At 43.1% G+C, this 62,766-nt stretch overlaps 2 protein-coding genes across 6 annotated transcripts; one reads left to right on the top strand and one right to left on the bottom strand.

The window, feature by feature from the left end:
• Positions 1-14,357: 14,357 nt before the first annotated feature.
• CCSAP (centriole, cilia and spindle associated protein) lies at positions 14,358-28,495 on the top strand. 3 transcript variants are annotated; one of them, XR_009969125.1, is made up of 5 exons: positions 14,358-14,751; positions 22,612-22,895; positions 23,172-23,281; positions 23,690-23,850; positions 24,475-24,612. XR_009969125.1 is itself a non-coding variant. In XM_062641973.1 (3 exons), the coding sequence occupies exons 1-3, from the start codon at positions 14,424-14,426 to the stop codon at positions 24,646-24,648; spliced, it is 786 nt and encodes a 261-aa protein (XP_062497957.1). In that variant the 5' UTR covers positions 14,380-14,423; the 3' UTR covers positions 24,649-28,495. The 3 variants fall into 3 exon arrangements, 1 of the variants encoding a protein (XP_062497957.1); XR_009969126.1 differs by lacking the exon at positions 23,690-23,850 and having other exon boundaries at positions 14,359-14,751; positions 24,475-24,611; XM_062641973.1 differs by lacking the exons at positions 23,172-23,281; positions 23,690-23,850 and having other exon boundaries at positions 14,380-14,751; positions 24,475-28,495.
• Positions 28,496-32,228: 3,733 nt separating this feature from the next.
• Positions 32,229-50,757, bottom strand: RAB4A (RAB4A, member RAS oncogene family). Of its 3 annotated transcripts, none has more exons than XM_062641784.1 (9): positions 50,557-50,757; positions 43,009-43,035; positions 41,913-41,993; positions 40,630-40,744; positions 38,860-38,922; positions 37,488-37,642; positions 36,412-36,507; positions 34,493-34,653; positions 32,229-32,665 (listed from the first exon to the last, which is right to left on the bottom strand). In XM_062641784.1, exons 1-8 carry the CDS (start codon positions 50,585-50,587, stop codon positions 34,538-34,540), a joined length of 684 nt encoding a protein of 227 aa, XP_062497768.1. In that variant the 5' UTR covers positions 50,588-50,757; the 3' UTR covers positions 32,229-32,665; positions 34,493-34,537. The 3 variants fall into 3 exon arrangements, with proteins under 3 accessions (XP_062497768.1, XP_062497767.1, XP_062497769.1); XM_062641783.1 differs by having other exon boundaries at positions 32,229-32,604; positions 50,557-50,755; XM_062641785.1 differs by lacking the exon at positions 43,009-43,035 and having other exon boundaries at positions 32,229-32,604; positions 50,557-50,753.
• Between the last annotated feature and the right edge of the window lie 12,009 nt (positions 50,758-62,766).

The following is a 62,766-nucleotide window of genomic DNA, read 5'->3' as shown; positions in this document are numbered from 1 at the left end:
TCCACACCTTATTTTCTTTAGCTCACCGAAGCCAGCCCATCCTGGCTGAGACTGCATGGTCAAGGGGTTATGAACCCTCTGTTAACATGTGGCGGGTTAAATGCCAGACAGGTCAATAAAGAAGATTGATCTGCTTAGACAGCAAAATATGGCGTTAAGTGGAAGTGCTAAAATCCAAAGTCCAAGTTAAAAAGGGTATCATTTAATCCGTGAGGTGCTTAACCTCTGCTTCATTTTTACCTAGTACAGGCTGCACATGTTCACGTGTGGAGAAGCAACTTGACACAGCCCCTGTCATATCTGGACCAGTATCCAGAAGCTGGGGGTAGCTCTGCCTAGACTGGAGGTGCTTGGTTTGTTTCCTCATTGGCTGCAGCTTCCAATGGGAAAGGCTGCATAGGGATCGCGGGCAGCCCAGGAGCGCACCTGCTGAGCCTGCATCACTGCTTAAAAATAAAAGGGGAGAGCAAAGAATAACATGGAAAATACTGCAAGGTCAGCAGACAGCACGGGGAGGGCCTGTGCCTGGGCAGGGGGTCTGGGCAAGGACAGGACAAATACCAGGAGCTGCGGATACAGAGACACAGCCGCTTAAGGAGGAGGCGGCTGGAATGATCTGCAGCACAGGAATGGTGGAGGAAGCTCCTGTATTGACATTACGCTCAGTATTAATGTTTACGATTTTTGCAGGTTAGATTTGACCTACTTCAGCCAAGTTCCAGCCCATTTATCCAGTCCCATCTGCCCTCGATTTAATGATTTGCAAACCTGATTCATGCAAGTGGTCCCCACTGAAGCCACTGAGAAGACAATGGATCTGGTTAATGCTTATGTGCTTGTATGATCAGGTCCCACATGAAGAAACAAGGCCTTAGCAATAAAAGCAATCACATGAGAAAGCAGAAGGGAGGAAGAAGGAATAATTCATTTACTGCTTAAGTCCAGAACCCAGCATGGCTTGAGCCCATGAAGGAAAAGATTAAAGAATTGTTATTTTCCTGAAACATGTGAGATGTATACATTAGACTGTTGCCTGTTCTGTAGTGATTTTATTACTGATTTCATGATTCACATCTATTTTTCTCCATTTTTGTGGAAGAATCGGTCTGAATTAAGGACCAGTTAAGCAAATGAAGGCATAGAAGAAAATGGAACGCAGTAAGACCCAAGTCTGGACCACAGGTATTCTGTGGCAGTAGTAGCTTTGGCAAATAAGATAGATCAGAGGGAAAAAAAAGATAGATCAGAGGGAAAAAAAAGCATTTAAGGAGAAAAAGCCTTATGATGTAACTGTTGTCTCATTGGTTTTGTGCTGGGAAGGAGCACTGAGCTGCAGAGCTGGAAGCAAGGGCAGGCTCAAGCCCTGAGGAGTTACTTTCCTTCCCAACCCTGGTTTATCTCTGACCAGCAAGATGGTAAGTGGCTTCTGAGTAGCGTTGGAGAAATTACCATAAACACACTTACCACATATGGGAATGGTGGTTTTATATGGTGAGTGTAACCATGAGCGGGGTTTGGTATTGCTAAATGAATATTTAAAGCAAACGTGTGATAAGTTCTTCACTGGCAGTTTCACTTATGAGTCACGTTGCACAGTCCCCAGCCATGCCCCTCTCTATTTATAAAGTCATGCCTTGCTATATCTGACTTGCTAAATAAGCCTTCCAAATTGCGGAGGGGATTCTGGTGGCATATTACGGGATGCAGGGAGTAATTTAGAAGAGTAAGGGAAGTTAGAAAGGGCACGGCGAATCTCCTCACGCCGGCTGCCTTCTGAGGAGTAGAGCTAATGTGCTGCTTGGCTTTTTTTCTGTGAAGAAGCCCAGGAGTCAGGGGCTGTTGACCAGTCTGCTGAGCACAAGGTAGGGGAAGAAGAGCAGAGCAAGGATTCATCTGAGCCAAGCTCCTGGCTGTGTTTTAGGAGGTGTGAGCAGCAGGATGAGGTCACCCCAGGGAAGCATGCCCAGAAACCCAACTGCAATCCAGCCAGTGGTTCGCTCCCTGTGCACGATGCCTGGATGGACAGTGTGGAGCTGCTGGAGCTGGTCCTTACTCTAGGAGCTAGGCCCTGGCCAGCCAGTGTGGAGGAGCAGAGTCTTGGTGGGGGTCCCCGCCGGCATCTGCCCAGGGCCCTGCCGCACGCGAGAGCTCTTTCCGGGTCGCTGCCTGCTGACTGGCTGCCAGCCATGGGGTGCCTTGGTGCTGACAGGCCTTAGACATGCACACATCTCTACAGCTGCCCCGGAGCTCGAGGTGGGGCTGGGGAAAACAGTGTGCTCCCAAGCACTTGGCTGCAGAAGCCCTCCCAGACACCACATCAGCATCCACCTCTGGCACAGGGTATCTGGCACCACCTGTTCACAGTGGCAGGGCTGCAGAGTTGCCTGTTTCTGAGGTTTTAGTGACTGGAGATACTGGTTTTATTCCTGCTTGCCTCCTGTGCTTCCTGGAGCTAACTGCTTTTTGGTGGACCCTGTTTGACTCTGAAGGACTTCATAGGAAGGTGATTTCTGCCCAGCACAGCTTAGCAAGGCTGGGCTGCCATAGTGTTCATTCAGCTGTGCTGAGCACCTTCCTCTGCAGCAGTCAGTCTGAGCACCATGGAGACAAGCACACTGAAGCAGTCATGTAGGGCTGCTCACCCAATGGTCCAACTCCAAATGAGTCAGTATTTCACAGCCAGAGGGAGATGCTGTTCTGCCCTTGCCTGGGTAAGGGATCAAGAGCATGAGGATAGCAGGGATGACCATACAGCTGTGGGAGTGCCAGCAGCACAACCCAGAGTCCCAGACTCCCGGTCTCCTCTCCCAGGAGTAAAGCTGCTGTTAGCAAAATGCACAGCTCAGGCTTGCTCATGGATAGCACCAGTGTTTCTTCTAAGTGAGCACATCGCTGGTACTGAGCATCTTCGGTGAGCTTGCCTCAGTGCAGCTTCTTTAGTTCTGTATCCCCCCAGTTCCCTCACCTTGTCCATCACCCCTGATCCAGGGGAGCGATGGGTGCTGGCAAAGGAGCTGGAAAGCTGCACAGCCAATTCCTTCACTGCTTCAAAACCAGCCCACCTGCAGCACCCCTGGTCCCATTGGAGGGGAGATCAGCACATAATTCTCCACATGCGCTTGCAGCTGACACTTACAGTGTGTTTCTGGACACTGATGGTTTGTTTTGCATGGGGGCACTGGGAACAAGGGGGCCCAGCTACCTTCTCCTCTCGGTGTCACCATGGTGGGCCATGCAGGGAGAGGTCTAATTCATGGGCGGCTTGGGCTGGATTCACACCAACAAGCAGGAGAGATGAAAGTCAGCCTAACTACTGCCGCTCTCCAGAGCCAACAGGTTTCCCGTGCCGAGTAGGTAATCCATTACACACAATATACGCAGATGTCAGCACTTTCCAGGGCCGCTGCTCACAAGTGGTGCACAGGTTTTTTCAAGGGCATCCATTTGTCAAAACCGTTCCCAAGATATTTCCGGTGCCTGTGGGGGAAGCGGTGCTTCAAACCAGGGCTTTTCCCTCTGGGCACAGGTTGTGCTTACTCCTTGTCCTCTATGAACCAAAATATGTGTGGCGGCAGATTTGAGGTATCCATTTTGTAAGGATGCTGCAGGGTCCATAGCTGCTGTTGGAGAGCAGCTGGCCTTATTGGTCGCTGTCCTTGCTTTGCTGGAGTATTTTAGGATAGAGAGCACTAGAGGGGTCAGACAGGTGCCTGGGGACAAACGTATTCAACATTTAATCTGGAGAGACCTGAGGAAATGGCTGTGGTGTTTGCTTTTCCGTGGTTTAAATCAGTGCAGTGTTCTGCTGAACAGCCCGGTATTCCTCCACGAAGCGATGAATCCCTTAAGATGCAATGGGAGGTTCTACAAATTCCTGGGCAGCACAAAGGGCTTCAGACAAACCCCGTGCTGAGGTAGGCTGGTGTTTTAATTAAGCAATGGAGGAGGCCAGGGTGCATGTCATCCCATGCAGAAGGGGTGGTGGGGAACAGAGCAGTGTCAGACCACAGGCCAGCATGGCTGGTGTCCAGCCCCGCCGGCTTCTCTGCTGTGCTGACAGATGGGCTGAGCCTCTGCCACAGCACTGTGCTGCTGACGGCCGTGACCCACCGGCTTGTGTCTCACCTCCTCCAGGCTTCCTTGTCATGCTTTGCTTTGCTTTGCCTTGTGGCAGCACAGCCATGAGCTCCCTCCCACCATCAGAGACAGGTGGGATGCCAAGGTGAGGAACCTGGACCCAGCGTGGTCCTTCCTGAAAACAGAGCTGGTGTCCAGTTAGTAGCACTTAGTATTTATGTGAGTGCTCAGGCTCTAGCTGGGGTTGCTACTGAGCCAAAAGCAGGGGCATGGTGAGACTTTAATCACCCTTCTCAGTGGAGGCTAAATGAACCCTGACTGCATTGGCGTTTCCCAGTGCAATAGCCAAACCTCTGATCGAATGCCTCTCGCTAGCTGCAAACACCCGCACACATGGGGTTTGCACATCTGCACACTCCAAGGGGTTAAAAATAGATCCCACCCCGCCAATGGCACATGTTATGTCCATTTAAAGGTGTGCCATGCTTTCCATGCATATCCATCCTGGCTCTCCCCTGTGAGACCTGAGAAAATGCCTTCATGGGGGTGACATTTTGTTCAAGGCTCTTTTTGTTTTTTTACAGCATGGCTTTCCCCTTGTAAGCACTGTTTAGGGGGGGCTGCATTTACTCCCCACTGCCCTGTTCTGAGTGGGAACTGCAGCATGACCACCAGCACGTTTGTGGTGCTCTCCACTCCTGCTGCCGTGGTGGTCAGCAGCTGGTGAGTTTGTTTTTCTGAGCAGGGCAGGGACTTGCTCTCTAAATGGGTAACATGTTTTTTCCTCTCCTTTCCCTTCCTCTCCTTTCCCTTCCTCCCCTTCCCTTCCCTTCCCTTCCCCTTCCCCTTCCTCTTTTTCTTTCCTTTTCCTTTCCTTTTCTTTTCTTTTCTTTTCTTTTCTTTTCTTTTCTTTTCTTTTCTTTTCTTTTCTTTTCTTTTCTTTTCTTTTCTTTTCTTTTCTTTTCTTTTCTTTTCTTTTCTTTTCTTTTCTTTTCTTTTCTTTTCTTTTCTTTTCTTTTCTTTTCTTTCCTTTCCTTTCCTTTCCTTTCCTTTCCTTTCCTTTCCTTTCCTTTCCTTTCCCTTTTCCTTCCCTTTTCCTTTCCCTTCCCCTTTCCTTTCCCCTTTCCTTTCCTTTCCTTTCCTTTCCTTCCCTTTTCCTTTCCCTTCCTTTCCCTTCCCCTTTCCTTTCCCCTTTCCTTTCCTTTCCTTTCCTTTCCTTTCCTTTCCTTTCCTTTCCTTTCCTTTCCTTTCCCTTTTCCTTCCCTTTTCCTTTCCCTTCCTTTCCCTTCCCCTTTCCTTTCCCCTTTCCTTTCCTTTCCTTTCCTTTCCTTTCCTTTCCTTTCCTTTCCTTTCCTTTCCTTTCCTTTCCTTTCCTTTCCTTTCCTTTCCTTTCCTTTCCTTTCCTTTCCTTTCCTTTCCTTTCCTTTCCTTTCCTTTCCTTTCCTTTCCTTTCCTTTCCTTTCCTTTCCTTCCCTTCCCTTCCCTTCCCTTCCCTTCCCTTCCCTTCCCTTCCCTTCCCTTCCCTTCCCTTCCCTTCCCTTCCCTTCCCTTCCCTTCCCTTCCCTTCCCTTCCACCACAGCACGGGTAGGGCCCATTCCCAGCCAGCACTGCAGGGCAGGGGGTTCCTACACACAGGTCTGGCAGCCAGGGAGGCTGCTTGGGATGCGGATGGGATGAGGTGATCAGTGTAGCACACGAACGGGCACCTGGGCAGATTGAGAAAGCAAAACAAAGCTGAGCTGCTGCAGGTCCTGCCATGGAGGGGAGCAACAAGGTGGGAACGGGCACAGTAGCACTGGTCTGCACCCTTAGAAGTGTGTGCTGCCGCTGCAGTGGCCAGGAGCAGGGAGCAAGGAAGGGTGCCCACAGCACAGCACAGGGGTGCCATCAGTTTTCCTTCATAGAGCGATGCTGGCAGGAGCCACGTGCTGCTTGAAAAAGGACTTTCTCTGCTGGCACCCACCAGGTCACGCACAGCCCAGGCCACTGCCTCGCGCCATGTGAAACCCAAGAAAGCCTGGATAACCTCCAAAAGGCAGGCGAAATTCCCATATCAAGCAAGCTTTGCTCCAGCTCTGCTAAAGCCCAGTGAGGTTTGCCTTCGTGGGAGGACCTGGGTGCTTTTATAGGAGGCTTTATTCCCCCCACAAGGATCCCCCAGCCAGTCAGCACAGCCAAGGCCATATTAGGGATGCTGTTCCCTGCGTCCAGACTGCACGCTCCATCCCATTCCCCATAGGAAGGCTCCTCATGAGGTCCTCTCTATCCTGCCTTAAAGAGGCAGTGAAAGCGGTGGCTTCCAGGAGAGAGGCAAGAGAGGATGAGGCCCAACTGCTTGTCCTCTAAGCCAGTGCTCTTCCCAAACAGGCAGCAGTGAGGACAAGCCAAGATGACAGCAGGGAGGGAAGGGGGAGCCATCAGCCTGCCCCCAGCCTACGCTTGTGGTTCCCAAGACTGCATTCACCTTCCCCACCATTTCCCAGTTTCCTTCTGCTCCTCCTGGGCAATTTTGGAAGCAATGTAGGAGCTCAAGCTCAGCAGCTGAGCCTTGACCCTGTTATCTGGGACTGAACCTTGGCAGGGCACAGCACTGCTCCATCAAGAGGCTGGGACTCCTGCACACTGCTGGGCACTGCAGGGGGCAGGGAACCCCTCCTCAGGGAGCTCCCTGCATAGCCCCCCTTCTGCCCCCTGCCCCGCTGTGATGCCCTCCTCACGCCCCATCCTCAGCTGGAGCCAAGAGGTCCTTTGGAGCTGCTTCTCCAGGTGGGCTGGGGAAGAGCTTTTAACACACAGACTGGTGCTGGAGATGCTTCACTAGGAAGGTAGATGGCTGTGGCATCCTCAGTGGGTGAACTCAGAGCGCGCAGTTATGTCAGGAGAGGTCCATAAGCAGAGTTTATGTTGGGATGAGGTTTATTTTGTGTTGAAGACCTATGGCTTCCAGGAGGAGGAACAATGAGATTAGGTTATGCTGATTTCCCAGGCTGACAGTGAAATCAGCCGAGTCAGCACTGAGCTGCTACTAACTTCTGGTGTCTAAAATCACATTCAGGACCATGCACTTGAGCGTGGCCTGTTCCTTAGCCCCCTCATTGCAAATTCTGTGGTGTTTTTTCAAGCAGTAAATTATTTTCCACAATTCATTTATTATTACCCCTCAGTTTACTCACTGGGAAACCAAAGCCCATTGCTGCACAGGCTGGTGCTAGATTCAGGACTGGCACTGGGCCCCGTGACAGGTAGGTGCCAGGTTTGCACATAGGGAACGGTGAGGCATGCGGGTTCCTATGCTGGAAACAACATCCTGGAGCCACAGGAAGAGCTTCTGTCCCTATGACCTAGAGGCCACGGGGACGGTCTGAAGCACTGGTCATTCCAGCAGCACCCCCTCACTGCTGAGAGATGGGGAGCAGGTTTCAGCACAGGTGCCCCCCGTTTTCCCACTAAGCATTTGTGTTCTCCCTGTGACAAGTTGATTCTCAGAGGCATCCAGTCCATGATGGAGATTTGTATTCCCTCGCTTGTGGCAAATTCTGTACCAGGCTCCTGGGTGCTGTGCTGTGATGCAGGAGTAAAAACAGGAGAGAAAAACATGCATGGGATTGAAAAAGGAATATGAATGGGAACACCAGTAAAAGTAATCCCTATTAGCAGCTGGACTGCTGTCCCAGAGCTCTAGAGGGGAGGGGGTATGAGCAGAGAATAGCTTTGTGCAGCATTATGAACTTGAGATAAGGTTGGGGGAAAGTGTGTGGGCTCAGACACTTCACCACCTCCCTCTTCCTGAATGGGTGCACACAGGCTGCCTCCTGCCTTGGCTCATCCTGGGGCTGCTCAAGCAGGACATAAAAAGAGCAGGTGAGGAATCTGTCGTGATTCACCTGCCTCTTCCTTGGCTGGCATGTAAACCTGGCTTTTCATCAGGCTGAATAGGCACCTGCAAATGTGTTACTGGGGGCAGTGCCTTGAGAAGCACCCCTGGAAAGGTGGATGGAAAGTGTGGACCTTCACCAAGGCTCAGAGGAGCAGCTGAGGTTGCTGCTGTGGGTGCTTGGGGGCACAGCCACTCAGAGCTATAGTGGTAAAAAGCTTCAAGGGCTCTGAGAAAAAGGTGAGATTTGCACAAGTAGCAGGATCAGTGCTCAGAGCTGCTGGAAGACGGGTTGCAGGGCTTCCCCTGCAGCCCATGCTGGCTAAAAGCAGATTTCCCAGAGCTCTGGATAACAGCATCAGGCAGTTCTGGGGGACCTTTCCACTACCACTGGCTAACCTGGTCCCCAGAGCATTTGAACTGGCTCTTCTGATCCTTCTTCTATGACGGTGTTACCCTGAGAGCAGCTGGTGCAGACCTAAAAGGGATAATAGCCTGTGAGACCAAAGAACCCGCATCTGAGGGATTAACCAGGCTTCTATTAACAGCGCAATGGCTTGTTTTGTGAAGCGACTGGGACAGCTACCGCTAGGATTTGGCGGTTTCCCTGATCTAGGTGAAGGTGGAGTTTCACAGGTCTAGGGAGCCTGTGTTTTTGCCCTGCCTGGCAAATACTCTCGCTGGTTTGGGTTTTACAATGTCAAATAGTTTAAAAACATGGTTGTCTATGAGAAACAGCTTATTTCTTTTCCCTGTTTTCTCTCTCCTCCAGACTTTACCCAGGGAATAGCCCAGCAGCCCAGTCTCAGATCATGACAGCTCTGCTTCGGCTGGAAGCCAGTCTGCCAATCTGAAAGATGTGTTGACATGTAATTTTACACTCCTGCTACACATAAGCTGTCCGCTATTTCCCCCTCACTGCCTGGAGCCAGCGACGGGGGCAATGGCAAAAGAAAGCAAGTCAGAACCTTGTGTAAACTGTGTTTCTGTGACCACAATATGCAGAACAACATCCGTGGTCATTTTTCATTACCTGCCACCTTTTGCGTACAAATCAGGCAATCTCTTTGCTATGACTTTGCTCTCATTTCTGTCAGAAATCAGAATGTTTCCCTGACCAGGCTGCTGTCCTCCCCAGAGAGAAGCTCTGGTGCTCCCATTTGAACAGAGGTAGTAGAGGAGATTGGGACTCCTGGGGTTTGGCATTGATCAGTCACCTGTCATGGATCTGGTTTGAAACTCTCAACATACCTGGCCACCTGGCTTGCTACCTGTAGGAGGGCAATAATAAGGATTAAGAGGCATAACTGACATCCTCACGGGAAAAGTGCTTAGAAAGGAAAAAGCTTGTTTAGAATTTCAGTGTTATGGTTTGAATGGTGTCTTTATTTCATTTTTTAATGAAGGAGAAACCCCAGCAATACATGCAAGGGAGGAAGTTCAAGTGTTAATATCAACCACGTAAATATTGTAGTTCCTCGTTCAGGAATCATTTAATAACTGCTACTCTCAGCCTTTGGAAGTCTCTGCCATGAGGTAGTGAAGCCAAAACTCATTAGGATTAAAAAAATAACAATGTTTATACAGCTACACTGAGAACATCCAGAGGCCAGGGAATGATTCTTGTCTGGCACATACGGAGCTACTTGGCTGTAGCTGGAGGGGTGAGGGAGGAGTTGTCCTTCCAGGACAGTCTCAGCATCCTCCCCTAGAGCTGTTGGATGTCTCTGGAGCTGGATTGGGATGGTGGCTGGGCTAGAGGGACATTGGGTCCTGTTTCTTTGTAGTTGTTGCACTGTAAGACTCATCGTGCCAGGCTGTGTGGATTGTGCCAAACAGGCACCACTGCTGCGTGCATCCGCCTTAGGTAGCATGTGATTTTCAGCCTCATTGCTGTTGGGTGTCTGCACGCTTCTGTTACAGGTCTTTTTATACAAATGGTCCCTGGCTATTTTCCAAACCTAGTGCTGCTGCCAATCCACTGGGAACTATGGGATGTATGGGCAAACTGTAGGATGGGGTTGCTCTGCAAAGGAGAAACTGGAGCTGGACTGTGAAGGTGCAGCTTACTTTGTAGCACATGGGTGGTTGGGCACTCATTTTCATGCCAGCAAGGGATAAGGGCCATAAATCCAGTGCAGTACAGTGGAGAGGAGGTGTGGAGACAGATACTAACAACACTACATTATTCACGTAGTGCTGATACCTTGCAGGCTGGTATGAAGAGCAGATGCCTGATCTGGAGAGTGGGGAGTTTAGGGAAAAATGCAGAAAAGGTGAACTGACAGACTGCGTACCAGGATCCGGTGTTTGTCATTCTGGCATTTCATATGTGATGGCTGAGAAGCAGGTTAGTGATGAGCAGTAGGTTTATGGGCACCACAGGAGAAGTTTGGCCCTGCAGAAGGTGAACCCTTTCTTCTCTATCAGGAAAGGAAGCAACCAGAGAGTACTCGTGTACTTCCAATACAGCTGTATCTTCCTAAACTGGGGACAGAAGTTCTGTGGGAAAGAAAAGCCATAAATGATTGTTGCTCTAAAATGATATCTGGGAAAAGAAGCAGCCTTTTCATAAATACAACTGCCAACCTAAAACCGTGCAGGTCGGCTCAAATTCACATTTTGTACAAATAACATTTTCTAGAAGGAAAGTAAATGCTGCAGAACCCAGAGCTTGCCCATCCACTAATGTCAGCCACTCATACGGACTGAGCAGAATATCAGAGTAAGAAATCCGAGTCCCAGTGAACCGGGGAATAGCCTGCTCTCCTCTCTAGCCAGCACTCCTGCTACAGACCTCTCTAGTGCTGCCTTCAGTTATGGGTGGTTTTATACCAGTTGTCCCCTGCCATTTTCCAAAAACCTCCTCAGTTACAGCAGGGCATGGTGAGACTGCAGTGGGACCACAGGGGTACCACTAAAGGGAACGGGAGAAGGCAGCAGGGACAACCCATCTGCCACTGGAGCCCTCAGTGGGGATAATGAATGAGCGCAACAGCTCCCATATGTATTCCCCAGAATAGCACTGAGGAGAGGGAAACCACTGCATCTACCTGGTTTCCTTCTAGAGGGAAACCACTGCATCTACCTGGTTTCCTTCTAGTTGAAGCACATCAGCAAGGCTCCTGTACATCTCCCAGGGAAAGGGCACCATGCGGGGCACAGCATGGCAAGAAGGCGCACTCAGAAGGAGCTCCTTGCTCATTTTTGGAGCTGTTGTGTGATGGCAGGCATGTCAGCAGTGCTATTTCTGTGCCTGTCTTCCTGGTAGATGCACTGCCTGGGCTCTGCTCCCTTGTAGCTCCATCACCGCCTGTCCCTGGGAGCAGCTAGCAGAGTCAAAGGAAGCTGGAGAAGCTCTAACTGGTTTTAAAATGGGGCTTAACAGGTTTATGAACACAGATGTATTCTCGCTCACACCAGGGCACTGCAGGATGTTGTGAATGAGTGGTTTAGGGACACTTAAAGAATCACCATCAAAGCTATTAGCAAAAGTAGTTTTAATGTGAATTTATAAAAGCGAATTTAACACAGTTTGATGGCAAAGGTTCATTCTATTACTTACTACATGGATGAAACATACAAAGGAAAATCGAATTAGAATTGATTCAGAATTATTTATACAGGGACTGAAGATGCAAAAGGGTAAAGGAGATGCTCCCATTGAGTCAGAAGGTTCAGAGTAGACCCCCTTGCTTTCTAAACCCCTGATGGAGCTTAGGTGCGACTAGGTCCAATCTTGGTCCCAGGCTTGGTCTGTAGGGTTGCATGTGTAATCCATTGGGATTGAAAGGACATCAGCAAAAGGTAGACTTAATGTGTTGTAAAAGGACCACTTCCTCCCATATGGGATTTTTACAGGGCTTTTGACCCAGCAGCAGACTGCAGTTTTAAGGTGGACCACAAGGTCTAGCAGCTGTCTAAGGATATTCGCAGTTTAAGGTGGAACACAAGATGGAGTAGCAGTCCATCACTGACTGATTTGACATTTAAAAATTGAGCCAATAGGATGTACTGCAGTCACAACAGTGACTTCCAGTAGAGATCCGAGATGATGACATTCATACTATAACTGCTATAGGGTAGCTAAATCAATTTACACACACACACACAGAGACACAAAGCTATATATATATAAGCATAAAGGTATTCCAGTTAAATATTCCCCTCGAGTTCAGTGCAATATTCACTTCCAATGTCTCGCCATTGGATTGAGTTGAGACTTGGGGAGTGGGGAGTCTTCAGCCCAGGCCCCATCACCAGCTTTTGGCAATGGTTCTCTGGACTTTCAAACTTGAGATTTCATGAGCTCTGAGAGATGTCCCACTCAGGGGGAGATGATGGTCTCAGCCCACTGAGGTCCAGGATTGCTCAGAGGGCTCACTTAGCACCTCTGTTTGTAGGGTCACAAGGTGGTTGGCTTTGGTCATCAGCAAATTTCCCCCCTGGCCACAATCTGAGCTGGTAATTACAGTGGTACTGCTCCACTCAGGCTATGACTGAGGTGAGGATTGTTCCAAGGCTGCCAGGGGATGACTAATTATTCCTGCTGCCACTTACCACCTTGGCCAGGCAACAGGAGCTCCTGATAGGGTCAAGGGACATTCCAACACCCAACTCATTACACAAAAGCCAAGGCCTGACGGGAATTCCTGACATCCTAGAGTAGCCCAGAGGAGGAGAGAATGCACACACAGGGTTGCAAAGCATCGACCAGTCTATGTAAAAACTTACAGCTATATTCTGTTTGGTCTGAGCAAACTAATTAAACTAAGTCCGTGTGCTTATGGTAGCTGTTATCAATGTACTGTACAGGCAGAGGTGTTGTGTACAGCCGCCATCCCCTCACATTAAATCCATTTTGTTACACTGAGCAGCCTGGGCCAGTGTTTTCCATCCCGGGAATCCGTGTCAGCTCGCACTTTTTCACTTGTGCTGGTTAGGGGAGGCACAGGGTAAGGAAGAGAAACTGTTTGCCTCCTGATTGGAAAAGAAGCAGCAGCTTCCTAGAACTGCTTCTGGAAATCCATCAGTGCCCCCGTGTGTTGGAGCAGTGGCCGGAGTGGCAGCAGGAGAGCAAAGCCCTGTGCACGGTGGGGGCGAAATCAGGCTTATGGCTACCCAAAATGAGGCATTTGTGACCCCTCAGCCCAAGAGTTGAGGGTCATGCTCATTCAGAGAGCTGGTGTGAGGCCATGGCATCGCAGCAACGCTCCCCAGGACACTCATATTTCTTGTGTGCGATGCCTTAAATACGGAGTCAGAGAGAGAGAAGGGAATAGCCAGAAATGGCTCAAGGGCCACGGGGTGCAGCTGCTTGGCAGGGACATGGTGTCCAGCCATGCTGTGTCTGGGTGCAGCCAGGCTGGAAGAGGAAGGCTAGCCGCAGAGGCTGCCCTATTTTCTGCGTTCACCTCCAAAGCACTTCATTTCCCAAGTGAGCGCAGCTGCCTAACACTGGGCTGGATTAGGCAAATCCTGTTCTGGCATTCACTGGAGATGGGTTTTTAAAGCAGATTAAAGCAAAACAGAGAAAGGTCCCTGTGGTTGCAGCTGCCTTCATCTCCTTTCAGCAGGCCCCTTGCTGCTACCCATCTTTTTGTCTTGTAGAAGCAGAGCTTTAATCAGCAATCCCCCCTGCGTGGTGCTGCACAGAGAAAAGGAGCTGTTGTTGCAAATCCATTAACTCTGGCGCATGGCATGGACCCTCCAGTATTAGATATCCCCTGGCAGGAGCAGGGCACAGAGCTGCAAATTTGGGATCCTGCACCCCGCTCTGACGTGGCCATGGCTCACCCTGGCGCAGTAGGCAGCAGTGTGGGTGATGGAGGCTGCTGCGTGCGCGGGATGCTGCGTGCCAGGGCAGCACATGGGGCCTGCTCCTGTGAGACCGTGCTTGGCCTGGGTGATGCTTCTGAGATATAGCCGGGGGGTGGTGAGGCTGCAGCACTTCAGCCTAATTCTATTCTGTTATAATTTACTCTACTACTCTGTTCTGTTCTGGTCTAGTCTAGTTTAGTTCATTCTGGCCTGGCCGAGCCTAGCTAAGCCGAGCCGAGCCTAGCTGAGCTGAGCCTAGCCGAGCAGAGCCTAACTGAGCCAAGCCTAGCCTAGCCTAGCCTAGCAGAGCCGAGCCTGAGCCAAACCTAACTGAGCCTAGCTGAGCTGAGCCTAACTGCGCCGAGCCGAGCCTAGCAGAGCGTAACTGAGCTGAGCCGAGCCGAGCCGAGCCTAACTGAGCCGAGCCGAGCCGAGCCGAGCCGAGCCGAGCCGAGCCGAGCCGAGCCGAGCCGAGCCGAGCCGAGCCGAGCCTCAGATGCCGCGCAGGGCGGTGCTGGCTGGGGAGGGGGCTGCGCGCCACGATTGGCGCTGGGCGGGCGGGGCGGGGCCTGGCGCCGCTGTTTGGATTTAAACGTTGCAGCGGGAGGGGGCGGGTTCTGTCGTTCCCGTTTCCCCGGCGGCGGCTCCGCCATGGTGGTGCCGGCGCGGCGCGTGAAGACGGAGTACATGAAGCGCTTCAAGGAACCCAAGTGGGAGTCGTGCGGCGCCTGCTACCTGGAGCTGCTGCGCTACCGCCTCAGCCGCCGCCTCCTGGAGCAGGCGCACCGGCCCTGGCTGTGGGACGGCTGGGAGGACGACAGCGGCAGCGGCGGCGGCAGCAGCACCGCCGGGTCCCCCTCGCCGCCGGCCGCCAGCAGCCCCGCAGCCGCGCAGGAGGAGGAGGCGGCGGCACCTGCGGCACCACCGGCAGCGAGTGAGGCGGGACGGGCCAGCCCCGGTCGGGAGCGGGGTAATGGCGGTAAGTGTTTGGGGGGGGGGGTGTCTGTGTGTCGTGGGGCAGCGCTGCCTGCCGCCGCCGGAGCCAGGCGGGTCCTGCCCGGCCTGAGCGGGGCACGTCAAAGATGGCTCCGGCCGCTCTGCTGCGGCGGGGGTGCTGTTCCCCCACGCCGGAGTGACCCCGCTGGCCCTGCCGGCCCGGGCATGTCCGAAGGGCCGGGTCTGGGGGAGGACGGTGGCGCGGCAGGGCCAGGGCAGCGCGGGTTGTGTCATACAGCTGGGGGGGTACAGCTCGGTACTCTCCAAATGAGGTGTGCGGGAAGCCGGGCAGGGCTCGGGGGCACGTCGGGGCAGAAGGGAATGCTGTTAATGGGTTCCTTGCTCTTGGCCTGCGGAGAAGCCGTAGCTGCGGCATCGGAGGTGTTTCTTTAAAGAGCCAAGCGGTGGTAACTCTCACCCTGAGTCACAGCCACTGATGTAAACTGTTGCCATGGGAGCGCAGCATCTCTGCAATTATATAAGCTGTTTCTCTGGCAAAAGCAGCGGCAAGTTGGACTGCTTGCCAGTGGCGGGCACTTAGCACGGTTGCTTTCCTGGATGTGCACACGTAGTTTGCCTCAGCTGAACGCTTGGTTCCCAGTTCTACCTGAGGTTTGGCCTTGGGTTTGCAGCTTGCAGACAACTGTGTAGGCCTGAGCAGCTGCAGAGCTGGCGATGTCTTGCTCTCTTCTAGCATATCTTACCTTTTGGTATCTCAAGAATTAACTATGCAGAGTGGGTAGATAGGTAATGACACTGTCAAGCTTCCTAGGTTGGTGGGGTTTTTATCCTATAGCATATTGTCTCTTACCTATAATGATAGGAAACTTTATCTGGCAGCCATTGATGGGTCTTTTGCAATGCCTTTTGAATCCTCTATGTATCTGTTGTACTGTAGCAAGGGAAGTCCTTGAGAAATGATCAGTTAAGCCTCACGCTGCCTGGATGGTTTTTCTGGTTAGATGTGGTTGTTTGAAGTGGGATGATTAATCTGTTTCAGTATCCCTTGGGGCCTGAGTTTATGAGAATAATCTGTATTCTGATACTCAAGACTAAACTGTGCTTGTAGCCCTTAAGGATACCATGTTATACAAAAGCTTAGCTTTGCTGAAGTCCTCTATTGAAGACGCCTGGTGTCTCAGGGCATGCTGGTTATGTGGGGTTTTGCAGTGAGCTGCCCTCCTCATGGCTGGGTGTTTCTGTGGCCCCAGCTCCATGCTGGGGTGCACACATCTGCTGGCTGCCAGGGCACCTGCAGGTCTGGCTGCAGTTGTCGCCTGGTTCTGGCTGGGCTGGCTTTGGCAGTGAGTTAAAGCTTGATAGCTGTGGATATGCTGCTCATGCAGGCACTTTGTCATCAGTGACGTTGTGTGCCACTATCCAGTGCATCCACCTCTGTATCCTCATTACAGCATCAGTTGCTAAGGGACTGTAGCATATTAAGCTATGGGATTTTGGATGATTGTGGCTTTGTAGCTGATGCACATTTGCCATGGCTGCTAAAAGGGAATGCCTAATGTTTTATTAGGTCCTTGCTATTTTACACTCGTAATGGGAGAAAAAGCTGTGCCTAACATTTATTTCTTTGCTAGGTGGCTTAGGATAAACATTTTATTTTGTTTTAAGCTCTCCAAATATTCAAGGGCTTTACTAAGTCCTTAGCAAAAGGACCAAAAGCAACTCTGCTTAGGCATCAGGATTTAGTGGGAATTTATTGTATATTAGGGTATATGCTAATGTATAGGCAAGTGATTTAGTATCGAACATTTGTAAGGATGTTTCCTTTGCATAGTGGCTGGCTAATTAAAACCTGTGGAGGAGATAACATGGAGACTGCCACTCTGAATCTTCTATTATTCAACTGCCTTTTCTTTTCTGGAGGAACTTAATTATACCCAAGCGCTGTGGGGGTAGCTGAGTGTGCTCATGTTGATGACATCTTTTGTCTTCTGAATCTGAGATCCACCTACATGCTGCAGCATTCTGGTTGTTACCTGGCTACTGCTGCTTCCCTCTGTTCTGTGGGGAACCTGATTTCTGGCTGAGTAGTACTGATAATGCTTGTGGACAAGAGTATTTGGCCAGCACTCATGTTGCCTAGTATGTGTGGTAAAGCCAGTTTGTAATGCTGTGTGCCCATGGTTGCTTTTCCCTTATGAAGATGAGCCTGTGAGTGTTTGTAAAGCAGTTTGAAAGTGCTTCTGGGGTGTGTAGAGAAAGCTGATGCATACAGCATGCCTTTAAGATTTAGTGGTGTTGGTCTAAAGTACAACCAGTATGAACATCTGAGATACCACACAGGACAAATGCATTTTGCCATGGTGCTTGTGTGTAAGCTATAACTGAGTGATCCTAAGGTGTGCTTGGTGGCAAATTTGGGTTAATTCCTTCTGGCTCTTCACTTGCAGCAACTGTTCTGTAGAACATGTCCAGGCACAGATGTGCTTTAAACACAATCCAGCAAAATCTTGACCTAAATCAACTGGTCTAGTTGACACATCCTCAAAACTGTCAACACAGCTCAGTGGACCTGTAAGTGAAAGACAGGAGCTCTTGGCAGCTGTGCTGCTGTCAGACCTGTTGCTTGTGAAATGATGCCACTGCACACGCATGCTGGATGAAGGCATCTTTCAGCCCTATTGTCATTTGCCTTCACCATGTTTGTGCAGTGGTCTTAAATGGCAGTAGTGACAAGCTGCTGTCAAAGCAGTTGCCATACAGTAGCTGGAAAGTTACTGATCTGTATTAGTGCATCTCTGCAAAATATCCAGTTTCAAACTTGTTTCCTGATCTTGCCTGCCATTGTGTTGCGGGTGTATTTGCTGGCCCAAGAACATGGGGAGGAGTAGTTTGTGGCACAGGAAAGGACAATAGTGTAATCTTAGGGGTTTATAGTACTGTGATTCAAAGTTGCTCCATTTTTTTTTGGTTGGAAACAAGCTTGGCTATGAAGCCAAGTCAGTCATTATTTTCCAAACGCTGTGGCAGATGAAGCTTGTGTGACTCTAATCAGCTTTGAGCTGCTGCATGCCTGGTAGCTCCAATACTACTTCATATAAGATTTCTTGAAACAATGATGTTGAATTCTTTCAGCTGTAGTAACTACTTTCCATCTAGCTGTAGTCTGTTCATACCCACAACTGAGTATATGCCCTCTTCAAGAGGCCTTAGAGACCTGCTGTATTTGGAGAAAGGTGTTGTACTAAAGCTGGAAGCTCTGGGTTCTGCCCATGGCAGTTTAAGCACAAAGTGCTTCTCCTGAGTGTGATGAGCAAACTTCTCTATTGAAGTAATATTGAAGTATATTACTTCAATAGAGATTAGACCTGTGGGTCTAATCAGAAGGTTGTTGAAACTTCTAGTGAGTCAGCAGGGCCTTTGAAATGGGAACCCCGTCTGCCCCATTGGGCAGGCAGTACTGTGGGAGAGAGGAAGCTCCACTGGAGCTTTTCCTGCTTTAGCCCTGGAGGGGAGCTCCTGTGCGAACCGGGCAATGCAGTGGGGTTTAAATGACCCCTTCTGGGCAGGAGCTTTCAACAGCCATATTGGGTGGGCCTGGCAGCCTTGTTCTGCCTGCTAAGCACTTAATCCCCTCCTGTCCAGCATGCTATGCTTAGCATCCATGATGTAGTTTTAAATGTTCCTAGGTTTTTCCCACTCCCGTCTAATCCCTGTAATGCTGCTGCCAATCAGTTCTGAGTTTCCTGTGCCTGCTGGACCTAGCACACTGCATGGGAGGGAGGACATGGGTAAGTGTTGCTGGTGTTCAGGCTCCCTGAGCAGCTGGGTCTAACTCCTTCCTTGCTATCAGCTGCTGCTTTTCTACCTTCCTGTGAAGAGGGGTGCCTAACAAAATGGCTTGGGTATAAACTATAGTTTTAAATAAAAGGCTCAACTGTTACAGATACCTGCCTTGTGCCTTCACCAACTGAGTTCTATATAAATGTAGGAGTGAATTAAGTGAAATACCTGCTCTAATAGCAGCTGCTCATAAGATGCTATAGTATGCTCTGGCATACAGCATTTACTGTAAAACTGTGCACAGGACTCTGCATGCCATTTATCCATATGGTTTTATTGCTATTTTGGGACAAGCAGGTTCAGTCATTTCTGTACCAGCTGGAACTGTATATCCTAGTGAACAGCATCCCCCAGGCATGGCTGTTGCCTTGAAATAGTATCTTAAAACTGGAGTTTCCATGCAATTGCCGAGTCCCCGCTTCCCTGTATCTTTCAAGTCTCTAAATGCCACCTCTGCTTCTCATGAATGCCGTGTTGCTCCATCCTTCTTTGCAGAGAAGGAAGATGCCATTTTTCTCTTGAACAGAGGATGGAACAGCTTCCCAAAATAAAAGCACTCCTGTTTCATAATTGGCAGCAGTATGTCTGCCTGCAGTTTTATTTTCTCAAAACAGTGTTTCCTTCTGATAATGGACCTAGCAGTCCCTTATTAGGAGTGGGCAGGGGAGAGGGCTGTGTGGATAATATTTTGTAAAGGGATAGGCCTGTGCTGTCTGTAATGAATGCAAGCTGCTTTGTTAGAGGTGAAGCTGTGTGTCCCAGAGCTCAGGGCACACTATGCAGAGCAGGTCTTCTACCACACTGAGGTTACTGCTGCTTACGTTTTATCCAGCTGTGGCTATAATGACTGAAACTATGTGCTCCCAATACTGGGATACATAAAATTTTTCTGGCTGTTTTTTGTTCTCACTCTGTCACTCCTTTGGCCTTGACTACTGTCATTTATTGTGGGGACAGTTAAGTGAATTCACAACATACAGCTCTAAACACTTTCACATTACTCACTACTCTCACCCAAATACTCGGATGTACTGCAGTATCATCTGTAGTGGAATGCTGCACCTGCACAGCTTGGAAGACCCGTGTGAATAGGCTAGCCTGAACAGGGCCCAGCACCAGGGCCCCTGTGCTGGCTGGTAGCAAATGGATGTATTGGCAAGACTTAGGGCTAGTGATGGGGAGCCTGAGGCTCGCCTTATGGGCATGCTGGGGCATGTGGCAAATCTTCATGTCTTTACCCTACAGGCACAAAAAGCAGTGTCCCATTGGGCATGTACTTGCTTGACTATCTAAATCGTAACAATTGGCAAGAATGATTGCTATTTTGTCACAGTATTGGCAGGACCTTCTGCTTTCAGTGAAGACCCTTAGGTAAAGCTTGTACTAGTGGTTTGTGATAAACCTCTCAGTATCTAAGCCAGCCTTAGATGAGCTCCTGTCAGTGGAGGAATTCCCTCTGTACATACCAGTGTATCCTGGTGGTGGCTGAATGTGTGGAGACTTGGAACACAGGTAGCTTGCGGCTGGTCCCAGCACAACCAGAAATAGATGGTATGGCAGAAGACTTCCAAATTCAGTGTTTGTCAGCAGTTTCAGTGTGTCACTGTGCGTCTAGCAGAAGACGGCATTTAATGCGCAAAGGTGGGCACTTGAAGGGACACCCTTACTAGTGGACTGCTATGCTGTTAGGGTAATAAAAGGCATCACTGGCCTAAAAATTCACAGAGACTTCAGATCAATGTCTGCTGCTGCCCACGATGCTTACAGGTCATGCCGAATGTCTACCATACACGTCCAGTTTGTCAACACTACTGTTGATGATTAGCAGGATGGAGAACTAAACCAGGGTTCTGTGTATTTTTTCCACAGTTGTATTTCCCAGCATGCTGTAAGTACTATATTGATTAAAATTACAGAATCAAGTCATTTAGGTTGGAAAAGATCTTGAAGATTAAGTCCAACCATTAGCCTGGCAGTGCCAAGTCCACTGTTAAACAACATCTTTAAGTGCCACATTTACACATTTTTAATAGCTCCAGGGATGATGACCCTATCACTTCCCTGGGCAGCCTGTTCCCTTTCCTTGATAGTCTTTTTGGTGAAGAAATTTTTCCTAATATTCAACCTAAACTGCCCCTGGGGCAACTTGAGGCCATTTCCTCTTGTCCTATCACTTCTTACTTGAGAGAAGAGACTGACCCTCACTTCACACAACCTCCTTTCAGGTAGTTCTAGAGACTGGTAAAGTTTCTCCTGAACCTCTGTGTCTCCAGACTAAACACCCCCAGTTCCCTCAGCTGTTCCTAATCAGACTTGTGCTCTGGACCCTTCACCAGCTTTGTTGCCCATTTCTGGACCAGCTCCAGCACCTCATTGTCTGTCTTGTAGTGAGGGGCCCAGAACTGAATGCAGGATTCAAGGTGCAGCGTCACCAGTGCCCAGTACAGGGGGAGGATCACATCACTGGCCCTGCTGCCACACTACTGCTGATATGAGCCAGGATGCCGCTGGCCTTCTTGGCCACCTGGGCACAAGCTGCTCATGTTCAGCTGGCTGTTGACCAGCACCCCCAGGTCCTTTTTCTCTATACAGCTTTCCAGCTACTCTTCCCTAAGCCTGCAATGTTGCATGGTGCTGTTGTGACCCAAGTGGAGGACCTGGCACTGAGCCTTGTTGAACCTCATACCACTGGCCACAACCCCTCAATCCAGCCTGTCCAGATCCCCCTGTAGAATCTTCCTATCCTTCAGCAGATCAACACTCCCACCCAACTTGGTGTCATCTGCAAACTTAGTGAGGGTGCACTCGATCCCCTCATCCAGCTCATTAAGATAAATAGTTTGGATTAGTAGTAAGAGAATAGTTCAAGACCTCTTTGTTACCGGTTTGTAGACCTTACGCATCTCAATGGTGGTAAAATCTTTCGTCATCCTTTTCCAGTCAACTTTTATCTGTGGGTGTTCACTTGATTATATTTACTGATGTCATAAACCGGACTTCTTCAAAGCAACTTTATTGTAAGGCATGACTTTCTTACCAGCCTCTCTCTTAGATTTATGAACTATTGCAGGGCTATACCAAATATTAGTTTCCTTCATCTGAAGTCTGAGACACAGATTTTTGTATGTAAGAAGTAGTATGCAGGAAATGTCAAGAACTGCTAGCTGTGAGGAACCACAAACAGGAAAACTAGTTCCTGAATAGTTCTAGCTCTATAATGCAAGATTGGATCTCGTTTCCCTGTATTTTTATTAATGTCTTATATAATCTTAATTCAGCCTTTAATGTTAGTCTATGTCTGCAAAGCTGAGACAATGATAGACATTAAATTTTTCATCACAAACTCCACTTACCCAAAGCCTGGAGGACAAATGCTGGACCCTTGTTATGGGAAGTTTGTGTGGGAAATTAGCCTTGGGGAGCATTGCCTGTGAAGTGTGGTACTTTAAATGTAAAACACATGTCACAGAACAGGTAGCATGGGTGGTGTCTTCCACTTTGTAAGTCTTTGCTTCATATTCCCCTCTCCCCCATAAGCAGAAAACCACAATCAAGATGTATGTATAATCAGGGTACTTGAAAACAAATCACTTTTTTTCTTTCAGTGGAAGCTTATAATAGAGGGATTTAATATTGCACATGCTCTTATCAGGCTTCATCTCTGGCTGGCTGGCAGCATCTCCATGGCATTCAGCAGTCCGTATGTTTGCTGTCTGAAAGATGGAAGGATGAGATAGTGAAGACTGAAGATCACTGGAAACAGTTTTGAAATACTGCCTGGAGCTGTTGGTTATCTGTGGCCTTGCTAGTGAAAGGCATGTTTGAATATGTGAAAGCTGATGTACAGAGGGATGGGCTTAGAAATATTGTAGTCACTAAAGAAAGGGTGAAGGCATTTAAGCAAGGTATACATCTGTTGCTAAGGAAGTAATGACTTCTTCAATTCTAAACCCAGCAATTTTGATGTCTTGAGAGGCTGTGCAAGTCATACCTTAATATGTTGTCATTGGGAGCTTAAAGCATAAACTTTTTCTTTCTTTAGAGAAAGAAAGAGAAGATAAAGAAAAGCAGCAGAAGGAAGAGCAAGAAAAAACTGTAGAACACCCTTCTGTAAAGGAAGCAGACAAAACCAGCCGTCCAGGACGACGTCCAAGTCAAAGTGCCTTGTCCAGTCGGAATGATCGAAGATCAGGCAAAAGCCCTCAAAAGACAGATGCACCAAAGGAGAATAAACATCCATTTGCTCTGTATGGGTGGGGAGAAAGACAGACAGATACTGGAAGCCAGAAAACTCACAATGTTTGTGCTTCTGCTTCAGCAAATGAAGTAAGTAAAAGCTTCTGTTTTGTTACTTAGTGCCTGGGTAAGACACATGTCTAATACTGAGATAAAACTTCCCAGGGATGCCTCTGAGTGCCTGGAAATTCTAGCAATAAATTATAAATAAATTAAATTAAAAATTCTAACAATGAACCTGAAGAGGTTTGACATGCCTGAATCAGACAGCTCTTAACTGTTAATTTGGTTTTGAAACTTCCCATGTTTGACTAATACTTGCAAGTTCTGATTAAATCTTGGCTATCTTGTTTCTGGCTGTTACAGTGCTACCAGCAAAACTGGCTGTTATAAATGTATTTCTGCATTCTGAACTTCAGGAAAACAAGAGAAAAGCAGCAGCAGGCAGTTAGCACCAGGCATCCCACAGCAGGCAGGTATATACACACTGGGGTAGAACGTGTGCTGTGAACGAGTGACTTGTGCTGGGGCACCTATGAGGAACAGGAGCCTCACTGAGAAGGAACAAATGCTTTGCTGCTGAAATGTCTGCCTAGCAGCTTGCTTCATCAGGTCGCTAGCAGGGAACTTCCTGCTGACAGTAGAATGGCCTGTGAGATGGCTGATGGATTGCAGGGTTGATATATTAGCAAAATAGCACAGGTAAAATTCATATGGTCATGGACAGCACCAGGGTTCTGCTATGGTGGGGTATGTTTCCTGGCTTAGCAAGAAACACTGGAGTGTTGCAGCAGGTTCATTTCTTTTTTTCTGTAGTTCCCCTAGTCTGGCAAAACAGTCATTACTGTATCCCTGCCAGCATCTTGTCTTTATCATTAATGTAGAGTCTGAGCCTATGACCTAAGATATCCGAGGATGAAGGTGGATGGTGTTCTTGATCTGTAAGTTCTTGATCTATAAGATAGAGCTGAGTTCTGATGGACTGTTTTGGAAGGGGTTTGAAGCTTAAGTCTTTTCCTTTCTGGACACTTCTGATACACTTCCAGTTACGTAATGTTTTATTACCAAGATGCTTCTTTAAGTGGGAAGTGACTACTTACTGCCTCAGCTAGGTCCCCTTTCTTTAATGTTTGAAAGTTTTCACATTCTCCTAATGGAGATGGGATGTAGTTTTAAATCTGGAGATGGAAGCAAGCAAGCATAGAAGCTGGCTTTTAAATTTGGAGGAAATATGATTAATATAAACATGTATGTAGGTGTGCCTGCAGCACGTTGTCAAAACTATGTTCTTCAGTGTCTTGCGATTGGTTTTACTATTTTAGCTTAGGTTTTAAGGGATGCTTCGGGTATATTGAGGGATGTTTAAGAAATTAAAATGGTAGAAACGGGAAACTTGAGGTTTTTAGAATATGCAAGAGTAAGACTGAGAAACATTCAAGATTTTTTAAATTGTTTAATAGTGTGAAGTGGGGAAGATAATGCACAACAGAACTGGAGGCATTTTTAATAAAATTTTGTACTCCTGTTAGGTACAAATTACAGAAGAAAATAGAATCTCGTTAGCGACCCCTGTTAATTCAGGATGGCAACTGGGACAAAGTCATCCCCAGCTTCCCTGGGGGTGTTCTGAGGCTGTTTTCCTGCTGTAATACTAACTCTGGTCTTCTAGATTCATGAATCTGCTCTCCGAGCAAAGAACAGGAGACAAGTGGAGAAAAGGAAGCTCTCTCAGAGGCGGGTACGATCAGCAGAAGCAGAGAAAGCCTGGCGAATAAAGCCCTCCCCTCCAGATAACCCTTGGATGACAGAGTACATGAGATGCTACTCAGCAAGAGCTCTGTGAATCTGGATTCACTTAGGCATCTTCAAAAGAAGTTACGCATATCAGGACACTGGTGCAAGGAACCAAACTCTACTTATGCAAGGTTTTTATAGGGAGTTTCCAGCTGTTACAGTATTTGCTATGATGTTTTTATCTTGGCTACCTACCTCACAGTGGGGTGCATTGTTGGAGCCATCGTATTTGAAGAGGCTTTTAGATAGAGCTACCCAAACTTTTAACCAATTCCCCTTTTTGGGAATTTTTCTAATGCTTCAGTTGACTTGTTTTGGGGTGGAAGGGGGAACTTTAGCATACAGGGAGTCAAACAGTCTTTTGAGCTTGGTTACAAATAATCTATTGTCCCTTATTTTCAAAGTTCAAGTTGCAGGGAGGTGGTGCTGGGGAAAGACTTGAAAGGTGTGATGGAGGTGCCTTTGCATTTATAGTACTATTTGATTTAATACTTCTACCAAAATAAGTATATTGAGACAGGTAACAGGAAAGCCAGTGGGTCTGGTAAACAGCACTAATAAATGTCCATGCTTTAGGCAGGCAAATACTAAGTATTGTCTGTACATAGAAACTTTCAGAAAAACCTTGTTTGATTAGTGGATCTGCTGACTCTTACTGCTGTTTCTAAGGTCATTAGAATAAACTACTAATTTTCAGGGTAAGAAACAGCTACAGGATTGTTTTGCTGTCACTGTGCCTGTTGTACCAAATAATGGATGTAGACAATCATGATCTGCTAGCTGCTGCTCAATAAGCAGTTGCTTGTTCTACCAGTATGAAGTTGTGCCACTGTAGTAAGCTCATGGTCACGCTTACTCTGTGCTTAATCATGTAAATGCGCATATTGAAGGAGAGGGCTGGCTCCTATCTAGTGAAGTCTATTTTTAGCACTTAAAGAGTACCTATTATGCTCAGTGGGGACATGAGTGCAATATGCATTCCATTTGGTGGCATTGTACAAGTATACTGTTAGAAGTTTTAAACTTGAGAATTGTGTGGATAAGGCTTGCAGATGAAGTCCTGAGCAGCTTTCTGCCTCTCAAAATTGGTGTGGAAGCCCTTGCTATAGGGGTGAGAGGAAGGAACATACAGTGGACTTTGAACACTCACTTCATAGGTCCTACTTCTATATAGCAAGACAGTCATTGTTTGTGATATCCTCAGTGGGCGCTTTTCCCCTCAAGCTGCTGTAAGTTATTTTGTTTTCAGTTGGATAACTAAGCTTTAGGCAGATAATTGCTGTAGTTGTGAACTTAAAGTTTTGTTCAGATGTGTTGTGTGTTAGTCACATGTGTTGGTTACCTCAGTTTAATTGTCTTGCAACTTGTGTTTTGCAGACTGAACACCTCATAGGAAGCACACTTGCACTTCTGTAGCAGATGCCTGTGCTAGTCTTAGCTTCATCCCACAATCTGTGAGTAAGCAGGACTCTTGAACTACTACTGCAGTACATAGCTACATGCTTAGTGTAAAGTTTCATTTTAAGTGTCATCGAAAGAAAGTAATCGCACAAAGGGGCTAAGCACTGCTGCCTCCTAGTGTTAATGGCATTCCATCAGTACAGGTTTCATTACTCCCAATTCTAATCTTATTAAAGTCCTAGAATCAATGAAATTATAACCTGAGCTTTACTTGCCTTTTAAGCATAAAGTTATAAAAATACAGACAACTCTTGTTCAAATCTGCCTGATCTTATGGATTTTAAGTCTGGGATTACAAAGTATGATTAAGTATGTTTTATACATAGCAAAAACTACTGTATTCCAATTCTTAAGAAAACCACAGGCTAAAACTTCCTAAAATTGCAGGACAGTGAGCAAAACTGAGGCAGACTATTCCAGAATATGTCTTTATTCCATATGAGATTCCTTTCTTTTCCTTTTATGTGTTGTTTTCCTCTTTAAATAGCTGCGCTAAATATGCTTAAGTTGCTTCTGCTGCTATCTCAATTCAGAAATGCACCCTAACTTTGAACAATGGTGTCAAAGCACTTACTCAGTGGTGTTTAATAGCCTTATTCAATAAAAAATATCTGTTCCAGTTGCACACAGGCTTTGCAGGCTCTGTGTAACAGCAGAAGGACTGTGCCCCTGGTGCATTGTCACATTAAACAGCTTTCTTGACCGCATGGGGGAGGGCTCATCTTGCCATGCTTTCAAAGACAGCTTCTATGGTTCTCTCTTCCCACTGAGAATGGAGGATCTGAGATGACTATGTGCCTGCCTCAAGTACCCATTTTTGGATAAGATGGACCTCCCATCAGATGCTGGTCTTTCCAGTAATTATAGAGGGTTTAAATGTCTTCTGCCTTGGATACCAGGTACCAAACTTAAACCATGTAAAAACAGGCTTGTTCAGGGTGTTCTACAGTGTGTAAGAATCTTCACCAGCACCAAGGCTGCTGTGTACTGAGGATCTAGTTCTTATCCTTGTTGGGTCAAGAACTGTCCCCATCAAACCCATCGGGTAGAAGACAGTAGTGACACTAATCAGGTCAAGTGAGTCTCAGTCATGCTTTTTCAAATGGTTTGTAGCTAAAACGGATCCTGGGTGCTATGTTGGTACTGTCTTGGTTTACAGAATATAATGCCTGAAGTGAGGGATAAATCATTCTACAAGTCAGGTAGCCTTCCTGTATTTGGGTGTTACTTGGCTTAAAAAGGCTAGTAGGTTTGCTTAGACAATGTGAAATAGTGTAGTTCTGATACTGCAGAGTTGTAAATGCAAAATATTTGGCATGTGCCAGGCTGAAGTCTGAAAAACTTATTTTAATGTTTTGACATTAATAAATGACAAGGCAATTGACTTGGAAAGCAGAACTCTTCAAGTGTAAAAGCTTTAACTATATTGGATAGATTCTTACAGGAGATGGCTGTTTTGCATCAAGTTGGACTCACTAAAAATGGAAAACCTAGTGAATGTCACCCAATCAAGTAAGGAAGTTCTGAACTTTGTCTTGCATGGACTCTTGAATTCAGCCAAGTAATGAACACTTCTCACTCCTGTTGCAGAAGTAAAACTGTTTGTAAGAACACAGTAAATACTCAGTTGTCCCAAGTCTTCATTAAAGTAACTGCTTATTCCTTTTTCTTTCTGAAAGTACTTAGCTAAGTGAAACAAGGCTTTTACAATGTGTAATGCTGAAATTTAACTGTAGTGTTGTGACAACTAGTGTTTACAATGTGAAATGTTACAATGAAAACTGAGTAAGAATGTCCCTGTGAGCTTAAAGTAGCATGCCTGTTCAGTCACTGCTGTCACATCTTTGCAACTATAGACTACTGACTTTTTCCACTGGAAACTGAGATAGTCCAGGTGATAGCTAACTTACAGCCAAACTTAACAAAACTGAAATATGAATTTCTGGTAAGAATTTTATCCAGGTGGCCAATGCACATTTTAATCAGTTTTTTAACATGTATGGAAGTGTATCTGGCTTTGGCTTTTTTTTTTATGGTATAATGCAGTGCCACTGAATAATAAAGGCCTCTCTTTGTTTTTCTTACTGTGATAAGGACCAAATGCTAGCAATCTGAGGGCCTTACATGTGGTAAACCTGCAGTTTATTTTCCAACTCAGTTAGTGCACTCAGCAGCAAAGCCATATATGGAGCCTGACTCAACACCTTGACAGTAGCCCCTATAAATTAGGGGCCCAAGTGAGTGGGAAGCTGCCTCAGCTCTTGTTAGCACTGAATTCACTTTAAAAACAATAGGAAAATACCATCTAAGCTTGAAGCAATATGTGTTTTTTAAAGTAAGTTTTTAAACAGTATTTGTTTTTAATGCTTCTGTATTGTCTATATTTAATAGTGTAGTGTCAACTTGTATATGTAAATAAAATGAGTGACACAAAGTGCCTTGGCTGCTTGTAGTGAGTGTTTTGGGGGGGGGGGTGTGTCTTGGGTTTTCCTTTGCATGGCGCTTTAGAGTCTGCATGCAAAATTGGTGGAGGGTTAGATTGCAAGTCCAGAGCTGAGCTTTTCTGTTCCCCCTGGAACCTTCAAACAGATTCTTAATAGATGGCTACGCTGAAGTTCTACATGCTGCTGGTTCTATAGTAAAAATAGAGATCTTACGCTTTCATTCTCTGGGGGTGTACAATGAATGTATTCCTTTATTATTGTGGTGTTAAGTCTTTCAGCATACACAATGTAATGCAAATAAGCTGCACAGAGTAATCAAGCTTCTTTTTATAGCATTCATTATTTTAAGGACTTAGGAGAGCTGTGTACTCTTGAGCTATGAGGTACCTCACTGAATACAAAGAGCAAAATAGATCAACTGTGTATTCAATCTCAGATGCCTAAAGTGGGAAAACCTCTTCCTCTTTGCTTTAGCTTTTAAAAAGCATTAGCTGCTGAAGCTGTATTATCCAAGTGACTTAGATCTATCTCATCACTAGTCATTAGTGCAGAAAGACGCAAGGAAGCCAAGTGCAGCATTGCAGGGTTGGGGCCCTCCTATGCTGGTGGCAAAGCAGGCCCTGTTCCCAAGAAATACATGGGAGCGCTTCAACACTTCCACCTGCTTCCCCAGCCATATACTGACTACACAATGAACTTTTGTAAGACTACCTAAGGTTCGTCATATTCTGGACTTCACTTGGTAGGCAAAACTTGTACAAGTAAATAGAATTTGCTGTAAAACACCTAGAAAACCAAGAAAGACTCTTTATTTGGGACTAGATACAGGCATTAAATGAAATAGTGTAGGCCAACAGACTCATTAAAAGGCAAGACACAGGCTTTAATAAGACATTTAAATCCTTTAAGGGTCTAAATAGCTAAGGCTCCACATCCAACAGATTCCCAGGAGACAGGTACCAAGTATTGTTTCATGTAAAACTCCAAGCCATCTTGCTTTGGTAAAGTAAGAATTTTACATTAAAACCATACATAATTGAACATATTTCTCCCTTACTCTTAGGTGAGCTAGGTTTGGTTTGCAAACTATAATGCTAAAGCTTAAAAATCTACCCCAGGGCTGTTACTGACATGATATTTAAGTTTTAGAAATTAAAAAACCCTCACAGGAGAAACAGTAAACACTATAGCTTGCACTGGTGAGAGCTATTACTTCCATCAGGATTTCCCAGTTTAGGAAGTTTCTTTTCAAAATGTTAGTGTAGTGACAGGTGCAGCATAAAAAGTTGTGCTACTACAAAACATGCACATTAACCTGGTTAATGTGTATATAGTAAAAGTATACATAAAAAAGGTAAAAACATGTCAAAACTCATTATAATGACACTATTCTAGGAAGGGTACAGCTTAAGATGGTTACAGAAAGAATAAAACTGTGCTTTTTTTTTATGTAAAGGGAAAAGGGCAGGAAGAAATATAAGAAAATCCCAGCCAAATCCCTATATTTAAAAGCAACAGAATTAAGGAACAGTCCCGCACTCTTTTCAACTGCTACTGCAGTAATGGAAAGAAATTTTGATCAACAGCCAAGACCACTTTAACCACTGTAACAGTGACAGGAGAGAGACCTTCAGTCAACTTCACTTGTACTGTGTCCCAGCTGATAAGCAAGTACTCAGCTTTCACTTTTGTCAGTGTACCAAGAAACCTGATTAGATTGTGGTAAGGCTGGGGGGGGGGGGGGACGGATGACAAACTCTCCCGTATCTCATCCTTTCCCATCATTCCAGAACTCTGGCAGAAATACAACACACCCAAGTTAGTAATCTGCCATTTAGACTGGTGGAGTAGACAATTATGTCCAACACTCACTTCAGATGACTTGCTTTTGGTACTTGCTTCCACTTCTGAATACCGGGAGCTAAAATATATTGAGTAAGGATTAAGACAGGTAAGTTTCTTTGGAATTCTTTGATGTTTGTTTAAATGCATAGTTCATCTGCTTCAAAAAATACTTTACACTCCTGCCAGGAAGAGAATACTCCTTGGGAATAATTGTTACCAGTTATATAACAAATCTAATCCTAAGTAACATAGGAGAAAGAGAGATAATATAGAAGTCTTTGGACCCAACAGCCTTTTAAAACCTAAATGTAGACTTTTCAAATACAAAACAAACTTAATTCCTTTTAACACAGATGACCTAGGGTGTATAGTTTTCAGATAAGCAGCCACTTGAACCAAAAATGTCAGGACAAAGGGAATAATTTTAAACACAAACCTAAATCCATAAAAGATGGTCATATACCTCTGCGTAGCACAACAAAGCAAGCTCTTGTGCTTTAACTGCCCTCTAAATTACAACATGTCAGTTTCCTGGTTTAAACACACATTTGACAAGTAACCCTTTAAATAGAAGATACTCATATACAGACAGTAATAAAGCATGCTTGACCCTCGAATTTCAGTACTGGGTTCTGATCATAATTATGTTGTGTTAACTTGCACTTCCAATGAGACTAGGTAAAAATGTCACTAGTGATTTCTATCACTGCAAGTGCCCTCCTGATTTGGTTGAATTCAGCTAACTCCAGAAACACTAGCTTAGTTCTGCAACCCTCTATCTGGCAAAACAAAAGCCACAGGTCTCTTACCTGCTCAGTTGTCATGGCACAGTAAAAACGATATGCAATACTTGTGGTTCAGCCCTCCCTCTTGGACCTTCTGCAAGTCTCTTCTGTCTCCAGCTGAGGAATGAGGACAGGATTGCTAATCTCTTGCCTCACACCTCTTCCCCACAATAAAAAAAAAAAAAAAAAGGGGGGGGAGGAAAGAAAGTCTGAATTGTGTGTTTTAACACAGGGAATAAATAAATAAATAAATTCAGTACCAAGGCTGAAATTCCCCTTGATGAGTTCCACAGGGAGAAAAGGTTACGTAAGTGGTACGCCTGGTTTTTACCTTCCATCACAGGAGTCTCCTGGGGGCAGTGTGGACAGCATTTCATACAGTGCACTCATGAAGTTTAAGGATAGAGCACCGGCAAGACAGACAGTTCCTAATTTTAAAATTCCAAGTTCTTAATTGTACTTTATGAATGTTAAAGAAATTAGTATTTTAAATGTCATACATTCAAGATACTTTAGAACCACCTATTTTGGTTCAGTTTGTACATCGCCAGGTATGATTCAGAGATCATATTTCCACAATGGATTGCTCTGTTGTCATCAGAGGTTAGGAGAACTCCTACTGTGATAATTCTCTGTAAGCCCATGCCCCTGCCCCTGCCCTGGAATTACAACACACACAGAAGATGCACAGTTCTGTTCACATACACATTCCATCTTTGTGATGCCAGTGCTATACAAAACATCAGGACCAAGAAAAAAGATCCAAGTCAGTCAACAGCCATTTGAGAGACTTACAAGTATTTTTTCCTAAACTTCTGAAGTTTGATAGAAGCACTTCAGAAGTTACTTAAGAACTGTGATAAAACAGAATATGTGGACCAACAAAAATGACTTTTCCAACTTCCAACTATAGTAGTACATGTAATCATGGGTCCTAACCATATGCTGAGACTCAGTCAACAGCTTGTTAGAATGTGGCAAGCTGAGTAGGAAAAATAAACCAACTACCCCTCACTGACAGTATCGGTGGTTTTATAATTCAGGTCATAAATATAAACTACTGTGCAACAAACAAACATGACAAAGCCTACCTCGGTTAAATCTGTTTATATGATAAAAAAATAAAATATTAAACTGCTTGTAGTGCAACATTCTATCAGCATACGTAAGTATACCATGCTTCGTAAATTTACTGTTACATTATTTACAGGATATAAGCAGTGCTTTAAACTAGAGGTGAAAGAACAAAAATAGATAATGATAATGGTTACATACAGGTATGAGTTTTAATACTGTCCACCAAATTAGCAAGTCTGCTTCACAGACTTGACTGTCACATGAATATTCCTGTCCCACACAACACGGTTCCGTCAGCAGTGGTCTGCCCTGTCTGTAGATAGTGGAAAGATGTTTTTAAAAACCGCATAGCCTTCAAGCTGTTGTTTCTCCAAACACCATTTGCAAGGACAGCTGTAAAATACACAAAAACTCTGTCAGTTACCTGCATCTGACCACTCTAAAAACTCAGCTTCTAAAATAAGATAAAGAATTATTCACTTCTGCAGAGCCATACCAAAGCTCAACTAAATGAATGCCATTTTTCAGCAGTCTCCCAGGTGAAAGAGGATATTTTATGGGAAGAAACTAAGGGAGGAAAGCAGTTCAAGATTCCCATCCATTATTTACAACTCTGAGCTTTGAGAGAGAATCTCCCATAGCACAGAACCAAATAACAGAATGTAGAGTCACATGCTGCCTTGCTTAACCTTCTGTAGAGCTTCTGCTGTGTGCAATGCTCAAACTGATGAAAAAATGAATACAGTAAAAACAATGCACCATCTGTGCCTGCAGTACTTGATTAATTTGATATCACTGTCCTCATGTTAGAGAAATAAGGATTATGTCAGAATAATTAACTACACAGGGAGAAAGAACTGTCCTAAGAGCCACTTGCATACTGCAAAGAGTTATGTAAAATCCATGAATATTTAGACAACTGTTTGTAAGAAAGACTAACTACCAAGCTGTTCTTAGGAGTAGGTTATGTGACTTTAATGTCTCTTCCCCCGTGACTTTTACGTCACTTCCCCTACTACTGCTGAAGGGAAAAAGCTGTTCCTCGCCTTCTCTGAGGAATGTCTGTGGAAGACAACTGCACACCCATTCCACAGGCTGCAACAACCCCAGAAGAGCTACTTTAGATGACAACACTGCTTAAGCAGAAAATATTGATACTCTCTTGTTTACATTTCTGCTCATAGCAGACAGGAATCAGAATGACTTCAGGCTGCTTCTGGGTAGGAAGACTGAAAAAGCTACTGGGAGTTTGAAATCTAGTATAACCTTTAATTTTCAAGTCTTGAGTTTAAATTTCATATTTTGAGAAAAGACTATGTAATAGCTTCAGACAAGATAATTGTCCTGGTTTCAGCAGTAGCAGTCATTTTTCTTCTTCTTAGTAACTGGTGCAGTGCTGTGGTTTTGACTTTCAGCCTGGGAACAGTGCTGATAACACCGATGCTTTTAGTTGCTGGTCAGAATGTTTACTCTGACCAAGGACTTTCTTAGACTCATGCTCTGCCAGGGAGGAATGGAAGCCAGGAGGAAGCAGAGACAGGACACCTGACCCAAACTAGCCAAAGAGGTATTCCATACCACAGCACATCATGCCCAGTAGGGGGCAGTTACCCAGAAGGGTTACATCACTGCTTGGTCGGGCTGGGTATCAGTCAGCAGGTGGTGAGCAGTTGCATTCTCTCCCCTTGTTATTTCCCTTATCATTATTATTACTGGTGGTAGCAGTAGTGATTTGTGTTATACCTTAGTTACTGGACTGTTCTTATCTCAACCTGTGGGAGTTACACTCTTTCGATTCTCCTACCCATCACCCCAGGAGCAGGGGGAGGAAATGGGGGAGTGAGAGAGAGGCTGCGTGGCTGGCCTTAAACCATGACCAAATAATGCACCATACCTTTTGTGAATTCTTATTTCTAGTAGTATTTGTCCATGATACACCAGAAATAATTCACCTTCTCTACAGTGCATGAGGTAACCATGACGGCTATAATGCATTTCAGCAATGCAGAATTTTAAAATGTATTCCACAACACTACTCAAAGTAAGCAAACACAAGAAATACTTCAGTATATATAATACTTCAGCACCAGTCTTGCTGTAGTGGGCAGATGATAGAAGAAAAAAAATCAAAGTATAAACAAAAGAATCCATTCTACTGTGCACTATTTTACTAGATTCTATGTTACTTTCCAGGCTAACCCTGAAAAAGCCAAGCACTCGATACAGCATATTTATGAAGTATGGTAATTTACCCAACACCTTGAAATGTCTGTAACCTTACCTTCTGTATCTAAAGTAAGTATTTGGGATTTTATGTTTCATTTCTTTAACACCCACATTCTTGAGCACTTTGTGCTTGGGCTCTACGTGGTGATCTCAACTGTCTCAAGGCAGCATCTCCATACTGAATACCTGAGCCCATTCTTTCTGGATCCAGTTCTCCTGATGAGAAACAAAATGGTCACAAGAAGATGGATCATGTGCAAATAATACATTCCAATTTAACTGACAACATTAGAAAAGAGTATCTATATTCTACTCTAGCTACGGAGAGATCTATTGCAACTCTGTTTACTTTTAGGCAATCCCAAACTCGCGTCATTTTCTCTTGTAATTTTAACCATGTGTCCTTAATCATAATGACAAATCAATATGTCTCCAAGTCAGGCTGCAACAAAGAAATGTATTTGCACTAAGTGCTTCTAACAAAAGAAACGTCCAAAGTGTTTTCTGCAAACACTATTAAAACCCACCTTTTTTTCAGAGACTAATATGCAAAGGAAGCAGCATTGTAGATACCAAGCCAAACAGAAAAGCACTGCCCCCAGAGAAAAGATCTCAATCCTCCCTACTTCTAGTATCCATTTCTGCCTTCTCTATAGCCTATGCCTTCAGAAATGTTCTTACGGCTGTAGGGTGGACTTACCAAGATTAGAAACATTTACTTTAAATAAAAATTCAATACAAAAATCCCTCTGAATAGTTCTGAAGACTTATTTAGGTTCATTACACACTTGTGACCCCTTTGTAAGTTAGTAAATGACACCACGTTGAGGGGTAATTTGACAGCTCGAGGATAGAGCTGCCATTCAGAAAAGACCTTGGTTGAGCTTGAGGAACAGGCCAGCAGGAACGTGTGAAATTCAGCAACTACATACACAGAGCTCTCACTCCGAACCTGAATGTGCTTTAAACAGGAGGCTGGACTAGAGACCTCCATAGCTTCATTCCAGTCTCGATTTTTCCATGGTTCAGTGCTTCTGTACTGGCACAAAGAAAACAGGAACAGCTCACAGAAAGCATGACTTACTTCTCTTGTGGTAATGCCTCTTTAATCAGCCATGGAACTACAGTATTAAGAGAAACTAGCTATACTTGGCTTTTCAGTTTGGGGGTTTTGTGTGTTTAAGATGAAATTTGCTGTTTTGCATTGATTTGATGCAGTAATCAGGAAATTCCTATGAAAAGACCATACTCCTTTAATCTAAAAATTTGTGTTTGGCACTCAAAATAGGTAATTAGAGTCTGAGACAAACTTTTCAGTGGAGCTGATACTTAAAACTTTAAAGATATCAAACAGCTAGAAGAGAGGAAAACCGGAATGCAAACTAGCTGAAATGACACCTAACACTTAGAAGCCTGTCTCCAATAGAAACCTGCCCACTTGTGTTGTGAAGCTTTTGGTCTATTTCAGTTCTGCAAATGTAAAAATGGTTTCAACGGAGGGGCAGGAAGGTCACTTCAGAGAAACAGTTGCTAGGAAACACTCCTGAAATCTTTAGTATTACTGTTCAAATTCTCTTGGCTGTATTTCCTGCTACATATGAGAAGCAGAATTAAAAGTTACGTCTGCCCTGATCCTAGGTTTTTGTCCTGCATTGCTAAATCTGTCTAATGTCAGGCTTGATATTTGTAGGGACATTGCAATCCACAGAATGCGCCGCCTACACTCAAAGCTGACTTAAGGTAAACACTGTAAAAACATCCATAACTTACATACCTCCTCCCTCTTAGATGTCTTGGACATCCATTTCTATGAAAACATATGAGAAGCAGCTATAAGACAACTGGGTTATTTTACCACAACAAAATGTTGGCTCTTTGGATTAATTCTATTAGAGGACTTTGAATGATGGCATTTCCACAGCTGTTTTCAGTTTTCAATTAAAATAATAAAAAATAAATAAAACCTCATTTTACCTGATTCAATTTTATTGAGTATTTTTCTTGCACATTGTACAAAGGCCTCTTCAACATTTTCTCCTGTTAGCGCACTCGTTTCTAAGAACATCAGCTCTGCATTTGACATCAGAAAAACAATCTCAAAACAAGTCTGGATATAACAATATATACCTGATATACTAATTCAGTGCATAAAAGCTAGGAACAATAAAAGGTTTTTTAAGGAGAACTACTGTCAAATAGTATGGTCTGGAAAAAATCAGTTTTTGAGGGCAAAACCACATGAAACTTCCTCTGAAATTTATACAATAACCCTAGAAAGCTGGAATTCAACGATAACTTGGGCTGTGCCTGCAAAACAGCGAATGCAACCAACTTCATATAGTTTCCCATTCATATAAAAAGTAATATGCAAAAGGACAGCCAGCAGCCACAGTTCATGGAAAAGACTATTTGTAATAGATTTATAATAGAAAATCCAGATTTTACTTATGGCAGGACTGCAGCACAGCAGCTCAGACTGACACTGGCTTTAGCTGCCATACAAATGTATCCTCAGACTGGAAATTCTGAATACTACAGATCAGGTAACAGTCCTCCGGAGCCATGCCATGCACTGAAGTCAGTTTCCCATGAGTAAAACTCATTGCTTCCAACTGCAATACACCCTATCCAAACTTGTCTATGATCTATACAACCTGTACGGTGCTGAAAACTAGGAAATTGCACTCTTCTTTTTCTCTTCAGCCCTATAGAGGCAAGGTAATACCTGAAGTTGTACTACATTCCCTAAGGAGTATATCTCCACACAGAAGGTATTCTTTAAGCTGCAACAGGAAGAGTCACTGGTAATGAGACTTAAATAGTACATGTGGTTTTCATTGCAGGCACTTTCTTCTCTCTATACCTCATATACTGACAGAACTTTCTGTAGAAATTTGACTAGGTACAGTAGGCAATGTCCTACCTAACTGTACATATGTATAAATAATTTTAATAATATATAATTCTATATTTTGTATATATTACATAGAATATATAATTTTAATTATTATGTGTCTTTGAATGCTACATGAAGATTTTGTACTACTTACCATTTTCTTGTGCAAACCGGGATGCTTCTAAAAAAGTAACTTCACGATCTGCATCAAGATCCTTTTTGTTTCCGCACAGTATTATCACAATATTTTGACTTGCTAACATTCTTGCATCCGTCAACCAATTAGTAAGGGCATTGTAGGTTTCACGGCTATGTAGAAAATACCACCCTTTATTAGAACATGCTCATTCCTTGTGAACAGATCACTAGCAAACTCACATTTCACTAAAACTCAGGAAGGCAAACCTGTGTTTGTGGCAAACAACAAATTGCTGCTAGTCAGGCAAGTCACCTACACAGCTCAATATGTCAGCTATGAACTGGGAAGAGTAACAAGTTCCTTCATGAAACTATTTAAAAATTTAGTTTTTAAAAAGCAAAATTAAATCAACCAGAATATAGAAATCAATACATATAATTATTAAATACCCAGTTACTGTAAAAAGCTATGATTTTAAGCACCAACCTAGTTTCAGCCTTTTGTGCATGAAATCTTGGGATAAGAGAATGAATTATTGTTTATCATGGAATTCAATGGATATTTAAGTTTCAGGTGGGACCGTAAGGATTTACTATGCTTGTGTAGAATTGCATGCCTGAACTTTCACATCTGTGACAAGACCAGTAATATACCAGGCAGTTACCCTGCACACACCATTAGCCATTGTAGTGGTGGTCACAGATAAAGCTTTCAAGCAGTAAGACTGACAGATGAGTCCACTGACCTTAAGCACATACCACAGATTTCAAAGACTGTTCAGAAGAGAACAGTCCACTCATAGGACAAACAAACAAAAAAAAAGCAACAGATCTAGTGAATCACCATTAACGGACACAAAACTTATCTGCCAAATATCAGTCTACAGTGGCCAGGAAAAATATTGGCAACGTGTAACATATTCTACCGGCTGCCTCTATTAAAATATCAAAAACTGCAGAAGTGAACAGAATTTTGGACTACAGTTAAGAAATGTGTAAGAAAAGCTAGCTTCTCCAGAGAATGACCTGTTATGCCAACAGCTACTAATAAATGGTGTACCACCTTGGTTAAAAGTAGTCAAAGCCTGCTCTTAGGCTCTGTTGCAAGGCTTCTTGAGCCAGTGGTTGCAGGTAGTCCACCATGATCAGACCAGCTACTGATGGGCCAATTCCCAGTTATTTGTCTAACCCTTCGAGGCTGTTTACATTTATGACATTCACAATATCTCATATAAGCAAGCTCCAAAACTTAAATATGCACTAAACCAGAGATAGTTTTTATATTTCTTTTCTTCCTGCTGTTATACAACCACACAACTGGGGAGGAATCATTATGCATTAATAGTATCTGGTAGTCTATAAGCAAGAACAGTTGCTACCTTTCTTACCTGGTTATATCATAGACAAGCAAAGCACCTGCAGCTCCTCTATAGTAACTCCTTGTTACAGACCTGAAACAGAATTACAGATGTACATTTCCATAATAACTTAATTGTTTCAAATCTGGGTTCATATAATGCAATCTGTATTATGAAACATTTCTCATTTACATAGTTTAAATAAAATGGTTTTTTTTAGAAAACATCAGCTGTGCAGCAGCAGACTACTTACAACAAGCACTTTCACTAAATATAGCTGTGCAGGGATTCTCAAAGTCCATTATGACCTGTGTGCTCCTGAAGCTACACATTATCATACTAAGTATCCTGATACAGAACTGGGAGCTGATGGTACTATATGTGGCATAAAACTAGTGTAATTAATTTGTGTTTGAACTCTCAGCAGTGAGGAGAGAATGGGTAAAGTAGCTGTGATTGAACAACTTAAGACTCATTAAGTTGAAGAGGAAAAGGCAAGGAAAGCAAAACAAAGCATCCTTCAAAAGGCGGCCTAAGAAATAATAAAACCTGCTAAGTACATAGAGGTGTAACCAGCCTTAAAAAGAAAACAGTTATATACATTATAAAAAGAAACAGGGAGGGGGGTAGAATACCTGCAAGCCCCTGACTACTTTAAACTAGTTTGGTTCAGCTGTTCTGCTCATTTTGCCCCTCCTCACTGGCAGACCATGAGAAACTGAGTAGTCTTTGATCAGGGTAAGTGCTACTTAGCAACAACTAAAACATTGGTGTTATCAGCATTGTTCTCAGACCAAAGCAAAACACAGCACCGCAGCAGCTACTGGGAAGAAAGCAGCTGAAAGCAGGACAACTTGAAAGAGCAGAATTTGTGCAAGCTTTTGAAAGTACAGGGCACCTCCAAGCTCCTCAGAATCCCAGGATATTTGGCCAATACACCAAAGAGATCTCGTTAATGGAGACTATATAGCACTGCCCAGCTTCACCCAGCCATAGATGTCTCTAGAGAACTTGTCTAATAGAGGACATTAACTTGAATTGCTGCCCATTACTCAGACTTCCACCACCACGCTCACCTTTGATAACCACTGCCCCCCCCCCCCAAAGAAATGTCCCACCCACACCCCAAAAATATGAAAACTGATGTCCTATCCAATGGTGAATGTACTGAGGAATGCATCAGATCTTCCTGAGTTAGACCTATTCCTCAGATGTAGGACATTCAAAAACCAGCACTAAAAGTACATTGGTAGATCTCAGCTGACAAATAAGTTTCTTAAAGAAAAAGCAATGCAAAATATTTCAGTCTTGATAGAAATGTATTTAGCCACATTATCTTGACAACTGACTTTCTTCCTTCTAATAAAATAGTATTACACTATGCATTTGTTCTCATGCAGATTTTAAACAGTTTACAACTTCCTGGCATTAACTTATTCCCACCAGAAGAAAGCCTTCTAAACACAAGAGTTAAGCACACACAGTTCTGTGCTGAGCTTGGCTGGTGAACAAGCTTTTAGCCCCATATTCTATTTATATACCTTAACTATCACAGAAAATACTCAAGGAAAGAAAGGGCAGAACCTCAGATCTGCAAGACAACACTGCTTTACAGAAGTCAATGGATTTATGCCGCTGTATCCAAGTTGGAAGATCTGGCCTAGTAAATAATATGAAAGCAGACAAAACAATTCCACTGACCAAGAAACTATGCCTACTTATAAGTAGGCATAAATAATACACAATACCAACAGCAACAATTTACTAACAAACACTTAATAAAATGATTGAAATGGGTACCTGAATCTCTCTTGTCCTGCTGTATCCCATATCTGCAATTTTACATATTTACCACCAACATTTATGATCTTTGAACCAAATTCCACTCCTATAGTATGATTTGAGTCATCCTTGACTACAAAAACAGAAAAAGAAAAAAAAAGAAAAAGAAAGCCAGATTTATTTACAGCAAATAAATAGGTTTTACATAATCCAATTGAGGTATAATCAAAAATCCTCAGTGCTCTGATCACAAACTACTTCCCAAGCCACCAAATTCAGTGCCATTTAGAAGTCTAATGCCACCATGCAGAAACATTTACAATTTTGAACAGTTTATTCAATTCAAAATTACTGCTAGAAAGGGCTGCCTTAATCAAACCATTCCTAGGTCACATTAATAAATGGCAATTTAACTTCTGTACACTTCTTTTTCCCCCATCTGTGTTTTTTGATATTTCAGTGCCATTTAAAATTAAAATTCTTGGAATGGCAGAACATACAAGGGCACAGTCTTCCCATGAATAAGTAAGAGCTACTTCTTTAAAGCACAAAGTTAAGATACTTGCTGTACGTACACTGTTGCTCTCACAGATTCCCAGTTCAAGATCAATCATAGCATCATGCCATGTTCTTTAGTGATTACACATTCTTATCCTAGAGCTACTCATCAAGAGACAGGGTGAATTACCATTTGGTTGCAAAAGATAACAGTCACCTTTGATTTACCAAGTTTTCTAAAAATGCGTATTATTTTTCTTTAATCACGATGCTAAATGCACTACCCAATATGAAATATTCTTTTGTATCAGCCATTCATATCTAAGTAACATTTACAACGGAGTCTCTTTACCAGTATTTATCATAAAACACAGCCCTTAACAAAGAACAAAAAAAAAAAAATCTATTTATTTAGAGAGAGACTGCAGACTTTCTAAATCTACTCAAACAATTCAACTTCTCTTTCACCTGCTTAGTATTTTTTCTAGAAGAGCCAAGTCTCCACTATATACCTAGGGAAGCTTATAGCTGCAAGACAGAAATAGCACAAAAAATAAGTCTATATTTTCATCAACATTGAAAGTAAGAGTAAGAGGAAACACTGTTCAGTATCAGACTTCTGATTAGAGACAGCAATAAAGATTACAGCACAGTTGTGAACATAATTCTCAGTCAAAATCTTCACCTATACAACTAAAAGAATTACAGGAACTTCCATACAAAGAATAGATACTCATGTAGGCAGAGCCTTCATCTCTGGTACAAAGCAATGGAGAAGTCTCACCATGCTCACATATACTTACATTTCTTTTCAATAAATTGGTGTAGTAAGCAGGATTTTCCAGTTCCAGCATTTCCTATGACCAAGAACTTAAACAGGAAATCTGAAGATGGAAAGACAAAAAAAAAAAAAATTGCTGAATTTCAGTACACACCAAATACACAAGCTGGCTATTCTCTATTATTTGTTATTCCAAAAAGAAGGGAATAGATGACAAAATTAACAAAACAGCATTAAATCTGAAGAATAACCAGTGTGTTCAATAGTGATATTACAAAGTAAGAGCTAAGAATGTCATTTGTTCATAGAGTTAAAAGAATGACAGGAAGAGACTGAAACGGCTGAATTTGAGTTCAGTTAAAACAGGCCAAATCACAGGTATATGGCTGGCTTGTATTCCACAATCTGGTTTAAGAGCATATAAAAGATTAACTATAGTCAGTACAAATGCCCTATATAAAGATGTCATTTCTTAAAATCTGTATGGTTTTTATTTTTAAAATTTATTTTATTCACATTAATTTGAGCTTCCCTATATTAACCACTTAATACTCATAAAGCTGCATAACTACAGTATTTTTCTACAAATGTACAGACAAGGAATATTTTTACTCTGGGACGCCTGCTTTTCCATTTCCTCCACATGGTAAATTAAGATACAGGTACTTTGCCATTTTACCTGCTTATTGAGCCATTTACATCAGTGTTTATTAGCAATAAATAGGTTTGGTTTTGTTTTGTTTTTTTTTTTAAATAAATTCAAGATTTATGGTCACTGGTATTGTTTTAACAGTTACATATAATGCTTTAATCCTACCTTCCCAGATCTGCTTTCAGTTTAGTTACAGACTGAAGAAAGCTTCCTTGTCTTAGCACTCTGAAACATACACACTGATAAACTGTGATTAGAAAGTTTATAATTGCTTCCCCTAATATAGAGGTAATAGTTGGTGCAAGATTCACTACTTATTTGTTTACCAACAGCAGCTTGTTTTACAGCCATCTTTACAATTTATTGCACATTTTCTCTTACAAACATAGTGGGTTTCCAGAAGACATTAGGTAAGCATTCAATGAAAATGAGTACGTTTGAAATATCAACAAAGATAAAAACTTACCATTAATTTCATTAACAGTGTTCACAGCTGCCAAATGGTTACACAGATATTGGCCCAGAGGATGGCAGAATAAAAAACAGAATGAAGACTATGCTAAGCAACTCAAAGCACTGACATGTTACTCTATCACAACCTTGTTTTGAGTCTTTAGTTTTACAAATGGACTTTAATATGCACATGAAACTACATGCTCATTCCATTTCATGCAGGGATTCTTATGGTACACCATAAATGCTCCCTAGCAATGGTAAAGGCAACAAGCAAGTTTCTCACATGGTAAGAAAACTTCCATTGGTGAAAAGTCAATGGTAAAACAGAGGGCTATTACTCCTGTGAATGTCTGCTACCCATTGTCTTCACCTGTCTTCCAAATTTTACTCATATTTAAAATGAGGTAGTGTTTTACTAAGGATCTTTGATTTTTTTACATTTTACCTTTGCATGATTTTTCTTGTTTCGAATGTTGTAACATGCTTGGCACAGAATCTGTATTCTACCCTTCTCAGAAAGAGACTGCTGTTTCTTGCTCACAAATATGACCATTTACACGCTTAAGACATTCTGTTCCAAACTGCTCTCACTCTTCACGCCTCCACCCAGCTGCTCATGCTTTCTGGATGAAAAAAATAAATTACAAGAAGGTTTTTGCTTCAGGTTGTGAAAATTGTGTGTGTTATCTCCTCTAAAGAAGGGCCCTTCATGTAATCTCAACTGCAAAACAGGCTGAAGCTGAGAAACACTTCATTCTAACCAAACTTCACTGTTAATATGAAATGTAGATACATAGCCTCAAAGTGTTAGGTTAAGAGAAAAAAAAAAATCATCTCTGAAAACCAAGTTTCTCTTTTTATGTACCAAATATCACTAGTTAGCTGCCTTGTGTACCTTTTTGTATATTTAAACTACTGTGGGTGTGTGTAATCTCACTGGTTTTACCACTTGCAGAGTTCCTCAAAATGTGAGACATAATCACAATTAAAATAACCTGCTTCTGGTCTCTGCAGTTTTTCCCAAAACCAAATCTGAAATCCAGTTACAGAGGAGAACCAGCTTTATCTGGTGAATGCTGTTTGGCAGTTTTTCTTGTTGAAAACAACTACAAATTTCAAATCCACCTTCTTCCTCCCCCCCCCAAGTATCAGATAACTGACTGTAGTGAAACAATTAATATCAAACTAAACCAAGAGAAAGAATAAAAGCCAAACTCTACTCCTATACTAATTCGCTCTGTAACTGTAGGCACTGGTTAAATGTGGTTGATGAAGCCATACTTGTGCAACCCTCAGAGTCGTGCTGAACATTTAGCACACTGCTCTGCCCTGTGCAGACAAGCTGCAGACCAGTGGGCAATTGAGACAATGGTGTCACTGTCAGAGACTGATCTGGAATAGCTTCAGAACAGCACTGTACTTTCCTGAGGTGTTTTATGTTAGGGTGCTTTATATTTTGCACGGAAACAAAGAGTGGTATTTTGGGATTTTATATTCATCTCTTTAAACTGAGAACATATTCTATATAACAGACTCTGAATTCCTATCAAGATTCTATTGTACCAGGCAACTTTAAAAGGGAATATTTCCTATAAATAAATCACTTTGATTCAATATCTGTCTATTACTTAGTAGACAAAAAAAAAAAAAAAAACAACCCCAAAACCAAAAGCATTTTCCTCTGGCAACACAGCAGTGAAACCTGAAACTGCAGGTACAAATCACTTGTTTGCAGAACGAAAGTAAGATAAATGTGTTTTAGTCTACCAAAGAATGGTAATATCAAAATATTATAGCAAAAACTCAAAACCTTTCTGCACCAGAGAAGACAGCAATGTTTCCAAACACATGTAGGCTCATACACTAAATGATACTTTGAAGTTACATTCACAAGTGCAATGTATTCTATCAGTTTAAACGCCAATTTTATGTAAATTGTTCAACATAGCAAAAGGCTTTTAGACTTATGTTAACAGTTTATCCACAAGCACGAGATACTACATTTCGGGAAATACTTCAGAATACTTTGCACGTTTAATCAACTGCAAGGAAGGGAAGAAAACGGATTTGACAATGCCAAAAGTCACAAATACCCATATGTGTTTCTAAGCTCACAGCCTAGCATGTTAATAATAAAGTACTACCAGATAAGCACGGGAAGAATACCTTTCCTTTTGTTATTCTGGAATTGCTTTCTTATAATGTCTTTCTGCATGATAGCAGGAACCACATCAGTTTAATTTTTATACCTCTTCTTATTGCTGGATTTAAGACACAAAATATCTTCTCTCTGAACTGTACAGATGTATCTCAAAATGTACAACAGTTGAGAAACAAAGAAACTGAATGAGACAAGACAGATAGCTTCTTTTAGCCCAACTGTAACATCACTGTATATTCACACTGGGAAAAACTTTTATATATTCATTCTTCACAATTTCCCAAATGCAACTCATATGGTAATATCGGCATTACTGCTTAATTGCTCTAGTTTTGCCTTTTGGTGTCCTCTTCCCAATCATCCCAGAGGAGTTAAGTTACTTCATTTTTATAGCCCTTTTTATTTTTCTTTTTTTTTTGTGACTGACAAAGCAGCTCTGAGCTCCAGCATTCCAGTCAGCTGCCAAGCCTGTCACCCTAGAGAAGTTTTTCTTTTGAATTCTGTTGTTCTTCCTTCATGGAAAAGCTGAAAAGCAACATCACTCAGACGTTACAAATGCTTGCTACCATGCTGGCTATTCAAAAAGTCAGAAAGTTGAAGTACTTTGCCTGTAAATAAGATCATCATTACACAGAAAGGATTTAGGACAAAAACTGAATTCTGTGCCAAAAAGATCACAAGACATACACTACAGAAAGCATAAAGAGGTGAAAGATAACATAGCATGGCTGTTTAAGCAAATAAGGCAGTATGAAAAATCAGCTTACTCTCCCCTGTGAACTACATGCATCACCTGATCCCAAACTGGGTAGGGGGTGCAGGGAACAAAACTTACTTTCTATCATAGGTGAAAAGGTGTAAAATTGAGGCTCCATCCCAAAGATGTACCAGCAGCTAAATTACATAAACTACATGGTCTGGGGGGTGGCTAGGAGACAGGAGGGGAAGTTGAGGGTAAAGAAGAAGGGAGACAATTGTGGGCTTTGACTCAAGTACCAGCAAAATCAGATCATGATGTGGAAACCACCCCCAGACATCTAGTCTCCTCGTTTAACTGAAGTTTATTCCAGCAGAAGGAATAATTGAACAGCTTCTGAGCAACAGCAGCTTAGTCTTTAAAATGTAATGAGGATTGAATTGTTTCTTATATGCTTGCTAATAAAGAAGGGGGGAAAAAAGACCAAATTATATCCTCACTCTCAGTTTGTTCTTCTTCGAACTCTTTGATAAAAAGTAGAATTTATATTCACTAATGCTGACCCCTTGGAAACTCTTATTCATGTAATGAAAAAGTCTTCTACTAGTTAGACATCTTCTATTTTGCAGAAGTCTGCATAAGGGAAGACTGCTTTGAAGCATTCCTACTGCCATATGCTTCCTCTAAATGAGAGAAAAGAGCTGTTCTCCCCACTTACTCCTTTCTCCAGCAATAAGTGTTACCAAGATAACAGGTAGCACAGATAAACCTGCCTTCTCTATTCTAATCTGCATAATGAATGCTTGAAAGATCTGTTTCCTTATAAACAAAAAGAGCCATGCTCTCTAAGCAATAAAATCAGATTTGAAATAAACCAAAGGCCAGGATGATAAGTGCAGGGAGCGTCAGATAAGGGACAAGGGTGGGGGAGAGGGGAGGTGGGAATGAGAAGGATGAATCAAATTGCCCAGACCAAAAAGGGATATTTTTAGATGGACAGAAAGCCTATACATTCTCCGAAAATGACAGACTGATGAACTTGTGTGACCAGACTGACAGAAGCAGATACTGGTGGAGAAAACACAGAGCAGTATGGACTGAAGAGATTTGACTAGAATCTTACATATCACGTTTACTCAAAGATAGTACAACCTTTCTTCTGCCCCCCTACTGTTTAAAATCCAAAGGTTGCTTTGCATTTACCTATTAAGGGTAAGCTATTTTTAGGTCAGCATACACTTACCATAAAACAGAACTCATATTTTGCACTGTGAAGCAGGAGAAAGCATACATGTGTTGTTACATGGTACCTATCTACAGGGAGGCCACTGCATCTCAGAAAACTTAAAGTAGTTTTCCTGTAAGAGACTTTTTCCCAATGTTACATGATAAACTTTTAAAGAATGACCCTCCTGTCCCAAAAAGCAGCAGTATAATGTTCTTTCTAAACTCGGTTTCAAAATTCATGGAGTTTTCTTCCATTTATGATTGTTTTGGTTTTGATTTTGGCACTTTGTAAAGTATAAACAGATCAGAAAGCTGAGAACAGAAGATACACAGCTGATGAAACAGATCTAAAGGAGAGAAAATACAGATTACAAACAAGGAATTTAGTGCCAAGGCTGTGAGAGGCTACAGAACTTGGTTTGAAAAAAGTGAAGAGATCATAATCACAATAAGGGACAAAAATAGGTGGGAAAAGTGGGTGAATAGGAAAGCTTCAAATAAGACAGACATCAGAAAGAAAAGAATTCAAGGAGGGAAAAAACCCAAACCAGCAAACAGGGAAACACACGTAAATTAACTGAGGAGGATAATGAAGTAAGATAGGTGGAAAGGACAGACCAGAAGAAAGACTCTTTGTTTCTCATTAACTGAGAAAAACGTATTAAAAAAAAATAAAAATTAAAATACTGCCTTTCAAAGGGAAGGCAAGCTGCAACCTCACAGAAAAACTGAAGTCATGTAAAAATCAGACAGCAAAATTACATTAAAGCAACCCCCCAAAAAAATAATAAAATAAACCCAACCAAACAACCAAAAAAAAATCCCCCAAACCCCCCAACCAAACCAACAAACCCCACCAATCACTTTCTTGAGCCTATCCATATGGATAAAAAGACTGAGGTTACATAATTAGAATGGGTCATAATCCAGATGGTAAGAAGAAAAACTCAATTCATGAATAAGCATCTACAAGGGTAGAAGCTACAGGGATTCCAGCACTGAGGTGACAGTGACCACTGATCTCAGTCACCAGGGGGACACTGCCCTAATACTTCTATCATTCTCAACTGTCCCTGTAACAGATGGTCAGAAACAAACCACTCTTTGTTAGGACTGGGAGCACATTAAATCCCTGGGAGTTCATGAAGCATAGAAGAGCCATGATTTTATCACATCAGACTCTTTACTTCAAACTGTCAATTCGAATGCTACATACGTGGACAGGACTCTGCAAAATTAGATATTGATTACTGTTAAGGTCGGAGGTGGTATAGCAATTGTTAAATTTTATGTTATAAAATAGGATTTGTTCTTCTATTTACTCTAAAACTTAACAACCTCAAGTATTCTAGCTCAGAATTTTTGTAGCTTGTATATGAATAGAACAATCATTGAAACTCAAAGGAGAAATATATCAAAGAAGAATTAAACAAACAAAAGGAATAACCCAAAACTGCGAACCTTCAATTTTAGGGGCTTGTTTTCTAGGACACCAAAACAATCACAAAGCATCAACAGCAGGCTTACAACCACTATTTTTTATCACTGGAACAAAGCAAAAAATGTTGAAACGTACTTAAGCTACAACCTATCTATTTGGCCTGCTTATTATTACAGGATCAAAAAGAGAAGCACTGCTGAAAAGCACTGTCAGTACTTTTGCCTACCAGCCCATCTGCCAAAGTGATCCCAGGTCTGATCATCAGAGTTGAGGGCATAAAGAATTAGTTCAAACTCAAATCTGTATCTACAAAGCACCTCTCTCTGTGTTCTATATGTAAGTTTTACGTTTTTCAAGAAAGCATGGATAAAAAGAAGCAGGGTCTGAGCACCCCAGTGTTCACATTTCAAGAGCTGCCCCATGCTCTTGCCTCATTTTGCCCCTTAGTTCTGTGTGTCTGCTGTACACTGCAGCACTGACTGGTGGGACAAAACATCTTCATGTTGACGATGACTTAATGTTACTGATGACTACAGTATTGCAAATATGCAGCAGAAATAATCAGATCAATTAGCCTACTAGTAAGAATTCCTGGTGGCCATGCCAGGCTCCCTCACAGTTAGCAGTTGTGTTCAATTTTGATTTGTCCAAACTACTATTTATTTTCAAGACTGCACTAAAAGCAAGAGGATGCAAGTCCAGCTCTAAAGTCTGAACAGATCCTGAAGACAAGATGTTGCAACAGAAAAAGCTAGAAAACAAGTGAGGAAGTTTATCACTTTTCAAGCGATCTTACTCCCCAGCAACCTGTCACATGGACTTTGAGTATGTCTGACATATGAATGACAAATCACATGGACTTTGAATATGTATGACAGCATTTGTATACTCCAAAATACTTCAGAACTGCATGTTATGGAGAGGGGAAAAAAAACAAATTGATTCAAGCAAACAGGTGTTTCAAGCAAAGTTACGAAGAAGAGAAACAAATACTAGTCAGTTGTTTCCCACCTCCTCCACCTAGCCAGCAGTACCAGCTCTGTACACCTTTTCTACCCCCCACTTATCTTTGACCAACCTTAACGATCACCTAGTTCCAACCCCTCTGCCCCAGGCAGGGACACCTTTCACTAGACCAGGCAAAAGCCCTGTTCAACCTGGCCTTGAATACTGCCAGGGATGGGGCAGCCACAGCTTCTCTGGGCAGCCTATGCCAATGGCTCATCACCCTCACAGCAAAGAACTTCTTTGTAATATCTAATCTCCCCTCTGTCAGTTTAAAACCATTTGACCCTGTCCTGTCACTCCATGCCCTTGCAAAAAGCCCTCTTCGGATTTCTTGTAGGCTCCCTTTATGCTCTAAGGTCTCCCCCAAGCCTTCTGTTCTCCAGGCTGAACAAGCCAAATTCTCTCAACTTGTCTCCATAGGAGAGGTGCTCCAGCCCTCTGAATATCTTCATGGCCTCCTCTGGACTTTGATGGCTCCTTTGTGAGGCACTAACACTCCATCAGTACCTGCACTCCGACTTACTCGCCTGGATGTTTTCTGCCTCAGCAGCTAGACATCCATGCCAACACAGGGTGTAAAAACGTACTCACTGATCCATTTGCCCTAACTCACTGTCATGATCAGCTCTTTTTAATGCTTGCAAACCTCAGACAGCTGGACTGAAATCCTAACCTGACCCTCAAAAATACACAATCTCCAACTAACGTGCAGCTTCTCCCGGAGGACACGCACTGCAACTTTCCCCCTGAACTCAACGAAACAAGTAGTGGTTGACTTCCCTCGCCTACATTTCGAGTCAACACCTCCACACCGTGCAAGACCATTCCGACGGCTCACTGCCGTGTCAGCCCGCGCACCAAAGAGAAGGAGGGAGAAAGGGAGAGAGCACTCAGGGCAGAGAAATCCGCCCGAGACCGGGCTCAGCACCCCACTCCTCAGGAGATGACGGCCTGCGCCCGCTCGTCGCTGAGGGGAGGAGGAAGAGGAGGGTCACCCCAGCCCACCCCGCCCCTCAGTTCCTACCGTAGGTCTCGGCCATGGCACTCTGCGACATCTCGGGAGCGACGAGGCCCCGAACACTCCTTCTCTTCCGGGGCCGGTGCTGGTGAGCGGAGACTCGCAGCCCGGCAGCGCCGAACGGGCGGGCCGGGAAGAAAGCGGAGGAGCCACCGCCGCCCGGCCCGGCCCAGCCCGGCCCGGCCCGCCTCAGCCCCGCCCCGGCACTAACAACCGCACCTGCGCACGCGCGCCCTGCCCGCCCCGCCCTCCGCCGGCGGTGGGGTGGGGCACAAGCCCCGCCTCCCCGCGCAGGCGCAGTGAGGGCCGTGAGGGGAGGCGGAGGCTGGTAGGGCAGTGGTCGGGAGTGATCCGTCATCCAAGCGGTTGTGTGCGGCTCTGTGGGTGACCGAGGCGCTTCCCTCCCCTCCCCTCCCCTCCTCATGGACAACGGAGCAGCTGGGGAGGCTGCGGCGGGGAGCGGGGCGGTCCCTCTCTGCTGGCACCTTCTGATTGTCTCGAATCTGAGGCGATTCCGGTTGACTTTCCTTGCTAGTGAGACGAGGAGGCACAAAAGCACAAAACGTGATCAGTTCTAAGTAACCTGAAGTTTGATGGGTTTGTAATGGAAAATAACTGCGGTGCTTGAAGGTAGCTGACATAGTTTTAGGTCCTTAGGACCTTAGTACAAAAAGTGTAAGAAAAGCAGAATAGAAAAACAGGACCTGGGATGGGGAGTATCTGGGACTAGCAGATGTCCGGGGTGGGCACAGATAAACTAACTGATAAGTAGAAGGACAGGATGATTGCTATGTTTGTGGTGGCAATGAACCCATTAAGCTGGTGTAAACATCTCCTGGGGAATATCCGGGACTAGCAGATGTCCAGGATGGGAGCAGTTAAACTAACTGGTAAGTAGGAGGACAGGATGGTTTCTATGTCTGTAATGTTAATTAAGCTGGTGCTTCAAAGACTGCCAGAAGTTATGAAGATTGTTGGGAGAAGTAAACGACCCTCAAAGACAACCATCACATTTTTGTATGCATGCGGGAAACTTTCTGGAAAATGATGTAATTCATGTGTAGCCTCATGAATATGTATGTATGCCCAGGGACTATATAAGGATGGCCTGTGCAGCCATATGGGGATACATGTTAGGAGGAGCTGTCCCCCCTGTCTCCCGGCGCTGCAATAAAGAATACCTACTTATCAGCTTGAAAACTTTGTTGGCGAGTTTGTTCCTGGAGTTTTCTCCTAATCACTAGTGAGCCCGTAAACGTTTCTATCCCGGTACAGAAACTCCCTGTGACACTTCGTCCTGAAAACTGCAGCCCACCGTGCAGCTCTGGGCTTAAAATGCCTGCCCTAAGCTCTTTGATATTCTGTCTGTCCCTTCAAACCCCGTGTTGCCAGGATTTCAGTCAGAAGCCGAGCCTTTTGGTGCACATCTGTTTGAGGGATGTAATTATACGTAAACTACCAGACTGGGATTTGGTTGGTTTGTTTAATTTTTGTTCTTTACAGAGATTCCGACTTCACCATTGCATTCCTTACTTCCAAAATAAACCCAAGGAAAGACAGATTGTTGAATAATTTGTTGTCTTACTAACATTTGATGTCTAACACTGTGATCCTGGTTGCTTAGCCTGGTAGCAAGGGGCACTGAGTCTTCACCCCAGCAGTCTGTCCATCTTTCCCCCCCAAGACAACACTTCCTCTCTGTCCACATTCTACTTTCTGCCAGTCCTTTTAAAAACTCCTCTTCTGTTTTCAGTTCTTCTGTTTTCAGTCTGGCTTTTTAGTCTTGTTGCTCACAACTTCCCATTCTTCCCACTTTGACACCATCCCCCAAGCTGTAGGAAAAACTGCCTCTGCCTGTCCAAGCCACCTCCTTACCAAGCCTTTCCGGTCAAAGGTCAGCTTTTAAGTTCCCATTAGTGAAACAACAGGCATTGAGCCAGCACCAAGAACCCCTCAGAGAATCTGCTGACTGTTCTTGTTGTTTTGGATACATACAGACAAAGTTACATATAGACTACTTAACAAGTTCATACTATTAACAGTAATTAGAGGTTATGTAGACAGGTCCCCAAAGTTATTATAGCCCTGATGCACGGAGGATATTGAGGTCTGAAATGTTGCATGCAAGCGTTTCTCTAGGGTATCTGATCTCCAGAACACTGGAGGAAGCTGAGGGGTCTTCACATGAGCTGTGTGGATCCCAGTATGCCACAGATGAGAGCTTTGTCCCCCAAAATGGTATGTTTTGAGGCTTAGGTTAAGCTTTAAAGAAGTTTGGTCTAATGCCACCAAATCCTTGATAGATGGTTATTTTTGCTCCCCCCCCCCCCCCCCCCAATAAGTGTTAACAAATAACTTACTGAAAATATGTCATGTTATAGCAATAAGAGAACATGGATATTTAGACATCTTGCCCTGTATAAACAATACTTTAGGCTGAGACAAATTAGTCTTGTCAAATCTTGGTTTTTATTGTTATCTTACAAGATGAGCTTGCCTATATGGAGGTTATATTTAATAAATGTCATCTTGCTAATGCAACGCTCTTCTGCCTCCAAACACTCCCAATTAGTTTACATGCACACATGCCAATAAAATACATTAAATCTGTAAAGCTTTCTGTAAAAGCTGTTAGTAATACTGAACAAGAAGATGTAGGTTGGAAGAATGGTAAAGCAAAGGACAATGTGAGAGGTGAATACAATTTGGTGTTTCAGTGTTCCTGCTTTGAAGAGGAAATTAGAACAAAGAATAAAAATCGGAAATAATGAAGAAAGATTGTACTAGGTTAGAAAAAATACAGCTGACGCTTCAGTAATTTGAGCATATAGGCTCCCATATGCTAATAGAATAATTTTTTTCTGAGTAGTCAAAAAATAGAGTTAACCTCATTCATGTCCATCTTGAGTATGAGGGTGAAAATGAACCCCAAAGCCAAAAGTTTAATTCATCTTCTGATTTATGGTTCCTGTTGTTCACATCTGCTAGAAACTTCTGGCTCATGTGAATACAGATATATTATGTCAAATTGTATCTGCAGATCAGGCATTTAAATGCTATCATTTCCTTCTCAAATTAGCTTCACCACAATTATTGTGCCAGTAATTTGTTGTGGCTTTAAAATAGTTGCTCAGAAGGTAATGTTAAGATTTCTCTAAAAATCCCAATATCAGTGTTTACTGTTTTTTTACTAGCTAGTAATAGGCATAGAAGAGAGGACCCCAAGATATGCTCAGAGATCCAAACTGAGGATAGGGTATTCTGTGAAAGCTTGAGCTTCCAAAACAAAATAACCTGGCTTAGGTCTTTGCAGGTTTGGGTTTGGCATTTAATGATTTAGCACTGCAAGCTGCCAGATCCCTGTTTTCCTTTGCCGTACTGAAGGGAAACAGAGTTGTTTCTGGATCTAAAGCTGTGCCGTGTTTTGAATTCACCTTCATTGTGGACTGAGTGCTTCTGGCTGGGGCAGGAGTGCAGCTGGGGTGGGCTGTTACCCAGGGGAGTGACAGGGCAGCATGCCTTGATTTCGTCTGAAGGTGGCACCACAAGGCCGTATTGAAAAGCACTACAGCAACCTAGCGCTGCTGTTTGTTTTCTCTATTACCTACGGCTGTGTGACAGTGTCCCATCCGAGAGACTCAGGTGAAACGGGAATAATGTACTCTGCCGCACTTTCCTGTTCTTGTGTGCTGAATACGGAAAGCAATCCATTGTATGTGGAAGTGGCAGGCTTCAGCTCGATTTGAAGCAGCAATGAACTTGGCTTCTACGACCCAAGTGAAATATGAAGACAGGTGACTGATACTCTGAGAAACCTCTGAAGTTTCCATGACCTCCTTGTGCACAGTGTCATTGGCCAGCTGACCTCATCTGAACACAGCTGACATCATCTGAACACAGCTGACATCATCTGAACACTGTCATCTTCAGCTTCCACAGAAACTGCCCTCAGCCCATGAACATGGTTGTCAATGTAATTACAGTTGCACATGGAAATTTATGGGTTGGCTACTTCTAAAATAATGGGCTCATCCTTCAGCTGTAAGCCCAAAGTGACAGGAGCGGGTGAAGAATGTGAGTGCAAAGATACATTGGTGCTGTAATTGCACTCCTTTATCTTGCCCTATTGTGAACTTTTCCAAGAATAAATATGAATCCCATGAGCTACACTACTGTACTGGCAGCTGCTGATAACTAGTCTGGCATGCTGTATGCTAGGTAGCTGCTTTATTCTTTCATCGTGCTCTCTTCACAGTACCTGGGAGAAGGCAGCCACACTGTGTAACCTGGTATTAGTGAAGACTTACCTGGGTTAAGCTCTTTTTAGGATGGCTTTATCCTATAATGCTATAATGCTGAAGTATAAATTTGCCCTGATGTGGGATTGACTAACATCTCTTTTTGTCTTGCAGACCTCTATATAATGTTTTTAGGTGTTTTGTGCAGGGAAACATATTAATGCTCATTTATTAGTGCTGTATATTTAAAAAAGAAATATATAGAATATACATATATATATAAGATGGTAAAGGAAATCAGACTATAGACTGTAGCTTTCAAAAACAATGATTTAATTGATTTAATCTTGAAAAATCATGTAAATAGAGTGAAGGGATCTAAATACTTAGTTCAGCATGTCAAGAGAGGCACAGGAAAATGAAGCCCCAAGAGAACTGGGACATGTTATAAAAGTACACTACTCATTGCAGTGTCTAGAATACAGATGGATTTGTGTGACACCTGTGTTTTATGATGTTAGCCTCATGGTGTCACCAATTAACTACTCTGTTGGTGAAATAGTGATCATGGGATGTAATTGGCTTCACCTTTAAAAGTAGGGAATGGCTAAGGGGGTTGGTATTTTTAATACCGTATACTTGAACTAGAAGATTTGTTAATAGATTACTCAGGGACATTTGAGGCCACATGAGTGTTCCCCTTTCAAGCTCAAAGCAATTTTCTCTGCTCAGGAGAACTTGCATATAATGAAAAGGGTTGCTTGCTCATTTATGACATGTTTGTTGAGTGAGTATCCTCGAAGAGATGATATAGCAGTCCTGATTCAATTCTGCCTCTTCAGTTGCTTTGAATGCAGCACCAGGAAGAAATCAAAGCTGGCTTTGGACACAGGTGTGAACCTGCATGGTTCACTTGCATGGCTCTACAAGCTGTGCGTCTGTCTGGGTCAGTGTGTGAGCTGCATGCTTGAGGAGGAATTTGTCTTCTCACATCTCATGTTTCAGATAACCAAGTGGTGGATGCATGATCTTATGCTCTCAAGGTCCTTGTCTCCCAGCCAACTGAATCGGGGACCTGTCCAAAATGTACCATGATGCCCATCCCTTCCTGTAGTGGTAGCTGCAAGTAGCAGTGCATCTGGACCCTGCCCCATGAAAGTACTTCCATGTCTCTTGTTCAAGTGTAGGTTTGGCAAGTAAAGCCACATTTTAATATGCTCGTCTTCTCTCTGAGCTGTTACATAGCTTTAAATGTGCTGTCTGTAGTGACATCCTTGCTTCTGAAAGCTGCTGTCATTAAAAAAATCTAACCAGACTGTGAAGCTTCTGTTGTGTGCACAGGTGCTATTAGAGGGAGACCTGGTGGGACACAGGCTGGCAGTGCTAGGTGGTGGTCAGTGGAGAGAGGTCCCTGACCAGTAAGAGTCCTCTGGTCATGAGGTGCTGCAGTTTCCAGATGCAGTGTTCTTTAAATGAGCTGCAACTGCATGTTAACACTTTCCCAGTATTGCTCTCCCTCCGGAACCTGGTGATATTATGCAGCCATGAAAGCTGGGACAGACCAGCTTTCATGTATAGAGGCCACTGAAGGGCACGTAGCACATCTATTGTGGCTGTAAGGAAAGCTCAGTAGCTGGAAGAGGCTTGGGAGTAGAATAGGCAGTGACGTGTGAAGGGATGTCTCTAAGGCTAAAACCTTGCTGTGGCTTTGCATGAGCCTGGAGATGCGGTCTGTGCCAAGATGGTTTGAGAAGACTTGTCTGCAATGCAGTGTTAAACCTTTCACTGCTAAATATGTGCTAAATTTCTCTGAAGCCACAGAATATTTGTCTTAAAAGCTGCAGGATTACCGCTCTTCAACTTAATATCATATACTCAAGAAGCATTCCACAGAAGAAAATCTCTTAGTAATGGATTACTTTTTAAGGGATCAGACTTTAGTTTCTTTTTTCTAAACACATATGAGGTTCAGAACATTGAAGATCTGAAGCTGCTTTTATATACACAATAGTTTTGGTATGAAAGCCAAGGAACACGCCTTGTATTTGCTGGGACAGAGGTAACTGAGCTGCCCCATGTGGATGAGGTGTGCAAGCTTCCTTGTGCTACAAAGGGGACCATGTTCAAGAGTGTTTGAAGTAAGCACCTATGCCTAAATATACAATATCTGCATAGTGAGTGAATCTCAGTTCCCAAAATGCAATTCTGGCTACTTTTCATGTCATTTTTCATGGCTGTGTTTTTGCCTGGTTCACATTCACTTGTAGATAACCTTGTAGCTGGTTTTGCCTTGTAGCTATTCTTTTCCACAGAATTTTTTTTTAAATAAAAGTCTGAAAATACTTGTTGCCTGTGAAGAAGCTTCTTTCCTTTCTTCTTCTTCTTTTTTTTTTAATCACATCGTCAAACTGACATGTTGATTGAAATGAATGGGCATGGATTCCCATCCAGCCTACCGTGCTAGAGACTGAATACTGTTATTAATGGCTTATATAAAATGTGTTTGATGATTTTATCTAGCTTCCTCGCTGTTGCTGTCACACGAAACCCACGCAGATCTGTTATCACCAGTTAGAGGAGAGGCTGAAGACAAATGAGGCAGGCATGTTTTCCAGCAGATGTTTCAGAATTTTTAAATCTGTCAGAAGACTCAACCCTCACTGTATTTCTCTTTCAAAGCCAGCTGAATGGTTTTGTTCCTTTTAATCTTCTAAGTGCATTGTACCTACAGCAATGCCTACCCTGGGTACATCAGAGGCACCAGTTCTTCATGATGCTTCTTGCTGCCCCTCACTAGTGCCCCAGAAGAGCAAATTTCCTTTTTGAACCATGAGGGCAGGTACACTCAGCATTACCTCCTTCTGGTTAAAAGTGTGCATTTAAGCCTGATTCTCACTTACTAAGGTCCGTTTGGATCACTCCGGCAGTGTAAATGTCTTTGAAGCAAGTATAGATGAGGGCCTTGGAGTCCAGAATTCAGCTTTTAGCTTTTCTGGAGCTTCATACTGACTGGGACTGGGGACAATGCCCGCTTTCAGTCATGAGCAGAGAAAGTCAGAGCAGATGCCCAGTAACGCATTCCAAAACAGGTTCCATGCCTACATCTACTTGGATGCTGGCACACATTCCCATCTGTCAGGATGTCACTGGGTCCAGGCCAGTCGGGTCCTCTTTGTAGGTGCTGGTGCTGTGCCGCGTATGGTGTTTGGTACCTGAGTTCCATAACCTGGCAAGTGACCTCCTAGCGGCATGGTGACCTCCTCAGACAGACAGCACATATGTATCTGAACAATGTTTTTTCACTCTTGACCACACTTTTTGACCTCACATTCAGCAAAGGAGGAATGAAGGCTCAGGGACCGTTTGCCAAATGCATGGGTTGTCTTGCAGTAGGCAGCTTGGAAGCTCTTACACTGCTACTACTTTTAAGGGACAGGGAGTGTATGCCAGCAAAGCTTCTGGGCACGGAAGGTCATGCCAAAGTCAGCCCATGGCAATAAAAAGAAAATGAGTTAAAAAAAAAAAAGAAAATCCTTCTGAACTCAAAGCATTAATTGAACACTTGCTTGCTGAGTCAGTGAAGTGTTGCCTGACAATATAGGATGCTCTTTTGCACAAACAAAAGAACAGAAGAGATTTTCTGTGCCAGAAAGTAAAGTGAAAAATAAAAGGAACTGAGCAAAATCCTATCACAGCTGAAAATACCAGATGCGATTGATTTACTACAGGAACAAGTCATCATCCTTTAAAGCTATGCAAATACGTGTTTGCAGGCTTCTGTCAATTAAGCCACGAAAGCTCTGCTTGTGCGTTGATTTCAGCATTGTCTAGATGGACAAAGTCAATTAAAGCCATTCAATGTAACAGAAGTGTAGGTTGGCTTCTTCTGGGAGACCAAAGAGGATAATTTTCTGACACCACTTAGCTGATGGGGTGATGCCCATACTACATCGATCACTGACATGCTCAAAGTTTTGGCTCAGGATTAAATTTTATTACAGCTGCGACACACAATCCCTCTCTAAGTTCCAGAAATCAGGTTTAGGTCTGTGTAAGGTCCTTAAATATAAAACCAATGTAAACAGCACAGGACTTAATGGAAACCCTATAGAAGTATAAATCCAGTGGATTTACTTCCTGAAGCAGTAGTGAGAGTTAGCTGTGCAGAAGCTATAATTGATCCAGCATGCTTAACTCTGTATTTTATAACACATTTTTTACAACAGTGTTTAAGCACTTTGTACGCTAACAAGATTTACACTGAAGACAGAAAAAGACAGATTTCACTGCCTCCTTTGAGGACCCATGCAATGTTGTTTGCATGATCTAATAGGTGGTTTCTACTGCATACACTCAAAAAGATAGTCTGCATCATGTTCTGAGGGTACATAGTGCAAGACCACTCTTGTTTCTCATGGGAGAAAGCTCCACAGCCAAAGGTGCTTTACACTGTGCTCTTTCAGCTCCTCCACCTTGTGCATGTTTGTGTATGTTTCCTCTGCACAAGGGCTCAGAATATTTGTTAGTAGTAACAAAAAGGCCACTCCATCTGATATCGTAAAAGGAGATTTGGGGAGATTTGCCCACAGCTTGTCAACACCAAAATTAGATTAAAAGACTTGTAACAAGATTTAAGATCTTGTGCCTGGGCTTCCAGTTGTGATCTTCTAATAGGATAACTCAAATGATGCTTATGGTCCATACTGATGGGATAAGGCTCTGGGTCTGAATACACAATTTGTAAATACTTAATTCCAGACACAAATCACTCAGAAGTCCAGAGGCAGGAGATCGAAGCTTTCTTTGTTGCAGGCATTAGCAAAGATGATAGCACTCAATTATCCTCAGAGTAAAAACCAGACAATTAACTCCTCTTGCCTTTGCCAGCTTCATTTCTGGCCCATCATTTAAAAATTATTAGAGAAACCTCAGGGATTCATTAAAACTGATATATAGAGGTAATTTTTGCTATTACTGTCCGTAAGAGGTTGTTTACCTGGGCTACTCCAGCACAGCCAGGCAGCAGTGTTGTGATGGGCAGTCTAGAGGTGTCACCCTTAGGAGGGTTTAAAAGAGCCCTCCTCCTAAAGATGCTGTTTAGGCCCTGCTTTTGCTGTTTTACATTCCCCCTTTCTAATTAACTTTTAGTCAAGGCAGTTAATATCTTGTTGCTCTACAAATGGATTCCACGAAATACAAACTGTCACTGTATTTTCATATTGTCTTCTCTTCATAACTAACCAAAAGGAATTCTAGTAAACTGCTAAAACCAGCACATTTTCAGATTGTTTCTTAACCAGGAAAAAGGTTTCCTGTAACCTTTCTGAGTAACATACTTGCATGCCTACCATGAAATTCACTGGCATTAGGCAAACGTCTTACCTCTTAATATTCCCAATTTGCATTTCCACAAAATCAGAGTATTAGGATTGGAAGAGACCCTCCTAGCTGGGCTGATAACAAGATTATGCACTGATAGGCAGCCTTTATTCGGAAGGAAATTTTAATGCATCTTCAGTGTTTAATCTTGTTGGTAACAACTTTAGTCCTGTAATACAGAACAGATTTACTAGTGGCATGGCACTATTAATTTTTGTCACTAAAAATATTTCTATTCAATCAAATATTAATATTGCAAGTTAAATCATAACCTATGCAGCCACAATCCACTTACTAAAATTTGAAATGAAAGCTTACAGTACCTGCTGAGCCTTTCTGTTGGGCTTTGTTGTATTTTAAACAATAAATATTCATATGCTGATTACACCTTTACCTGGCTGGTTTTCTTTGCCATTTCCTGGGGAGAAAATCACACACACTTGACCAGAATTTTCCTAACTATTTTTTTCTGTTCATTGTTTTTCTCAGCTTGCACTGCTTTCCTTTTAGTTGTCCCCCTAACTCCAGCTCACCTGTGGTCAAAGAAGCTGGATAGCAGCGTTGTTTGTATCTTCCTGCTATAAGGGAGGGATTGAATTAACCCCTTGTTCTTAGATTCTGGTTTCAAAGTGGACAATTGTGCATAAATATGAGTATCTTGTGAATCTCACAGTTGAAGACTCCAAAATGACACAGGTCTTCCTGTCCCAAAAGCAAAAACCATGTTTAAAGAAAGTGTGAGGGATTGCCAAAATGCAAATGGCTCTTAAATTACTTGCTGCAACACTGTGTTGGGTAATAAAACTGTACAAGTATAATTAATTTTAAATTATTTAAATAAGTCATAAAATCAGAATGTGATCTTTCATTCTTAGGTCGTATTATCTTAGCTATTATCAACCAAGTAAATGATTTATTTCCCTATCCACTTATATTTGATTGAATAATTATTCTAATCCCCTTCATTAGTCAGATGACGCATTGCAAACTGAACACATTACAAGTTTGTCTTTTGTGGCTGATGCATTTTACACCTAACACTTTGCCTAATAGTTTTTATCTGCATTTTCAGGAAAGATTCTTAATTGTAAATGCGTACAACAGGTTCTGCTATCTAAAAACCTTTCAAAATAAGCAAATCCTATAGCTCTTAACTGAGCTAAAATGAGAATTTTATTCAGAGGGCATGCCCTGGATGTCTTGATAGTTTTGCCTCAAACCTTTTCTAGGATTAAAAGGAAACCTGCCCCTTACCACACCATCCTATAATGAGCATATTTTCCTGTTTCAGGCTTTTTGTAGTATTTCCTGATTTGTAGACTCTTAATACATATTTTTCATATTTGTGAAAACACAGGAACCCCCACCTGTGCCTCAGCTCGTGATGAAAAAGTACATTTCAGATTTGGAACCTTTTTGTTTTTTCCTTGGTAACATTTTTCTTCACAGTAACCATTGAACCAAGGGGTTGGAATAGATGATCCTTAAAGGTCCCTTCCAACCCAAACTATTCTATGATTCTAGATTCTATGAAATTAATAAACATAGAGAGGCTGCCTACTGCTTGCTTTAAGTATTCATCACAGAAATCCTTTGGGCTTCAACTTGCAAATCCTTACAACATTCTAACCCAACATCATTGCTAGAAGTATCTCCTTATTTCATTCATAACAAACTGCATAGAATTCTAGCCTAATTTCACTGCTAAAGAGCAAGGTTGCAGCAGCAGTTCAGTCTTTAAAACCTCCATACTGCCAGGCCAAGTGGCGATAAATCATAGCTGGTAGGGGTAAGCTGAGGCAGCTTCTGGGGAGGCGTTCTCCAACTGATACTATTTCAATTAATTAACATTGGAAATTATCCACAGCATTCTTACTTTTAATAGCCCTAATTGGATACATGTAAGTCTCACATATTAACAGCTCAGTGTTTTCATTTGTGGACATTTCAGACTTAAAACTACATAAGCTACTAATGTTACAATATCTGTAGCTTTCCAAGCATTCTCCCACAAAAAAAGTGTCAAAATAAATACTGCTCTGGCTTCCCCACTTTAGCAGGTGTGCCCAAGTTGGTTTAAAACAGCTGCAATTAATTATCTCATTCTCCATGGACCAATGCCCTGTGCTTGCAGTCATTAGTTTCCTTGCTGTTGTTTTAATAATATGATTAATTTGATCCATCCTTCCAAAAGAGAAGGCTCATAGAAAACAGGTAATTTAAACCGGGCTTCCAGCAGTTTCAGACATCTGGCCACTATGTTTGGAATCAGGAATTGTCAGTGTCACCCCTAAAGGAAAGTTCCTCATATGCTCCTAAAAACACTTCCAAACTTTGTCCCAATGATGCTCTGGCTGGGATCAGAAACTGCTTTTAAAGGCACAGCGTGCCTTGTCTATTTATGAGCTGTATGGAACTCCCCATGTGGATGCACATAATTATACATCTCTTCTAACCAAAGTTTCATTTTTAAAACTGTTTGTTAAATACAGAAAACATAAATACATCATCATTCAAATAAACCCGCATTGGTATCCTAGTAAATGAAAACCCTTCAATAACATCACAAATATTAAGAACAAAAGTGCTGCCACATCAA

Source organism: Pezoporus occidentalis, unplaced genomic scaffold, assembly GCF_034315485.1.
Source record: "Pezoporus occidentalis ecotype Australia unplaced genomic scaffold, CSIRO_AGI_Poc_V1 ctg7, whole genome shotgun sequence".
Taxonomy (NCBI): Eukaryota; Metazoa; Chordata; class Aves; order Psittaciformes; family Psittacidae; genus Pezoporus; species Pezoporus occidentalis.
Note: the sequence above shows the minus strand (reverse complement) of the source record. Positions and strands in the feature narration are given on the sequence as shown.

What these genes read in the sequence shown, in the direction of transcription:
- RAB4A (XM_062641784.1), bottom strand. Translation starts at nt 50,587, where the DNA reads ATGTCGCAGAGTGCCATGGCCGAGACCTACG. An exon ending in CCAATTTATTGAAAAGAAAT is followed by an intron (nt 40,745 to 41,912) that starts GTAAGTATATGT and finishes CTGTTTTTGTAG; the next exon opens with TCAAGGATGACTCAAATCAT. An exon ending in CTTGTCTATGATATAACCAG is followed by an intron (nt 37,643 to 38,859) that starts GTAAGAAAGGTA and finishes TTTTCTACATAG; the next exon opens with CCGTGAAACCTACAATGCCC.
- CCSAP (XM_062641973.1), top strand. Translation starts at nt 14,424, where the DNA reads ATGGTGGTGCCGGCGCGGCGCGTGAAGACGGAGTACATGAAGCGCTTC. An exon ending in TCGGGAGCGGGGTAATGGCG is followed by an intron (nt 14,752 to 22,611) that starts GTAAGTGTTTGG and finishes TTCTTTCTTTAG; the next exon opens with AGAAAGAAAGAGAAGATAAA. An exon ending in CTTCTGCTTCAGCAAATGAA is followed by an intron (nt 22,896 to 24,474) that starts GTAAGTAAAAGC and finishes CTGGTCTTCTAG; the next exon opens with ATTCATGAATCTGCTCTCCG.